This window comes from Solea solea, chromosome 6 (genome assembly GCF_958295425.1).
Source record: "Solea solea chromosome 6, fSolSol10.1, whole genome shotgun sequence".
Taxonomy (NCBI): Eukaryota; Metazoa; Chordata; class Actinopteri; order Pleuronectiformes; family Soleidae; genus Solea; species Solea solea.
In genome coordinates this window covers 11,534,932-11,605,702 of record NC_081139.1, presented here as the reverse complement: position 1 = coordinate 11,605,702, position 70,771 = coordinate 11,534,932, and the positions used below count along the sequence as shown (strand labels likewise).

General features: G+C 39.2%; 5 protein-coding genes and 2 long non-coding RNA genes across 9 annotated transcripts; 3 read left to right on the top strand and 4 right to left on the bottom strand.

Annotated features, from left to right (window-relative positions):
* The first annotated feature begins 13,586 nt into the window (after positions 1 to 13,586).
* LOC131460304 (potassium voltage-gated channel subfamily A member 10) lies at positions 13,587 to 18,784 on the top strand. Its single transcript, XM_058630648.1, has 2 exons — positions 13,587 to 14,249; positions 15,160 to 18,784. Exon 2 carries the CDS (start codon positions 15,313 to 15,315, stop codon positions 16,969 to 16,971), a length of 1,659 nt encoding a protein of 552 aa, XP_058486631.1. The 5' UTR covers positions 13,587 to 14,249; positions 15,160 to 15,312; the 3' UTR covers positions 16,972 to 18,784.
* Positions 18,785 to 25,525: 6,741 nt separating this feature from the next.
* LOC131461235 (uncharacterized) lies at positions 25,526 to 29,665 on the top strand. The gene is made up of 6 exons (XM_058632325.1): positions 25,526 to 25,660; positions 26,677 to 27,284; positions 27,414 to 27,524; positions 27,772 to 27,833; positions 28,825 to 29,085; positions 29,357 to 29,665. Exons 2-6 carry the CDS (start codon positions 26,687 to 26,689, stop codon positions 29,375 to 29,377), a joined length of 1,053 nt encoding a protein of 350 aa, XP_058488308.1. The 5' UTR covers positions 25,526 to 25,660; positions 26,677 to 26,686; the 3' UTR covers positions 29,378 to 29,665.
* A 1,978-nt stretch (positions 29,666 to 31,643) lies between these two features.
* On the bottom strand, positions 31,644 to 33,737 carry rplp2 (ribosomal protein, large P2). Its single transcript, XM_058632326.1, has 5 exons — positions 33,594 to 33,737; positions 32,460 to 32,583; positions 32,335 to 32,383; positions 32,146 to 32,241; positions 31,644 to 31,772 (listed from the first exon to the last, which is right to left on the bottom strand). The coding sequence occupies exons 2-5, from the start codon at positions 32,580 to 32,582 to the stop codon at positions 31,696 to 31,698; spliced, it is 345 nt and encodes a 114-aa protein (XP_058488309.1). The 5' UTR covers position 32,583; positions 33,594 to 33,737; the 3' UTR covers positions 31,644 to 31,695.
* A 1,262-nt stretch (positions 33,738 to 34,999) lies between these two features.
* Positions 35,000 to 36,885, bottom strand: LOC131461237 (uncharacterized). Its single transcript, XR_009240459.1, has 2 exons — positions 35,946 to 36,885; positions 35,000 to 35,850 (listed from the first exon to the last, which is right to left on the bottom strand). It is a non-coding gene; the product is annotated as an uncharacterized LOC131461237 (long non-coding RNA).
* A 753-nt stretch (positions 36,886 to 37,638) lies between these two features.
* LOC131461234 (adenosine receptor A1-like) lies at positions 37,639 to 39,935 on the bottom strand. The gene is made up of 2 exons (XM_058632323.1): positions 39,308 to 39,935; positions 37,639 to 38,505 (listed from the first exon to the last, which is right to left on the bottom strand). The coding sequence occupies exons 1-2, from the start codon at positions 39,661 to 39,663 to the stop codon at positions 37,869 to 37,871; spliced, it is 993 nt and encodes a 330-aa protein (XP_058488306.1). The 5' UTR covers positions 39,664 to 39,935; the 3' UTR covers positions 37,639 to 37,868.
* Positions 39,936 to 44,747: 4,812 nt separating this feature from the next.
* Positions 44,748 to 52,372, bottom strand: LOC131461460 (uncharacterized). Its single transcript, XR_009240478.1, has 3 exons — positions 51,657 to 52,372; positions 51,151 to 51,216; positions 44,748 to 45,544 (listed from the first exon to the last, which is right to left on the bottom strand). It is a non-coding gene; the product is annotated as an uncharacterized LOC131461460 (long non-coding RNA).
* Positions 52,373 to 57,506: 5,134 nt separating this feature from the next.
* LOC131461459 (tubby-related protein 1-like) lies at positions 57,507 to 68,531 on the top strand. 3 transcript variants are annotated; one of them, XM_058632732.1, is made up of 14 exons: positions 57,507 to 57,731; positions 59,203 to 59,251; positions 61,320 to 61,452; positions 61,561 to 61,677; positions 61,795 to 61,923; positions 63,054 to 63,176; positions 63,315 to 63,455; positions 63,542 to 63,624; positions 63,769 to 63,933; positions 64,047 to 64,159; positions 64,271 to 64,379; positions 64,495 to 64,593; positions 65,916 to 66,087; positions 67,252 to 68,531. In XM_058632732.1, exons 1-14 carry the CDS (start codon positions 57,685 to 57,687, stop codon positions 67,383 to 67,385), a joined length of 1,614 nt encoding a protein of 537 aa, XP_058488715.1. In that variant the 5' UTR covers positions 57,507 to 57,684; the 3' UTR covers positions 67,386 to 68,531. The 3 variants fall into 3 exon arrangements, with proteins under 3 accessions (XP_058488715.1, XP_058488714.1, XP_058488717.1); XM_058632731.1 differs by having other exon boundaries at positions 63,051 to 63,176; XM_058632734.1 differs by lacking the exons at positions 57,507 to 57,731; positions 59,203 to 59,251 and adding an exon at positions 59,282 to 59,710 and having other exon boundaries at positions 63,051 to 63,176.
* Positions 68,532 to 70,771: the final 2,240 nt, after the last annotated feature.

Below are 70,771 nucleotides of genomic sequence, written 5' to 3'. Positions count from 1 at the left end.
ACAAGGTTTGTGGTTAAGTACACCACATTATTTCAAGGATGAATGACAGCCGTCAGCGCTAAGCTTATGGTTCGACACCTTTTTTCCCCAGTAGACATCAGTATCTGATGAATGACTGAGAATGGCCTTGACTTTTCACTGCTTTGGTCTTACATGTGCTGTATGTATTACAATGCAAGCCCCCCCCCCCTTCCATTCACCCAGACTGGTCTTACTGTAGAGCTTTGAGGACAGCTTGAATGTTTCTTCTTGTCTAATTTGTTTTTCACTCTTCGACACGTACAGTTCTTGTTAATATAGATACTGTAGGTTAGGTTAACTGTGACTAAACTGATGGCCGGTTAGGTAGGTAGGTGCTTTTAGTCGTAAATGTATAACCGTAGTTAATTGCATGACATTTTTATCTGAATGAGAAGTAACACTTGTTTCTTGACTGCCACTTGCTTCTTCACGTCACTGAATATTTGTCTATACACTGCCTTCTCTACGAAAATCCACGGTTTTAAAAGTATGCCCGCAGGTAGCTCTTTCAAAAAATCTAAAGATGTAACATTAGAGGATTTCTTGAGGAATAATTATGAGGCCAAATCCTGTGCTTAGCAGGATGTGTAGTCCTCATCACGATTAACATTCCATGTAGAAATCATTGCTGTTCAACCTTTGCTGCAGCTGAGCTGTGATTTCAGGCACACTCTAGCTTTGGACATTAATCTCAGTCGCCAGTGTGGTAGACCTGCAGCGCCATCGTTTTCATAGGTTGGTCACATGGTCATGTCCTCATGATCAAAGTAGTAACGTTTAAGGACTCGTGTGTAGAGTAATGCTTCCCCTCAACTGCCTTTTTATCTGGGTTTACAGGACTCTTCTAGTGTTGCATGACCTCAAAAACATTCCTAGAAGCATGCATTTAAGCTCAAAGAAGAAGCCTCTGAAACAAAAAAAATACAATTATGATAGATACATTTATTACTCATATATAAATATTAATATAAATATATAATATATGTATACAGATAGAGCATACAGTACACATACTTTATCAGATAATAACAAAAAAACAACTAAATAACAAAAGGAAACAGCCTTCCCACAATGTGCAGCTCATTGCCATGTTTTTAGTTTTGATGATAGTAATAACTGTTCCGAGCACTGTTATATGTTCTCCAGTTTCAGAGCCTGTTCAGGGTGCCAAAGAAACACTTACTGGACAAATTGGAAGCATTTTCTTTAAATACGAGAAGTTGGCTTGATTTGTAGTTGTTGAGAGGCAGGGTGTTGTTCAAAAACTATATCATCCCGAACTTGACTCTTATATCAGACGGCTTTTATTGACTGGGCAAAATTTAAATGGCGCCTGGCTGTCCTCTGAGAAGTCTTTGATGCCAGAAGCTCAATCTGTCTTCAAAAGTTGGCATCAGATGTGATGATTCTGGGATTGTGTCCAGCTGAGCTTTTTTTCCACTGTCGTCACACAGCCAAGGTAACAGTCAAAGGCAGCAGCGTCAATATGGTAAGTGATAATTAGCAGCAGTGTAGAAGCTAACCTAACCTATAGGGGTCCTCTGACTTCACCCTGAGTCTCCTGCCTTTCTCCATCGTTCCGTGGATGTCATAGATAGTTAGAAAGGTGATGGATTAGGAGGCAGTCTGTAGCAAGAACTGTCGAAAAGGAATTACGTCATGCCAGGATGCACATTTTCTTTTCTTTTTTTTTTTTAAGTCTTAACCTGCAGTAGTGAGATGTTTTTTTTACGCCGTTGTTGCCAATATGTGCTCAGGATGTCTCGTCCACCTGCCTGACACAAGGCTACCGAAGTTGTCTCTCTCTCTCTGTCCAAATATGTGTTTGTTTTCTTAAAAGTGTTTTTAGAAAAAAGATTTTGTAGATAAACTTAGAGCTGTTGTGTTTGTAGCATTACAAAGACAAGCACAGAGGTAGATTGACTCGAAAAATGAGTCAGTATCTCCAGGTAAGACCAGATTGACATTTGTTTAGCAATATTCCCATAATTCTTTGGTGGAGGAGACTGAATGGAGAACATGTACATGTTTGTTTTTGTTTGTTTTTATATTTTTTTATTTTTTGGGATTTCTGCATTCCAACCAAGATGTTGTTCATCGTTGGTTGATGTAGGTGAGTGGATGCAGAGCTATGTAGGTGTGTGTGTGTGTGTGTGTGTGTGAATGAGAAAGTATGAACCACTGAATGTCAGTGTCTTATCTTGGTTGTTCAGCTGCGTTTATGCAACAGCCATTCGCATATCGATATATATGTGAAAAAGAAACTCACTCATAGTCTGACCAAAAATATTCATCTATGCATGCAAATGCATCATATCTTACCATCTTAATTCAATTCACCTGGACAGATATTTAATGATAGATGTTGCAGATTTTTTTTAAAGCATTTATCTGTTATTTTATAAATTGGGCACATTACTGTACCTCAGCCACATTCACTGTAGCAACTCATACACTGGAAAAGACAGTGGTCTAACTGATAATTTCTGCTTAAAGCACAAAGACAAGTGGAACCATGCTCATCCATCTACCTGCATATTTAACCTACACAATGTTTTTATTGTGTTCAAACTAAAGTCAGTAAAAAATAATCTTGTATTGCTTTATAGTGGGCACCGCAGTCTCTAAATAATATAATCTGTAACTTGCTGAGGGATCTACCAGCAAATCCACTCCACAAGGAGGGTCCCCAACAGTGAATACACTGAGAAATCTATGCAGAAAGTGATTATTATTAGCAGGTCGTTGTGAGGGTGGAGATTGTTTAAGTACAGACGTTGATCCCGAGAGTTGGCAAAGCATTTGGAATAAACCTTTAAGGAAAAAGTGGAACACTTTGCAATATTCTGCTGCTGTATGTATAACGCTCACACCTTAGCTGAATGTGAATATAAGCTTCCTGAATTTGTGTGGTTTGTCCGGACTGTCATCTCTTTGAAACGAGGCTCCACATGAAAAAAAGACCCAAAACAAAATAATTCATACAGGAACCGAGATGATCAATATGCAATCTGTATGCATGTGTGTGTCTGAGAAAGAACAATTTGTTTTCTTCTTTCATTTGTCCCCAGAGCTTGATAGTATGGCACAATACTGACACAATATGTACAGTCATTCACTTCACTCCCCACCATTCTCCTCGTATCATAGAGGCCTGAAAACATCCATCAACATTTAGTGGATAGTGGATTTCCTTTCTATGAAATGAAATGTGAGCGAATCATGTAAATAATTACAAATGGTTGATGGAGAAAAAAACATGTACTAAATACTGTATGTGAAGTCTGGATTTAAACATAGTATTATCTGCACTTTATAAGACAAAAAGGACAATCTATGGACAAGAAAAACATGAAATTACAAATGCATATAATCCTTTGAAATGATCATAATGCTGACAAAGTAATATCAAAAACGAAGCCAATAATAATAATTCAACTGAAGTTGTGTGTGTGTGTGTGTTTTTATTGTGTGTCACGTCTCTTATTCTGAATAACTGAACTTTCTTAAAGATGAAAGACAGCACAATACAGATGTATGAGAGGTGTTTTCATGGTTTTTTTTCTCCTCATATCAGTTTGTTCTCAAGGTATTTAGTCTGCAAAATGATTTGAGGAGCTAAAATTAGCAGCGGAGGTGTCTGCGCTAATACAAAATGCCCTGAATCGATCAAAGGCCCCTTTGTTGTTATTCTAAGGAGCCTTGGGCAGTGTGGAGGACATTTTCAAACGCCTCCTCGTATCTTGTGCTTCTTCGCTTGAAGTGCACAATATATGCTCCCTGCAGTTTAAAAGAGAGAGCACATGGTGTTCTATTAATAGCCTTTTTGTTAGAGAAAGAGATCGGAGGAGGAGGAGGAGGAGAAACGTGAGCAGAGGAGGAGACCGAGAAGGGTAGACAAGGAGAAAAAAGATGCTTCACTGTGAACTTTCAGTGGCAGCACAGGCCACAATCCTTTTAAGATCCATTGTTTTCATTTGGAAAAGAAGTAATAATATGCAATGCATTAAAGTTAATGTACTGCTTTAGATTTTCTTCTCCTCCTCACCCGTCACACCTACACCTGAGGATTTGGTACAGATGGCAGCTATCATCTATCTTTAGTCCATTTGTACTTTAGCTCAGCACCGTGTGCAAGAACACTTGCTGTAGCTTCAGTACTGTAGTTATTAAACTTATTAAGCTTTAAACGGGTGATGCTGAACACTATCCTCTGCAGCTTGTGCTGCTGAAACCAGGGCAAACAGCAGGGAGAGGCAGCAGGAATGCTCAGGCCATAGTGCAGGGGACTGTGTCCGCCACAGCATCATCGTCTTTGTTGTCAGGGAGGAGTGAGTGTGTGTTGTTTGTCAGGACAGTAGCATGCCCACAGGAGCACGGCTGTGCAGTCACACAGGCTTGCACTGTGCTTACCAGCTTGTAATTAGGAGACAAGCACTGTGGGAGTTGCGGCTAATCCATCAGGGACTCCCTGGCCCCGAGACCACACCCAATAATGAGGAGGTGATCAGATTTGTGTGCCATGGAGACTTCTCTGTCCTCAGCTGAGCCCGAGTGCAGCACCGAGTATTCAACAGACTATGTTTAAAACCTACTTCTTCTGTGAGGTTTAGTCATTTCAAATTTGGTCTGATTATCACTTTCACCTAGTGTCCTATTTGTTTAGTGACAGGGAAAAGCATCACTGCCCTCTAGTGGTGGTTTGAAGAAATTACAAACGTTTGTGCTCAAAGAGACACTGTCAAAATCTGTTTAATAAATACCATGCATAAACAATTAAATGCATGATTTTACATTTCAAATAAAAGCAAATCCTGTTCTTTTTCCTCTACATTTCTGAGTGATCTAGTTATCACTCACTTTTTAGACAAAGACAAAATAAATATAACAATCATATATGTTTTTAATAGCTTTCATGCCACTGATTGTATTTTTACCCTAAAGCCATGATTCCCAACCTGGGGTCCATGCACCCTTCAGAGGGGTGCCATAGATCACATCGCGCAGACCTTTGTCTGCTCTGAGGTTATTCAAATTATATTAGTGCATATTAAATTTAGAAAATCCAAAAAAAACTACTTTTTTTGTATTAAGCTATTTATTACCAACACATCTGTGACCTCAGAACTACTGTGACCATTAATGCACAGGCACAAGTCACATCAGGTCTTTCTTTTCGTTGTCAGCATCTGCACAGCAAAATGTCTGAGAAACACTGAAGTACCAAAGACTCACTGGTATCAAAACAAAACACCCAGGACAGAGCACAATTTTAGTGCTTTGGTGTTTAATTTACTTTGTTTATTTCTAAAAGTAGGACTTTGGCATGTAGATGAATATATTTGCATAAGTTAAGGATCTGACTATCTCTGCATTCGTCTAATCATCAATTCAGTCTCTTCTGGTGGTGAGATAAGCAACAGCAGCATTGTGTTTCCAGGCACAACAGGATGCATGTCCACACCTGCTCCCTCCACAGTCATATGGAGAATCAATACTCTCAGATTGTGTGGTCACTCCCTATTGTTTGGATTGAGAAGAATAAATGCACGCACACACCCTCTTCCACCCCTCATGGGGTGACAAATGGGCCAAGTCAGCCAACCATGCATCCCATCTCACAGGGGACAGTGAGCCTGTCAGAGCCAATAACAGACAGATGCTGTGCAGCTCATAAGCACAAGCAAAACCGTGAAGACATGAAGTGAAATGAAAAACAACACCATCCTGTGTGGAAAACTGGAGAAAATCCTCTTTCACATAATAACAAGGTGGGCTGAATAAACAAAGCTGGGCGAGGTCACGGGGGAAACTGGTGATTATCAGGCAGCAGGACTCGATTAGAGTCACTACCAGGTGTCAACGTAGTGTCTGTACTGTACACCGTGACCTTATGACCTACGATACTGGAGGTGACAGTGGATTTAATCTGTGGGATAGAGGGGATTTCTTAATTCTCTCCCATCTGAGTCCAAATGAAGCAAGTTCATGTCCGTGTCACGACAAACTCCCTGGCAATGAGCAGGAAAATGGAAATTCTCCATCACGCATTCTTTGCAGTATGTCCGGTGCCATATTTGTTTTTTGAAACCCAAAGATCACAGAGACATTTGCTGTCAATCACACTATCTTCCATTTTACTCGAAATGTATATTATTCTCTTATTATTAATGTAGACCATTAGTGATATATATAAATAGTTCGCATCAATATATCGGCAGAATCATGTTTATTTACAAAGCCATTAGTTTCATAATCTCGGGACGAAAGGTCTGGACTGTCGGCAGTCATACCTCATAGCTCTTAGCTCTTAGCTCTTACTATATGGCTGAAGAGTGGATGGAAAAACTCAGAGTAGTAACAGTGAGCATTGACCATGTCCGTAAAAATGCATAAGAGCCAGTTAGTCAATAATGTTGAAATGCAAGTGTAAATAATAAATGTATAAAATGACCAAGTCCAATGAACTGGCCGAAGGAAACATATGGTTGTAATTGATTAAACTAACAGCATGGCATTAGTATTTTCCATCTTATACGGCCTTGAACTCTTGAACTAAACTGTGCACACTCATCCTCCTGCCTCTTTAAAAAAGGTGTGTTTATTTCCCTTTATTTCCCTTTGATCCTTTCTTGTATCTCCGTCGCCTAATTTAAAGTGAAACCTGCATCCCTGTCGCCAGGACTTTCTCAGCTTATGTGTTGATTTTTGTTTCCCCCATCAATGCAGATATAGGAAAGGTTTTGTTTTTCACAATGATCAGAACAGCGTGAAGGAAATGACTTGATGAAATGAGAACATTAAGATGTGCTCAGTAAGCACCAAATGAAAGGCCTCATCTTCATATGTGTGTTTGAGGGTGACGCAAACGTGTCCCACTGTATTTATTATGTATGCAGTGATGTGCTTTATCTCAGATAAAGTCACCATCACACATCACGACAAAGCAATGACCCAAATACATCATTGTTTGTTTGTGCACACAGCACAGTGTTATCATAAAAAATAATGTGTCTAAAACTATACCAAAGGCAGAACATGTTTCATTTAAAGATCAGGAAATAAGTTTTGACGACTGAGGTAGACCCTAACACAGGTTAGGGTGTGGCAAGGTGTTGGTGGGGGATCAGGTGATCAGCAAACATATAATCAATCAAAAAAAAAGGTCAAAGAGACACGGACATCAAAACAAATCAGATTTAGTATCGTTTTGATTTTTTTGTGCACACAAAAAGCTTCGAGGAGTTGACGGTGAACATTAGCTGGTTAAGCAAACGAGACACAGCTGTAATAAATCAAAGTAAATGGAGTGAGGGAAAACCACAGGCAGGAGCAGTGAGTGCAGCTGTCTGACATGAGAAACAATGGTGAGGATAAAAGAAAACGGTACGTGATTCATTCTTCTAATTAATGATAACAAACGCTTATCTGAGAGCGGATGTTTACACAAGTAAAATTCAAATTCATTGGAGGGGATTTCTCTGGACACACAATAAAAAATTTTTGCTCTATTTCCACCAATGTCAGGCAGTCAGTTATGGTTATTTATGGAAGTAATTTTGCTGAGCAGGTAGTTCACAGCTGGTTTCTCAGTGAAAACAGCTGCCTGCTGGGACCGAAATCAGAGCAGTTGTTGATTCACATGAGACTACAACAAAAGTAACTAAAGCTGTGGGTCATAAAAACCTAAGCAATGGGCTGCAAAATTCAAAAATATCCCTGTAAGAATGGGTAATTATTTCTTTCCAGGTTCCTACAGTGATTGGCTTCTCATTTGACTCACTGTTGAAAACATCAGCTAAAGCAGCTCCATCCACATCGTCTTTATTGTCGTGTAAGAAACAGGAGCTGGCGGCCTTTGGGTTCCTTTGTGGAACATTCGAGGTGTGAGAGCTGAGGAGGGAGACACGTACAGAAGGATTCAAAACGTGCCTTCATACATTATGTATGTTTGATCAAAGAGAGTGATCCTGGAAGAACAAAACAAAGTCTTTATACAGAGAAAAAAACAGTTTTTAGTCATTTTTGCTTCTACACAAATTTCAAACACAGCATTAACTATGATCATTAATCTATATAAAAGATGTGAGGGCATCTATCCTCTCATAAATTACATAAGATTATTTCAGTTTTTTTTTTTAACTCATTCATACTGGTGTGTGTTAGAACTCATGTCATCACTTGTACGACCTTAAAGATTTATAGCAGCTGTATTGTCCCAAAGCAGTGACCCATGCAGCCACACCATGGCAACAATAACCAACAATGCCCCAGTGTATAAGAAGATACCTGTGCTGCAGGTTGAATAGCTGTCTACCTGTCCAGAGTAACATGGCAGCGACCTGGGGCTTTTCTAGCACCTCTGAGACACGCGGTGTCTAATTCCGGCACATATACGAATACACTGACGCTGCACAGGGCAACTAGAGACGTTATGGTGATTCAACACAAGGGTTTAGAGTAGAAATGTTTTATAAGCCGAGAAGAAATGTTGTACTAGGAACAGCAGGAAATGCATGATGGGTATTGTGCAGGTTTTATAGCTGCACATTAGTGATAAGGCCTAATATGTGCTAGACGAAGCATCTTGCCTGACTAAAAATAGCCTGTGAGTGTTCCGAGGCCTTTAAAATAAGATGTGCTGCAGCTATAGTAAGAAGTGATGTTGTCAGGATGTCGAGTATGTAGCGGTGTGGTTTATGACAACAGTGGCCCAAATTACATTAAAAACAAATGGAATTGCTTGTGTGTTTGCTGGTTTTCAGATATGTGCATTTTGTTATTGCAGTGAAATACAAAGAAAATCTGAAAGCCGTCAATGATGGTGAACCAACAATCACCATTAATGCAAAAACACAGTAGTTGGACATGAATGATACACGTTTCATTCGCATGCTGTTTCTTTGTAAAACAGAATTGTATGTTAAATATGTTTCTCTTCCTTCTATATCTCAGTGATCCTTGCACATGTACACTGATGGAGGGTTCTGATCCTCGGGTTGGGAATGACCTCTGCTGAAGTGTATTCCTTCAAATGTACTGTTTCTCTTTCTTAAGTTCATCTTATCACATTTTTATCACATGATTCAATGCAGTTTTTTTCCAGTGCAGAAACACAGTGAATATGATTTTAAATTCTGGATTTGTACAATGTGCATGTGGGAAAGAGAAGAAACAGTTCCACTGAAAGCATCTTTACATCTGAAATAAGTCTTTTGTCAGGAATATAGCAATCTAAGTGCCTGAGTGTCGTCCAGTTGTATGAAATGAATGATCTGCGGTATAACAGCAGGATGAAGCTGTGTCGGCTTGAATTGTCATACAACTCTTTGTCCTTTTTATTAATCTACCGACTAACATTCACCAGTGAAAAGAGAGACAGAGAAGAGAGGTCAACACAGAGACAAAAACTGCCATGTCACCAGTGAATCCTACACATGAGTGTGAAATATGATAGACAGACCGTTTGAATCACCTGGCAGGGAGATGGACGGCTTCGGGACTTTACTAGCAGCAGGAAAAATGAGCCTCACGCTGCACAAACAAAAGTGTACTTTAGATTCTGGCATGTTACACTGACAGACAGAAACAGGGAAAGAATAAAGTTCAGATAAGACAAAGGTGAGGTTTCATGTGTCATCTGCTGTCCTGATAAGGTCAGGTAGATTCTGTTGCCGTTGCAGTTGCTGTATCACTGGGTCCCTGCACAACAGGGAGCAGTGTGAACATTTGTTATTCAGATGAATTAAAACTGTGCTGTTTATCAAAACATCCGTCTTAAATTCACAATATTTGAAACTACCCACGCCTTTAACTTCTCATCCTTGCATTAGAACATTTTGATGACAATTCTCCATTTTGTTTTAAAATCTCTTAATAAATGATAACACAACACAAACTGCAACTTGCAGCATGTCAGAAAAATCCCATCTAGATATTTTTACCCAAATCCTCCAGCCTTACGTCCCCACCTGCTGCCAAAACCTCACACTTGGACAGATTTTCAACTGCTCCTTAAGACTCTAGGCTATCACCAGGTCACACACTTAATCTGAGAGGATGCGAGAGTGAAGACGAGCTCCAATCACAACTGGAAAAACAAGGTAAATAATAATAACAAGATAATATTGTCAAAAGTGACAGGACATATATGTGAATAAAAAATACTCGAGATGAAACTGATTTAAGGGCTGCTTGGGTTTGATTTAAAGATTAATGAAAGAAGTGGTGCCGTGATAATTGTCATCACAATTACAGTTGTGATCGTTTGTCCTCGTGTTGTTTAGGAAATCATTAATGAACGCGAGGAGGAAACTCGGAAAGCTCTGGATGAACTTGGAGCGCCTGCAACCATGGACCCATCTCTGCGACTGTGAGTAACATCTAATGTTGTTGACGCCAAAGTCATGCTCTGACAAGCAGACAAACATTAAGTCGTCTTTTGCTTAGTGAGGCTGGAAATAATTCAAGCATTTCAATTACTGTAAGTCTGTAGCATTTAGTTCTAACTGTTCATCTATGAGATTATCCACAGTGGCGCATAATCTCCTTAGTGTAGTGTAACATCTTTATTAACCACAGACCTAATCCTCCGTCCAAACAATGAAAGCAAGCATGCGCTCACACAGGACACTTTAACCCAAGTGGTCAAAGCTAGGGTGGAGTATTTATATGTATATACTGTATATTTTAATAACCTAATATTCCTTTTGACCAGCTTTGTTGCTAAAAGGCCATAACTTTAACATGTCATGTCGTCACCCATACAGTATAGGATGGATATGGATAGGAGAGTATGGATTCCATAGTTATTGTAAAAGAATGGCTACATTTTGTGAAGAAGAGTCAGGAATAGTTTGTGTAAAGATCAATATTTTGTTAAATCTCTTACTGTGTTAAAAATCCCATTCATCATTTTAAAATGAATACTGAATCCAAGATACATACAAATAGTCAGCCTAACTCAAATATGTGTTATAAATGGTGCGATTGCAGCTATGTATATGGTCACAGTTAATTGTTTTCCACTATAAGAAGGATCCATGAAAGCATTAAATACAAATGATCATTCATGTGAACACTGATGATGATGATGATGGCGTTTTTTAATTTAACATTTATTTAACCAGGGAAATCCAGTTGAAGAACCTCTTTTCTTCCTCTGTATCACCAAATATTGAAAAGAGACAATTCTCATTCACTGAAGCTAAATAATTTCACTTTAATGTGTAATGTATTTGTTTTTTGTTCGAATGGATTTAAAATTGGTCCAGATATCAATATTATTGATTATATTGATTGATTACACCCCGAGATGTGATGTAGTGTAGGTTGGATGACTGGCCCGAGCAGAGGAATGAGTGCGGTGCTTAGGGAGGTCATGAGACCTGATACAGTCTTCCTTTGTCATCTTTTGCCATCTACACGCTCACAACAACTTCATTCGCTCCACCCAGTGAATGAAGTGCATGATTCAAGTGTGAGGAATTAAATATTTAGCCCCCCTCCTGCTGCAGTTATTGTGAAATATGCATCTTAATCATAACCTAACAAAAACATAGAAGAAAACCCGCAGAAGACGACTGCAGCCCTGAAAGTACGACGCTCAGTTCCACTGAGATCCACTAACAATGAAATTCATATGATTCATATGCCGTGGGATTTTCACAGGACATGCCACTTTATCTTAACACTATGAGCTGTGGGGGGTTGTTGGTATTTTTTTACAGTGTGTACTGTAGCTGTTGATGCCCTTGTATGCTCTTGCCCCAACCTTGTACGTTATTCGAAGGAGGAGAGCCTTCGCTGCAATATATAGGATTACTAGAATGGAATAACGGCTAACTTTACAACAGCTATAAGATTACTAGGCTGGAATAGTGATATTGCTACCTGACATGCACTTTGAAATTCTGTCACCCTTAATGAATGAGCATATGTATGGGGTGTTGAGATACAGTTACATGTTCACAAGATGAGTCACTCAAAGTTTTTGTCTCCGCCATCTACATTACTAAAATGCCCTTTACATTTTTAATTATGATGTGAGTCAAACTGACAAAACAGAACTTGACAATAGAGTGCAATAAACTACCGTCGTATGTTTGCATCAGTAATAATAAATCCAGTGATGCAATAGGCAACATTATTTTTATTTTGAAAACTGTTAGCTAATTAAACAGAGCACATAAATGCACATTGCTCAAAATATTCTGGAGCCAAATAGACAAATGTTACTAAAATTAGAGTCCGCAAAGCAAAAGTGACACATCCAGACTTTTTAAGTCGGTAAAACTGTGTCCTGCAGACACGCCAGTGTTACAGGTATGAGCACATATTTGAGTCCTATCGGGCAGTGGGTATTAGTACCAACACAGCATGAGCATAGTTCAGCCATGAATTGTTGCTGAGGGAGGAATTGCTTAGTCAACACAGCCAGTTAATAAGGAAGGTGACGGTGTCATGAGAGTGAGGGCTGGGCTGGATGCAGGGAAGGATGATGGATGAAGGGCTGAACGGAAGGACAGAGGGAGGGATGTTATCCTCCCTCTGAGTGACTCTGCAGCAACTGCAGTCCATTTCTCCCTGTAGTTTACATCCCAAACATTTTGCCTCCCATTTCCAACTTTGACGCACACAAAGCGTTTTGCAGGGGAACATGTCATTTATTTACTCTGTGACATCTGGGTGCAGTCTGTGGTCATTCCCTGTCTTCCTGTCCTCCTTTGCCTGCAGCAAATCCTATTAAAATGACAGGTTGTGCCCCAGCTGACTGAGTTCTCAATGACATGTCCAGGAGGACCTTACATCCTTATGCTGTACATGCATGACCTTTCATCCTTCTGAATGTGTACCTCAGGTGCACATTATGTCAAGTTTATACTCATGGACGCGCGTGTGCCTGATGTTCCTGTGAGCACACATAATGAGATTCCGCGATGTGATGGTGTGTGGTGATGTATAGCAAAGCATATGGACTGTGAAGCCTTAAAACAGTTTCCTGTGACCTTGGAGTCACGTGACCTTGCCTGCAGTGGTGCTGCTTGTGCCGCAATGTTATAAGGGGACCAGCAGACAGCCAACTCATGGCTGCAGCAGGACAAGTGAGAGGGAGATGAGGGAATGATTTCTGACTTCAGGCAACTTGTTATCTATCAGGTAACACAATATTCAAGCCATGTTGCCAAATTGGCCGCCCTTCTGAGAAAGTACACGATTAACTTTGATTAAAGTTTTCCCTCCTAGGGAGAATTCAACAGACCTTTAAAAAAAACTGAATTGAACCTCTTAATTAGGCTTGTTATGTTTTTGAGCTGACAAAAATGAAGTGGCTGGCAGGTGCAATGAAAATAAAAAAAATAAAAAAGTGGCTGTTTTTACTCTCTCCTAATGCAACCATATTAACTGACACCTCTAGAGGAATGTTCCCCCAAAATAAATGACATTACATAGAATGTATTCTACAGTAGATCTGCATCTGGGCCACCAGGCAGGAATATCACAATGAAACGTTTGACTGGAGACGTTTGTAACAATTTGGAAACGAAAACCACCCATGACAATTTAAATACCAATAGACCTGAATTGAATACTGCTGTCTAATGAAATTGCATCTCACATCAGCATGTGTTGCTAAGTCTGTAAACAAGAGGAAGCTGAATCCCCTGGAGAGATGTGCAGGGCTGCAGATACTGAGAGCCATGTCGAGTGTGGTCGCAAGGTAAGAATACAGTATAATCCGCCAAAGTGAGGTTGGATTGGATGATCTGCATGTGGATGCTTCATCTGCAGGGTCCCAACTCTCCCTTTGTTACGTCAAACAGTGATTGGCTCCTGCAAAGTAAATCTCCTATCAGAGAGCTCTACAGATAAAGTCCTCACTTATCCCCGTGATGGAGGAGGGAGCAGGGAGAACAAAGCCAAGTGACCCCCACTTTCAAAACACAGTGGGATGCATGTGTGTGTGTGTGTGTGTACATGTGTGGGTTGCCTTATTTTTTTGTGTGTGTGAGCACATTTGTATGTTTGTGAGCATGTGTGGGTAACTCTGACATCTCTAGTTTCGTATGGCTATCCGATTACCCAATGGGAGCTTTAATAGAGCTAGAGCCTCTCTTGATTGTGACTCTGAAAGAGGGAGAGGGTGAAGGGAAGAAGGGGAGCAGAGCAGCAGAGCTACCAGGCAAAGTAGAGAGGGCACGACAACTTCTGCAGTGCCGGCGACACTGGTAAGTGGTGCAGACATCTGCACACAGCTGGATTTAAACTTTACAATATTTTAGTTCACTGTGTATTTTCATATATTTGGTGTATTTCATATATTTGGTATTTGGTGGTGTGGCTGATAACCTTTTTTTTCAATGTCAGCTCAATGTGAGAGGTGGAAAAGTTAATTTAGTTAGTTTCTGTGTCTGTGATGCAACTTTTATGCCCTTTGCATCTTCAGTTGTCTTTTATTTTAACCCCGCTTTGTTAAAACAGCAAAATCAATACACCTGTATTTTACATAAGCCCTATAATGGTATCTTTACATAAGAAGACTCAGTTCCACATCCTGGACTGTTGCAGTATCTGCTACAATGCAAGTGGAAACAGAGCCAGATGAGTCTGGCAGAGTGTGCAGGGCCCTCGGTGTCAAGTGGACACAAAGGTTGCAGCTTAAACGCACGTGTCAGGATTTGGTTACCTCTCCAAACCAGACAAATGGAATGATAAACAGCTCCTTAGACGTAATGCTGACAGACTATCTCGAACACCACGTAGCTGGATTAACGGAGTCAATAGTAGGTGACGTACAAAAGGTCTGACGTAAAAGAGTGCTTCAGTCCTGATGACTTTTTTTTATTGGTCACAGCTCAATGAGGAAATTAAATATGTTTGGATTTGTAAGTTCATTGTCAGCGATAATTCTATCCATACTCCCTGTAAGCACTTCCACAGCCGGACTTGCAGAGTTTTTGTTTTTTTTGTTTGGGTCATGAAAGAGTTTGGGAAGAAAAAAACAGTATCAGATGGCAGCTTCTCTGCTGATGCACACAGGGTTTGAAAAGTAAGAATCCCCTTACTAACAAAACTGTATTGCACCATTTAACAATATATAACACTAGTTTGCTTTTTCTCTCACCCGCCTTTTTACAGATGACACAGGGCTGATTGCAAACGTAGCACACAGCTGCCTGAATGAGGAGGAGGAGGAGAGAGGTCCTGCCAGGATCTGCCGTGTGGCACTGCTGCCTCCTCAACTCAAACCTGGCTGAAAGACGGAGCTGAGGGTAGTGACAGGACAGGGCAATGGAGGTGCCTCTTGTTAATTTTGAGAACATGGACGATGTCGGCATCAACCTGGGTGATCCGAGTGACTCCGGGTACCCGACCTCACCCATCTCAGAAGCCCCTGATCAGAATCTGTTAGCGCACCATGCAAGTTCTCCTCACCAGTCGCCACACAGAGGACGGCGAAGGTATCAGTCTGGTCAAGAGGGGCTGTCACCGACCTCTCCCCCGACGCTGAAGACAAAAGGGAACTCCAGCAGCAGCAGCCTGATGTCTAATCTGAAGCTCCTCATCAACAGTGAATCTCCAAGCGACAGTGTCTTCAGTAAGATGCAGAGGGATTGTTTTGACAATGAAGATTTGCTTGAAAGACAATACTTGGAAGGAAAAGATGAGAAAGTTGTCATCAATATCTCAGGACTGATGTTTGAGACACAGCTCAGCACACTCAATAAGTTCCCAGAGACAGTGCTTGGTGACCCCATGAAGCGAATAAATTATTTTGATCCAATGAGAAATGAATACTTCTTTGACAGAAATCGTCCATCATTTGATGGGATTCTGTACTACTACCAGTCTGGAGGAAGAATCCGTAGACCAGCCAACGTTCCCTTAGATGTTTTTGCTAATGAAATAGTTTTCTATGAGTTGGGTCATGAAGCAATGCAGCAGTACCGTGAAGATGAAGGGTTTATCAAAGAGCCCGAGGTGCTGTTGCCCACCAATGAACTCCAGCGACAGTTCTGGCTCTTGTTTGAATACCCAGAAAGTTCCAGTGCTGCCAAATCTGTAGCTCTGGTCTCTGTGATGGTCGTTGTCATTTCCATCTTCATCTTCTGCCTGGAGACTCTTCCGGAGTTCAGGGAGGACAATGATTTTCTCCTGGGTGTATCCCGAACTATCAATGGTTCTGTGTCTCGTGCTGCCACTAAAAACTTCATGTCTTACGTAACAGACCCCTTTTTTATTGTGGAGACCATTTGCATCATTTGGTTTTGCTTTGAAGTTGGTGTCCGCTTTGTGGTCTGCCCAAGCAAAAGTGATTTCTTCAATAACATTATGAACATAATTGACATTGTCTCCATTATCCCCTACTTTGTAACCCTGGGCACAGAGCTGGCTACAACTCCCGATGACGACGTGAACGCAGGTCAGAACATGTCGTTAGCAACGCTAAGAATCATCCGCCTTGTGAGAGTTTTCAGAATTTTCAAACTCTCCCGACACTCAAAAGGTCTTCAGATCTTGGGTCAGACGTTGAAAGCGAGTATGAGGGAACTGGGGCTGCTCATTTTCTTCCTTTTCATAGGAGTCATCCTGTTCTCAAGTGCCATCTACTTTGCAGAAGTGGATGAGCCCCAGACGCAGTTTGTCAGCATCCCTGATGGCTTCTGGTGGGCTGTGGTGACAATGACCACCGTGGGATACGGAGACATGTGCCCCATCACCATGGGAGGCAAAATGGTCGGCACTCTCTGTGCCATTGCTGGTGTCCTGACCATTGCCTTGCCTGTCCCTGTCATCGTATCCAACTTCAACTATTTTTACCACAGAGAGACTGAGCAGGAGGAGAAGCAGGTGATGGATGCAGCGGCAGAGGCTGCCCAGAAAATGTCAGCTGCTAAAACTAAGTACGAAAGCACGCCTTCGTTGAACAAAAGTAACGGTACCTGGTAGAACGAGAAGAATAGAGGACACTGACTGAGCCGCTATTTATTTATGTCCACGGCATGAAAAAATGAAACATGTCCGTGAGTCAGATACGGTTAATCACTATTTTGTACTCCAAACATGGCAGCATTTATGCATATTACTACAGTATTGATGGGCACTGTGTGGGCACTTTACACAAGTTGTCTGTCTATTTGTGGATGTGTCAAAGTGCAATTAATACAACTTAGCAACTACTACTGCTATGATTTGAAATCCAGTGCAGTCTGAAGAAAAAAACAAAACATTTGACCTTGAAAATACACAGTTAGAGGAAATGAAAGCACATGAAAATGGGGGGTATTCCCAAAAGGAACTACATTGAATCTAATCAAAGCAAGCTAGTAGCATTGGGCATAATTTGGAGGTTTCAACCGCGGTGTCATTGTAACCTGCTGTACATAAGTGATCCTAACGTTTAAGGGGGTTCTTACACAATTGTGGTTGCTCTGAACTAACGTTCGTCAGCAGTTCTCAGCTCAGGTCCACAGGCAGTTGCCTACACTGTTGCAATGCTATGCAAAACATTGTCAATTTATTCCACAAATGAAATGAACTCCAAAATCTTTTTATAACCATTGCAAGCTGGACGTGTACTCAGAGCTCGCATTACATCACAGATCCATATATTAGTCTACACTTCTTTGTATTCAGCAAAAGTGAAAGATAACTTTGAACGATTTTTCAAGGACAGGTGAACGTGTTCCGTATGAGGAGAGAGAGAAAAGGGCATCAGCACACACAGTGTCTCATCAGCAAATCTATAGCTCAGTGCAGGCCCTTCATCTGACACAGCGTAACTATAGCTGTGTGATAAACAGTCGGCACCGTTTGCATGTCTGCTATTAATCCCGTAGATACAGTAGTCTGCAGAATATGAAGTAAATCGTTGAAACTGCTCGGCATCAGCTGTATTATAGCACGAGCATTCAGCTTTTTCCATTCTTGAATTGCAGGTCATTTTAACTACTGTCTATGGATGCACTTTTGTTCATTGGCATTTTGCACTAGCTCGTGAGGATTTAGCTGTTTAGGCAATCACCATCGTCTATCGTGTTATTATAATGTGAATTTGCCCTTTAAAAACCATATCAATATAATGCACTGAGAGCTCTCGAGCACTTTTGAAGCTTTACACCATCAGCAGTCGTCAGGGAAAACATTTATTAGAAATGCAAGACGAGACGAATGTTTGTAAACCACCTGAGAGAACGGAGAACCTTTGAAACCGTTGAGCTTTTCTCCATTTACCTTCGTTCTCTCATTTATATTGCATGGCCGAAAATAAGGTTCAACTCTTATTATCAGTAACTGAAGTTTGATATATTTATTGTAGCTATGTACGCGATAGTATTTTAATAATATGTGATGATAACTCCACTTCACGTGATAGGGAAAGCCAACAGGTAATAACATTTAATAGGAAATATAAATTGGTACTATATACTGTATGCATGGCACATTTCAATTGTGAATATGTACTGAATGTGAGTTTATTAGACATATAATTGCAGCTTGTATTGAAATGGCATTGAATGTCTTTTTAATAATCCCTCAATATGCAATAATGATAACATGCAGACAACAAAACGCCTGTGGAAAGAGCAGCAATAATAACAAAATGCAATAAGGTGACATCACTTAGTCACATGGGTACTCAGCACTTTATATGTCAACGAGCACTTAATGTTTGAGGACTGTTACTGTATGTGTCAACATTGTACAGTAGACAGTGTCATAATTTGCTATGTTTTATTTATCTTGTAAAGAGTGCCTTTCATTAAACATGTATTCTAACTGTGCGACGTTTCCCTCTGAGGATTTTCTTTGACAAGTGTGTTTGACTTGTGTTTATGCGAGATTACCTTTATTTATTTTAAAATGAAAGTTACAAGGTGATGTACACTGGTGTGACGTGCAGTAGAAAGTCAAAAGTGAAGAAAGTTCAAAGGTCAAAAGGAATAAATTAATAAGTAAAGAACACCACAGAGGTTAAAGGTTGCCAAAGTTGCAACCTTTAACTGTTTACAACCTAACCTGTTAACCTGTTAACTGCAAAGTTTGTATAGACTGTACAAATGTTAACATTTCCCACAGAAGAATTATCACAGTGTACAAAGAAATGCAGCATATGGCCAAACTTGGTATGTGGAATGTAAAAAGGCATAGTTCAGGTGTTTTGAAGCAGGCTGTGTGGGGTTTTTATGCAGACTCACCGTGTTGTAGACGGTCAAAAAAAAAATGGAGACAACAGAGGATACATGTTGCACGTGCCCAACTCCAAAGTATCAGTACACTTCTTTCTGTTATGTGATGGATTTAGAAATGAAGGACTAAAAACGTTCAAAGGCATTTCCTTTTGTTAGGTTGCACCTGTGATTAGTTGACCACAGCTGGGGCTAATTAGCTGATTAGCTGAGTGAACCAGTGAGAGAAACACAGCTGAGGGTGATTAACCTGCCTGATATAAAGAGGTTTGTGACTCCTCTCTCACAGGTTTGGGTCTGTGTTACCACAGAGTGAACTTCTGTGTGGCTTTTTGTGTTTATGAAAAACAAACCAGGGTTTTACGTTGTTTATTGGCCAGCTTTTGAAATTGGGTCTGTCCCACTTTTCGCTGACTTTGTCTTGCTATCACTTTTGATAAACTTTAGAAACTGGGTTTCTGTTTTCAGTTTAGTTTAGTTTCCTTGAGCGTTACCCTGTACCAGTTAGTGTTTGTTGAAAGGAAACGTTACATTTAATACAACTGCACAATGCTGTTCTTTCATGTACAACCCAGACAGCTGATCTGCCACATCATAGCACAGCTTCAATATGTGAAGAAAACCCTGAGTCTAAGAAAAGGGCTCCGTGTGTATATACATCTTTGGAAATATTCACTATACAGCATACAGATGGAATTTTTCAGCTAGGCCCTCTACCACATGTTTTGTTTTTTCCGCTGCTGTCTATGTTTAAATCAAAACAATGCGTGAATCATGTCTTGCTTCTTCCATCTCCCTCGACAAACAAGCTTTGTGCCAAGCGCGTCAACTCTAAATAATGCCTACCTCTTGTGGGCTCAACAATGTCTTTGTGTGTGATAGCTTCAAAAGCAAAAGCGCCTGATTAAATATGCAGAACAAATAAATTATTTATGATATTATCTTTCAGGGCTAAGGCTAACTGGCTGTTTCACTTGCTGCTTCCCTGTCCCACACAGTCGCATCAAGGACGTGGTCAGTGTGTTATAGCTTGTATTTTGTGTACCTATTGCTTGTGTGTGTTCAGTATTTTGTGGTTTGACTGGTCTCTTATGAGGCCTGTTAACCTAATCACTAGTTAACAGGCAGGTCAGTGAGTCACCTTTCTGCCCTGATGATCACTGATCCTTGTGTGATATCCCAAAGACAGAGCTTGACAGCATTTGGCATTTAACAGACAGGTGGCTCCGCAAGGTCAACGCCAATGTGAGTCTGTCATCTATAATTCACCGTGTGTTCCATTTGTGGAATGGTGAACTACCGTTTCCTCCGCTCTTTTTTAATGTACGATCGATTCTGGCCATAATGGTTTCGTTGTATAGACCTTGTGAATGGTCCACAATGTCCGGGAAACACTCGAAACTATCTATCAATACAGTAAACGGCAGGTCACTTCCACATACGTGTAATATTACAGAGTGGGAGGAAGTGGTCTCATATGAAGATATATGATTTATTTTGTGTTGTCGCTCTGTGTTAAATTAAATTATGTATTAATAAAAGTAGTAAATAGAACCCGATTTCATTTACAAAACTATATCAACTTTAACAACCACTAGCAACACATATTTAGCTGTGCTTTTACTGCAGCTGCTGACGTTGCCTTGAAGCTCTGAAGGTTTATTTTCAACAAAGTCAAACAAACACGCTTCAGGGGCTTCATATTTTAAGCTTTCAGCAACAAGCAAAGGACAATGCACAAAACCAAGAACATTTAAATAGTGAACAACCCCTGACTGTTTATACGATACCTGTTTTTCCCAGATGTCATGTTATCTTTCAATGTCTGTAAAACTACCTAACTACTGTAAATGACACCTACTTTCTTGTTTCTGCCCCCAAAAAAAAGCATCTATGTGGATGTATGTATGAGACTGTGACACAGTCACACCGCTAATCCATGACAATAACTAACAATATGACCTTATTCTCCCCCATTACTCTGTGACAAACTGTGTCCCACTGCGTTTAAGGAAACCAACGGACGCATCCAACACGAGAGCTTAGTCAGTGAGTCTCGCACCAGTGGATTGGGTTACTCTTTTGTCAGCAGACATGTTATGAGCCAATTTCAGAGCTGTGCAGACAGCAGCCTGTGTACCGTGGTCCACGCCCTCCAGAGGGCAAAGTCATTTAGAGCCGAGCAGCTCGTGTTTGTACCGAATCCTTCCAAAGTCTTCGGTTTCTGCAGTGACCGTAACTCTCCTCCATGCAGCACAAATTAAGCTCACAGAGTGACACCAGGGTGGCTCTTCTCACTGCAGTGACCTTGCTGGTTGAAGCATCGTAGGTAGAGGGAAGCAATATTGCATATTGAGCATATTGATTTTACTTAAGCCGTGCACTGATATTATGCATTGGTCAAGGATGTCCCTTCATATTTTTTTTTACTTTAGTGTATTATTAAAGAAGATTTGTGAAATATGTAAAACAGTGACTGCAACCACTGGAAACTGGGCACTCCAATCCCATGTCATAATGTTTTGGAGCATCAAAGTTACCAAAGTTTACCGAATACGGAAATTTTACACTGTGTTTATACACAAATTCATTTATAACTCTCCAACCATCTGTTTTTGTTTGGACAAATATTGAACCTATTTGATTAGTTGTTGCATGTCAGTGTCTGAACCAAGTAGCAGCAGCAGCAGCAGAGTCACAACAGCATTGGAAGGAATCTCCATTGCAGACCCTTGTTTTTCTTCTCCACCACTAAACCAAAACATCAACAGAGATTGTGGCCCACAAATAAAAAATGAAATAGTGAATATCCTGGTGGTACCATTGTAATAAGTGAAGCCAATATTTGAAAATTGTTTCCGTAATCAGTGTTCTCCTTTCATACATTCTCCGCTGAAGTACGCTTAAAGGACCATTTCCACTTCAGACCACATCTGTCTGTGTTTTGGTCGGTATATTGCTTCTTTTTTTCTATAGACTGCTGTTATGACGCCAGGTTCACACACAGCATGTGTGAGTAGGTGTATGATGGGTTGCAGGTGTGCATGATTGACTGATTGTGTGGATCCTGAGAGCCGATTGGTTGTGGCAAAAAGGTTCCACTTTAAGAGGCGTGACGCAAGACGACATAAATGGTTGTTTGTTGAGTTATTGGCGGTTTCTTGGGAGTTGTGTTGCAGTCAGGTTTACCTTTAGGCCTTTAGACACTTACAGACACTAAGTTTATGTGAAAATGCCAGGTCTGTAGCAGAAGGAATTTGTCCCATTGTTTTAAATGACATTATTTTGGTCTACTTTAATAATTGAAAGCAGCTTAAAGAAATGTTGGCGAGGACGAGCTCTCAGTAAGATCCATTACCGTTTGCATCACATAAATCAATAAAGCACATATGATGTATCTCCTTTGTATTCTCCATTATGTGCTGCATTTGGTCAGTTCAGCTCTGCACGGGGATGCTTTTATTCCCCATCTATCATTTTTAAGAGTCAGAGTCCTGAGACGTGAGAGGGCAACAAATGATTCAGGGAGATAAAGATTTACGACAGGTAACTGCATAGTGACTGCTTTACTGCAGGGTGTCAGCCATGGAGGTCAATGACCAGACCTTGTGGGACGAAACGTGAGTCTCACATTTGTCCTGCTTAGCACCCATAAAAAATGAAGAAGGTGACCTGAAGTATCACCCGGGATCAGACGGCAGACGACACGTTGCGTTCACTGAACACAGGCTGCCTGTCACATCCAGGACAGCCACCAATTTTTTACACAGTCACATATAAAGGAAGTGATGCTTCTATAAATACAGAATATGGATTATGTAGCTGTCATCCAACACAGAGACACACCTGGAAAACATTTTAATAGATAATTATCTAAATCTATTAGATAGTGGCAAAGACGAACCAAAGTAAAAGCTGGAAATCTGATCAAACCTGCATCTGTATCTGGTGGTCTATGATTTATTCTGTAGACTTTACATGTATTCATATATTTTTATATACAATCTTTCTGTCTTTTTGTCTGATTGTGTTCACTCCCTGTAAAGGCAGAGCGATAAAAATGTGTGTGAGAGAGGTCACCTTCAAACATCAACACAGTGATGAAGGAAGTCTTCTGATCATTTACATAGTAAAATATTCGAAACGCGTTTCTAAAGTATCAAAAAGGAAGGTGTAACTTTAGATTATATAATCTGATTATCATCATGTTGCTGCTGAAGTTGTGGTTTGATCAAGAACAATGCGTCATATTATTTTGTTGAATTTTAGCTGTTAAATAATTGTAACTAAGATTTCAATTTTTTTTAAAAGAAATGACAAAAAAATGTAATTATCTTATTTCATGAGGTACTTGCCTGGATTCATTTCGCCCTTGATTCCCAAAGTGTTGACTGCAGCCCCCTAGTGGGATTTGAAGATACTGCAGGTGTTAAATGCATGTCTGGGTCACTTATGACATTTGATTTCAAACAGAAACAAAGGTAGTTGCTAATGCTGTGTACTTTTTTATTTTAATGCACTTTAATCAACTGCTGCTCACTGTCTGGCCCAGCTGAATGTCTTGGTTTGAAAATGTAGCCCAACTGAGTTTGAGTGTTAGGAGTGACATCTTGTGGCTTTACTGTGATACTACACATAAGTAAACTGGTGGAATGTTAATGTTTTAACTAATTTGTGTAAATGTGTTTGCTCACATGTTGTGTGAGAGAGCATTCGCCTCAAGATAATGCAAATATTTGATGTTCTATTATGTTTACATATTTAAAAGTTTAGGGTTAAAAAAACAGTTTTCACTTCTAGTGTCCTTAAGGAAAACGTACCATTATACCAGGGACTGTATTCCAGCAGTAAACTGTTTAGAAAGTAACTCTGTTTATTTTTTTTAACATTATTGTTCCTTATTAATTACGTAATATGATCCCGGTCCCCAATAAGTCTTTCTACTTCGAAAATAAGAAGATATATTGCCATAGTAATTCATATTTTGCAATTATTACCATGTTTAATAATAAACTGTAATGTAAAATGCAACAGAACTCTTCCACAGTAGATGATTTCATGTTTTCTCAGAGTTCAAGCTGATATATTTGGTAAAATGAAGGTTCTGGTTATTGTTTGGCTGCCAGGTTTTTAGGATTTTAATTAGGTTTTTTTAAATTGTAGTTTAATTTTACATTCAAAATCAGAATAAAGAAGTTTCCATTGCAACGTTAACATCAACATTTGGTGACACACCAGTCAAAATAGTCTTGTATTGTTTCGATGATATAGAGGGATAAAAGTCAGGCGGTCACTGGAGGCTGACAATGACCAAATGTTGTTTGCTGCTGCCACAGTTACGTGACAAAGGCGCTCTTTAAACTCTTGATTACAGAGGTTTCATGTTTCTGGTAAACAGGTCAGATTAGAGATGACTCACGTATAGTCACACACTTGTAAAAAAAAAAAAAACATCACATGTTGATAGGGATATGTGCTGAAATGAAAGAAAAAGAAAAAGGAAAAAAAGTTATATTTTCGTTTCAATCTCTTCCTGTAAAATATTTGACACCACTTCACACCAACATTGTATCATGAGCTCATACATGTCTGAACACTACTAAAGTAGGGATTTCAAAACCTGGTGAAACTGAAGCTGAAGTCATTGCCATGTATATGTGGTCAATGATTTACAGTCATTGAGGAGAACACATTTATGAACTGATATGGGTTATTGGTTGCTCTTTGCTTCGTAAGAAACTGCTGATAAGATGCCTGAATAAGAAGGTTCTCGTGAGGAAGAGCATCTATTCATGCTGTGCCTCATCTTCACTTAGAAATCAACCATTTAGTTTTGATGTGTAGCTTCCTGAGGTTTATTAAACTTTTCTAAATTCAAGACAAAACTGTTTATGAAATAATAATTACACACGACTCTGATTATTATTAATGTCAAATTAATAATAATCACATTTTTGTATTTATAAATAACATGAAGTATATACAAATTGAGGGTATTATACATACACTCTATGAAACATTTATCTATCTACTGTATCTTCGATGTGGCTTGACCATTTTCTACTTTTGTTACTGTATTTTGCGCCTTGTGACGTCATATCTTAAAAGTCACAGCAGGAAAATTAAAGTAAACTGAATATCTTCCTGTGCCTTCAAAGCAGGAAGTAGAGACCGAGGGTGAAACCGTAAACAGGCGCAAAGCAAACCTGACGTGTGCGGGAAGAAGACAAGGTAAAGTGTTTCCACCCACTCTCCTGTGTGACGACGACTGCACAGGTGAGGGAGGAGGGGGAGGAGGAGGAGGAAGAGGAGGAGGAGGGAGGCGATGACAACGTGTCCAAACATGGTAGTTGAGCAGGTATGCGCACTGTGGCAAGTCTTTCCTTCATGAGAGAGAAAAACAGAAGTTCAAACGGCTGAGACTCACATGAATGCAAGAACTGCTGCTGGTGAGTACACTTCACTACTGAAGACAGATAGAAGAAAAAAACAGCTGTTACGGGAATGTTTAGTGGAATAATCAACTACTGTTTTCCTTTGTATGACATTTAAAGCTAATATAAGATCATCTACAATAAAATAAAATAAAGAATTAATTCAAATTACTTGGCATCTGTTTTGAACAATATAATTTTTAAACTTGATAGTAGACTGCGAGCCTAAATTAAACACCTTTTGTTGAATTGTATCAATATGCAAGCATGGTTCATGTTTTAAATATTATTTTAGCTTTAACATTGTTAAAAAAATAACTTAAAAGTATGTGTTTCTGTCACAAAACATATGTTTTTGTAAGGTGTACATAATCAGCTTAAGAGCAAGCTGATTATGAGAGAGACTTTGCTTCTTCTTCTTATTATTATTATTATTATTATTGTTGCTTCCTAAATGAAACAAGGCAATATCAGTGACGGGTGAGATGCATGGAGCTCATTCACACTCGTAGTGTAGTCAGGGTCAGTGTTATTAAAACCAAAAGTAAAAATACACATATGTGCACATGCAAATACGTCCACACATCCAGCTTCTGATGTAATTTGAATATCTTTGTGTGTGTGTGACTGTTAGTGAGGCAAAACAAGCAAGCTCAAATTGCCACCATAATATTTGGACAGGTGTGGTGAATGTGTACAGCTAATTAATGAAATGTGAATGTTTGTTATAGGGTTAGGGTTCCATTCTTTTAAACACAACTTTCTTCCACCACTATTTTCTTCCACTTCCACTATTTATTTTTTTTATTTTTATTTTTTTTATTCCCATAATAGTTTATATATGAGAAGCCATTATCTGACACATTCATTGTAAGAGAGTTTTGAAGAGTCAACAGCCTGAATTCAAACCCTCATTAGCCGTTGACATGTGACTGAAAATGCCAGCAGTTCCATGAAAAGCAATTTACTTAAACATAATAATAATAATAATAAATAAATTAAACCTATTGTATTTGCTCCATCTTCCACAGTCATCTTGCCATGGAACTGCAGATGGAAAAACAAAAGCTCAGTAATGGCCAGTTGATTTTGGTGCCTCATAAGGACACAATCCGTCTGCTGGAGGTTTACGTCAAGCGCAGCCTCAGCGTAAACGATGGGACACTGGGACATAAGAGAGATGAGAGTAAACAAAAGTGGGTGACAAAAAAGCCGAGACGACATTCCAGTGACCCCTCGCTTCACTTTGAGGGGTTAACTGACAGCGAGCTTGGTCCATTCTCTGCTGTCGAACCTCAAACAAATACACTTGAACTGTGTCCCGAAGAATCGGAGAAGGAGACCAAAAGGCACAAGGACAAGAAACCCTCATTTTGGAAAAGCATAATAGGCTTCTTCTCTCGGAAGAGTGCTGAGGACAAAGATGAGGAGGAGGACAATAAACCCACAGCGACTTCCAAGGTATCAATGTCATCAGAGGTGGTGTCTGATGCTACTCCCACCTGCCTGCATACAGCTTCTGTCACCTCACATAAGAGCACGAGAAGAAAGTCCTTTAAAAGAAGGTTCTCCAAAAAGCGGCTGTCTGTGATTAAAAGAGACAGTCGCATCATCCCTGCTGACATTGGTGAATTTGAAGGTAAATTTGGGGATTCAGCATGAATGATGTGTCTATAAGCAGTGTCTGTGAAGATGAAATGAGTAGAAATGTGATGTTTTCAGTCTTGCAGAGGTGCAACTAACAATATAACTGACCGTTGCTTTGCAGCTGTCGTCAGCGTCGAACCGACATACTCGTACTATGAGAAGGTGTCGGAGGAAATGGAAAAAATTGTCCACGAGGTCAAAGAAAAAGAGGAAGAGCAAAGTCTTTCGGACGGTGAGAAAATGTTTCTCTTCCATCAACAGAGAAAAGGAGAAATCATTGGCAGCAAAGATGTTGAAAATGAAACAGAATGCAATAGAATAAATGCAGTGTTTCTCCTTCCTTCATTCTGAGGGTTGGGGTGAGATATTATCCACTCATGTTTAATACCTGCATCCATATTAACATAGTTATTAATATATTAATATAGTGTCGTGTGAGTTTATGTCACAATGATGATTTCCTTTTCCTTTTGTCTCAGAGGATGTAATCAACAGGATTATCGCTCTGACAAAGGTGGAAGGTGACGCCATAGATATTAAGGTCAGTACTCAACTCAAGAGTTTAATAACCTACAGTTTAAGTGTGTGTAGTACTTTTAAGACAGTTTACTTCATGGACTCTATATAATGACAGCTCCTGAAAGCTAAAGCCCTGTTGGCGGCATGTATCACAAGCCTCAGCCCTGGTGTACTTCATGTTCAAACTTTCTTTGGATTTGTTATTTGTTGCTTAAAAAAAACAAACACGTGAAATATTATGATTGACAGCTGCGACTGTCGTCATGTCTTTATAGTTCATGAAATCATGCACATAAATAAAGCAGAAAAGGTTAAGTAAAGGGTGAAGCCAGCCTTTTTATGTACAGTTGTACATCATCAAACTGTTGCTATTAGTAAATTATTTTAGATTTTTATGGTAGGGGAGCTTTTTACAACCATCCTTAAAGTTAGTTAAAAGTTAAAACTTTCTGTTTTATAAAACCACCTTGACATTCCCCAGAGACACCGTTCACTGAAGTGATTCTCAGTGGTGAAAATGTCAAAAGGGGGCGTGTGAGTGCTGCACACGGCATAACATGTGACTTCACGACAATGATGTCTGTTCACACTATTGTTTTTAAGAGAAACTGACACTTGGTGTATATAATATGTATGTATATTGGTCTACAGTGATTATTGTACACATCAAGTGACAAAACTGTAACATTCCATGGTTTAATGCAAGAGCTTCCTTGACTGTGAACTCATTTTATATGTAATTAGGAAAAATAAGTACTCATCTATAGCTTTAATAAACTGTGATCAATTAACAACCTGTTAATTGTGTCAATAAAAATCAGCAGATTACTTAATCAACAACAAAAAACATTGTAACTGAGCTGACGTCTACATTTCACCATGTGATATTTTATGGTGAATTGTTTTCCTTTACCAGATAAGACATAAACACAACAGGTTTATGAGCACTAAAACTTTATAGGTCTAAGTATATTGGAGTTACTGACAGCTCTCTTTGTTCTTACTCCCTCCAGCTGAAGGATAATCCCACTCTGAGCAACTTCTTCCAGGGAATGACGTATTCCTCCTTCCAGAAACTGGCTGATGCTTATCTCGAGGAAGAAGTGTCGCCCACACACAATCCTCCCACCGTCCTGCCAACAGCGCCTGAGCTGGTCAAGCTGGCCTTCACACTCGACTTTACAGCAAGGGTGGCTTCTCTCTCCAGACAGAACATAGGTCACATTACAAGCCTGGGGAACCACTATCTGCAGGATCGATTCAAATATGAACAGGTAGGGATCAGGTGTAAGGAGACACTGAACATTCGGAGAAACTTGAAGTCACAGAAAAATGGCAACAGAAGAGCAGCCGACATTCACACTTCTATTCTACAGACAGGCGCTTTGATTAGAGGGCCCACAGGAGGGAATGGAATGTACCAGTTGCATTTTTCAAATTGTAGCCTGCTATTGTGATTTTTGTTTATTTGTTTGTTATACAATATGTAAAGCACACATAAATATGAAAAGAGGTTTGGCTTGAAACTCTCGTTCTCTCTTGCAGGCATGCACAGATCATCCATGATTCTACGCAGATGATGCAAGAATGTCACCACCCCCTCGGCTTCTTCCACAGATGTGGCTATGGGTGGTGTTGCAACGAGCTTCAGTTCCGTCTGCAAATATTTTTGTAAGAAAGGAAGAGCTGTCTGACGTGTACAAACTCAAGCAAGCACTCGTCTTACTTCTTATGCTGAAACTATGTTCCAGCATGCAGGTAACGCAGTGCTTCGTGAAAGAGCAGCGGAACAGCATTGGTCGAGTCAACACATGCCTCAGTTGCTCTGATTCAATAAAGCTAATTTTTACTAAAGACGCCAAATATGTGATGCTTCTAATCCAACATTCAATGAGATACCTTCTGTACGTTCATTTTTAAGAGAGACATGATAAAAAAAAATTCTGTGATGTATATAAGCTAGACAAAGCTGTGCAATATGTTTTTTTCTTAAATGTATTTATTAAAATAGAAACTAAAATATAAAATGTGATTGCTGGCATTCATATGACACCTTTAATAAATACAAGATTTAATACAACTTTTATTTTCTGGCATTATGAAACAATGTGTCACGATCAAAACGTTATTCTTTGACAACTTTGCTCTTCCTGGTAAAAATAAAAATGGAGTGAGTTGTGGGCCTGTGTTTTGGGCAAAGAGTTATACATGGGAGTGTTTCTCTTTATTACAAGTCGTGCTGTTTTTGACATCCCAACCTCTTCAATAGGTGATAAGAGAAATTGGCATTATATGTTGTCAGACTTTATCCTTGGCAGTAAACTGCTACATTTTCCACTTTTAAACTAACTTTTCTATTAAACTAATATAAATGTTAGTGAACCACCCCACCGGATCGGCATACCCATGGTCATAGCCCACACATTTATTTAGCGTACGTTATCTTAACAATATGTTCACCACATGATCTTGCTCTTGTAAACCCTGTTTACCAAAGTCCGTTGACAGAAACAACATTTTTTTCCTCACCAAACAAAAGACTTGCTGCTCTGAAGCTGCCTTGAGTTGACCTACTTGAAAAAAAACCCCACACAGCTCCTTTTATAACATCTTCATTCTGACACACCTCCAGAGAAAACAGCCTGCCAGTACATGAGTATTTACTTGCCAAAAGTACATTCCTGCAACAATGAAGACTGAAACTAACACTTCAAGGCTTTAATTGCCTCAACCAGACGCACGGTGTGATATCTAAATACTTATTTACCCAAATGTTTAAATGCACTTATTGTAAGTCGCTTTGGATAAAAGCGTCTGACAAATGACATGTAATGTAATGTAAAATGTAAATATTAAATGTTAACAGCATGTATCAGAGGCTGACGGGTAATTGTGAGGTGAAATGTGACAGCGTGTGTCACTCACCTGTGGAACAGGTTTTCCTGGAGGCTGGAGACCTCATACATCCTGTCATAGTTAATGGGCTCACATGGGGGGGTTTGTGCAGCTCAGTGCTATGCAACATATTCACCAGAGAGAGAGAGAGAAGGGAGACAGAGGCAAGCAAAGAAAAAATGAAAACACCACTCTGTACACAACTGTCCTAGTGTCACATTGAGGTTGCATTGTTTATTCCCGTTTGCTAATTAAACACAATGTACGTCTCTTAATTAATCATTTTTGGAGAAATATTGTATTTCCTTTCTTCTTTAAGTTGCAGTATAAAGCAAAGATAACCTTTGAGGAAGTATAGTGTAAAAATGTAAGTCTGAACTACCTAACGCTGACATGGTCCATGACTAAATGTGCTGTTGTGAAATCAAAACCACTCAATGAAATGATTGTTTTATAATTGACGACATCTCCTAGAAACCTTACTGTTGTAACACACCTTTTTCACAAGGAAATTGGCTCGTAGCAGAGGAGATAACAATTCTAATGGCACTGTTGTGCAAGTTAATTCTTTTATTGTGATTAATAAGTTGTGGTCACTGAATCATCATGTTCACCTCGAGTTGTTAAACTGTGTTTTTCCACAGGTTGGTAGAGCTACCATTCAAAATAACAGGTCAATTCTCAAGTCTTTGGAGGACATGTAAACTTGTCACAAAAACTGGGAAAAGATCTATGTTGCAGTGGAACCGTCTTTATGTGTGAATCATCTTAAAAACCTGTGTCAATTCAGAGGATCTGTAATCTGGACAACAGCCGGGCCCACTGACCACATATAGGCTCTTGATTTACTAATGAAAGGTCAACTAGTGTCCACTATTATTAATAGTGTGCAGTTATTATTTGCAAGATCTATTAAACGACAAAAAGAGCCTTGTGATTTGTGTAAACATTTTACATTTTTATTGCTTTTTAGACACAGAGAATGCAGATTAATCAAAGAGTCCAAAGCCCATATCTTCATCCGACTCTTCTGATTCCTCTTTCTTCTCTTCCTTTTTCTCTTCCGCTGGAAACAGAAAAAAAATATTTAAAACAAAAGCATGTAACATTTCAGAAACAATATTTCAAGATATGACAATTGAACACAAACTATATCAATATCCAGAAGGGTGATGAAATACATGAAGCATAAATGCAGTTTAGTTCATTTTTCTGACAGAAGATGACAAATATAAATATTTTGCTTAAAAAAAAAAAAATCTATGTAATCTAAATGCTAAAAATGTCAGTTTTAAAATAAGCTTGAAAATGCTGCCGAGACGCTGACTGTGACACAAATGCATAAAAAAAAACTGGATAAGACTGAATGTGATAAATCTTATCAGAGCAAATATCTATCATACAATTTACATTAAGAATAAAAGGGTTTATAGTCATACCAGCAGCAGGTGCCGCCCCAGCTCCAGCGGCTCCAGCAGCAGCGGCAGGAGCCGCCACAGCACCACCTGCTGGTACAGAGGTTAACTTTGAGAGGCCTGTGGAGGGAAAAAAAAGAGAGAGAAATCCATTACTATACAACTTTATTGACAATTTGAAATCTTTATTTAAGTTGATTCAGGGACCTTTACCTGAGTTCATGACTTCATTGATGTCTTTCCCATTCAGTTCATTGATGATCTGCAGAGAAATATGTAAGGATTCATACCAGGAACTTCTCCCACATCAAACTTTAAGTTGTTGCTAAATGGCAAACCTTTTTCAAGCGTTCATCATCGGCCTCTATTCCCACACTGCCCAAGATGGACTTGATGTCTTTAGCAGAGGGGCTGGTGTTTCCACCAAGGACAGCCAGGAGGTAAGCGGCCACGTAACGCATTCTAAAGACAAAAAAAAAAAAAAAAAAAAAAAATCAGACAAAATAGCCAAATTAGTAATTAGTAATTGTGAAAAAATTTGCAATAATCAAAAAAGACAACCCATTTCCTTGATTTTGATAGATGTCTGAGTAAATCAAGTGACCTTAGAACAAACCACTACTTTTTCTACCTGTTGAAAGTAATATTTTTGATGCAATGTGTTGTGATGTTACACTGATTAAGCATTTGCTCAATTCATTGACAAAATTATTAATTGAAGAGTCCTAAAATCATGCAGTACTGAGATGAGATTATCATACATATACACACACACACATATATATATATACACACACATATACATACATACATACATACACACACACACATTCAAGTTATACATATTAAGTTATGAGTGCAACTCTGATGGTTATTTGACCATAATGATTATGGACATGCTATGGCGCTTAGTCTCCACTAGGTGGCTGTCACTTCTTATTATTCAGAAGAACGATCTCAAACACCATTTATCAGCAATGTGGCGTAATATTACCACAAACGAGCATAATAACAGCACTATAATAGCATTATAGCGTTAATGGTGGGCCAGTCAAATCACTTAAAGTGGGTCAAACTAGCCCTGCTTGAGGAGACTTATCATAGCTAACGTTAGCTTTGCTGTCCATATACAAGGACGGTTTTAAACTCCAGTCACACACGGTACAGTACAAGTACAGGAGTGAACGGAAGAGTATTCTAATGTATGATATTATTATTATTATTCACGTTAGTCGACCGTCAGCAGAGCTACACCGTAATAACAGTGACACACGTGGTGCACAGCTCACATATAGAACATGGCGGCCGATGTTTGGCCGCTTGTCCTCCATTTCTACACACACTTTACCTCAGCTGCGTCACATTTACCGCACATTAAAATGGCCGATCAGCACATGACAGGTTAAAGTGTCATCACACTAAGACGTTTAAATAAACATCCGGATTTTATGGTTACAATTTATTTGACTTACTTTAAGTCTAAAGAGACACGAAACGTCGGTCACGCCAGGAAATCCAGGAGAAGGAAGGGGGGGGGCGCTGAAGAGCTACAAGAAAAGAATGCGTCGATTTCATTGGTCCGTTCGGATGACAGATACATACGTCATGATATCGCGCGCTGCTTTGTTTTCCATAACTGATGTTGATGATGATTCATAATCATGATGGTAAGTTTAACAGTCATTCTGAAAAAATGTATTATTTTTATCATGGAAAGGTTAATACTCATTATTTTAACTGGTCTAAAATATATCAACATATACTGTATATATTTATAAAATATATATTATACATATAAAATATATAAAAATAAAAATATTAAATAACTTTATCATTGGTTGTTCCCTTAAAATATGTAATGATTATGGAAGCTGGATAGAGAGAAAGAGAGAGAAATAGAGAGAAAGATGATTTATAAACATTAATGGGATCTAATAAAGATAAAACCCTAGATCTATTACACGTGTCAGGTTTGTTTTAGTTCGATTTACTCCTCTATAAAACTGGATAAATCTGAATGTGATAAATCTTAATAGGGCAAATAATAAGACTATGTGAAATATGGTAAAATACATGAAGCATAAATGCAGTTTAGTTTTTTTTTCTGACACAAGATGACATAATATAAATATTGTACCTAAATAAAAATCAATATAATCTAAATGCTAAAAAATACGTTTTAAAATAAGCTTGAAAATAATGCTGAGATGCTGACTGTGACACAAATGCCTCAAAAAAACTGGATAAGACCAAATGTGATTAATCTTATAAGGGCAAATAAGAAGATGTGAAATAATAGGACAACCAAACAATTACACATTCACTAGTCTATTGAAATGCAGTAACAATATTTCAAAGCATGCCTACAGAAATGTAAAATATCATGCAATTTACATGAAGAATAAAAAAGGGTTTATAATCATACCAGCAGCAGGTGTAGCCCCAGCTCCAGCGGCCCCAGCAGCACATTATACATTTTATATTTAAACCTACAACATACCTTCAATAGATCATGTGCAAAATTTGTATTTAATATCACCTTGTTGTTTTTTGTTATTGAGTGTGGTCTCATAATTAGAAATTTAGGGTCTTAAAGGACCAGTTTAAAAATCAACTATTTGTTTTATCACTATATTCATGGCACATGTTTTCTTTTTGAAATGAAGAGAGAGATATTGCGTCAGCCAGTGGTTCCACTTTTTGACTATTGCACTCTGAATATCTTCAATGTGAATAACAAATTGTGATGCACCATTTTCCACATTTAAAAAAAATTACCAAATTGATATTCATCTTAAAAAACATGATATCACTTGTGATTGATGAGTATAAATTATTTTCTAATACAGACAGAAAAAGGGATATGAAAGGGTGCAAATGCTTTCAAACAATTTTAATCAAGAAGTGTCAGGATGAGGTCAACATGTCACTGATGGACTGTCATATAAACAGTAAATACTACAAAATGTATTATATGTCTCTCTACAACAGAGTAGCAATTAAGTACCAAATAATGAAAACACATTGACAACTGAGGCAATTGAGGTCATCGCATAGTAGCTCAAATTCATGTATAATTTTCTCTTGAATACCGTTTATATCAAAATAAACATTTTGTTGTGCCAAATTGACATATTGTGCACCTGCTGAAGCACACTTATGCTGCAAAGAATAACTCAGTTAGCTGCATTATTTATCTCCATTGTATCAACATCAAAAATAAAGTCCATTCATTATTTATGCATCATTTATCTTGAGTTACAATGTGGCTATAAATTGATTCTTTTGTATTATATATGTGCCTAAAACATAGAAAATACACTTGATTCATCATCCTGCACACAGAACATTGGATTATCAAACTACAGTTCAGCAAGCTCCCCCTGTCTCTCCTGTGGGAAGAGCCAGTTAAACACAAAAACCACTGAAGTTTTAATCTTTGTCACGTTTGTCACATACAACATTTTAAAGCCAAACTCTCCCAACAGCATGAGCAGAAAAACTACAAGTAGCCCAAGGAAGATGCGGTCGATATAATAGTTTGTCTTCTCTCTGAAGGTCCATTGCTCCCAGGGAAGTGCACGTCGGCCTTCGCCGATAGCTCTGAAGTGAAGCAAAGCTCGGTAGACCTCGTCCACGTCTCCCACTGGAGCCTCCAGGTCCTGACCATCCTCCGCTCTGTCTGTATCAGTCATTTTACACTGGTTTGGTGCTGCGAATTGAAGTCCCCTTAAGTCAAGATTGTTCAAATGTAAAGATATTGTCTCTTGTGACTCTCACTCTTTTTTTTGCAGCTGTCGTGGGATGAATGTAAAAGGTCTTACCTCAGAGAAGATTAGTTTAACACATAAAATCTGTTTTTCTCTCTACACCATATTCGTGCTTCCTCTGGATTCAGAAGGCCGCCAGCCACAGGTGTGAGGGCAGTGAATGCCAGATTGATTATGTGGCACCTACCTCGCTAAGATGAGCACTGACGATTAGACCGCACTCAGCAGTTTCAAATCCCTCAACCGGGATGAAGGTGACAGATGGTAGAATACGTAGTGTTTATGAAGGAGGGACACATGAAGAGAAAGAGGTCATGTAAAGTTATTTATGTTCAGAATGCCAAAAACATCCAAAGCTGGTGATTTAAATACATAAAATGACCAAAAAGGTGTATTCTAGATCCAGTTTATGTAAATGAAGTCGAACTGCTGATGAAGGAGAAGTGACACAGCCTCAGCAGAAGCTTTAAGAGGAATAGGCTCAATCACTCCAGTATAATGCTCTGTGGGTAATTCACTCAAATGCTTCAGTGCCTTTTCATCACTCTGCTGTAGCTGCTGAAATATGGTTTGGACTAATTGAATTAGCTAAAGAGGTGTCTACATCCTGCAGTGATGTTATTATTGCTGTTTCATATGGTTTAGTGACTCCACTGCTTCCAGGAAGAGCCTGTTCCCCATGTTGAGTGGTTTTCTGTGAAACGTGAACTCTAAATTGGTCAGTATCCAATAGGTCAACGATAGAGAAGCGAATGTATGTGATGAATGTCATTCTATTTTTAGCCATGCTGGCGACAGTATGACACTTCATCACTGAAAACACCTTGGTGAATGACTGACTGACATGAGTTATTGCATAGATTTAGCTCCAAAACCACTGAGCCACACTGGATGCTAAAGTACCGCAAAAGGCTTGGAAGCACCTAAGTTTGCACAAGTGAAGAGGGACAGTAACCATAATCGGGCTAAACCAATGTTTTTATGCAAATGATCAAATATTATCATGCTAAGACTTAGTCAATTTGCTATGTGTTATATATGTTTTAAATAGAGATGCACCGAACTGAAAGTTGTTGGCCGAAACCAGGAACCGAAAATCAGCAAACCATTGTTTTTTTTAAATCTAATTTTGTTGTTATGGCTGGGACTGTGTGTACTTACCTCACTAAAGTCATGGCATTGCAATTGTATAGATTTATATTCATGCTTCAAAGAATAAATCAATTATGAAACTATGGTGTCTGATATCGAGTATATCAGACAGCGAGGGTGCATGCCTCCTATCTGGTACAGATTTCTTGTGCGTTTCTCCATATCCAATGCAGCATGGATCATTTGGCGGGAGTTCATCATCTCTGCTGTATGCAGCCAAGTTTCGCTTTTGCGCAAAGAGACTTCATAATCACAGCATTTAATAGGTGCACTTCCACCATGCACTCACTTCTTATTGGAACCATTTTATTGGTGTTCCAAACTGATCTTGGACGGACTCTAAGCGGGAATAGACAGATGGATGCTGTGTTTCAGTGTTAAAAGTCTTTTGGACAAAAAACGAAAATGCCTTTTTTGGCCATTTCTGGCCGAAATTTCTGTGCATCTCTAGTTTTAAACATTGTGAGAATGTTAGCATAAGGCTCACATGATTCAGTTTACATGAATGAATGTAAGACTAGCATAACAAACGCATTTTTATTATGCGAACAACCTTTTTTGAACATAAAATTCTAAAAGTTATATGTTGGCATAATTCAATATGAATCAAGTAAGTGCATTTAGTGAAAGTAAAATAATGACAGATATGTCGTTGCTCTTTCTCTCCTTGATTATAGTTAATTTTCTCAAGGTCTGACCCGAAGAAATGAGAATAAATCAGAATATGATTTGTCCATCAATTGGTGTCTGTTTAAATGGATTGAAATGACATAATCCCTTGAATCTCATGACTGCAGCCTCCCAAAAGAAATGTTCCAGTTCTTCTTACAGGTTAACATCTACTTTTTTTGTCAAGGCTGGCGTGCTGGTGGGGCACGGGGTGGGCTGTGTGGCTTTACAGAGCATGCAGCGACGAAGGATCTGGACCAGTGTGACCTGGAACTGCTTTATCCTGAATGCGTAAACCATTGGGTTCAGGGCTGAGTTCACATGGGACATGAAAATCCCGATGTACATTACAATTTTTGGTATGTGACACTGTGGGCAGAAGAAGTTGATGCAGTTCATTACGTGTATCGGCAGCCAACACACAGCAAAGAGGAAGACCACCAGGGCCAGTGATTTGGCCAGCCTCAGCTCCTTCCGATAGTACCTTTCTCCATCACATGTGGCCTCAGCACGTTTGTTTAGCTGCTTCCGGATTACCCTAAAGATCTCGGCATACAGAGTGATCATGACGGTCAGCGGCACCACCACCCAGCCAAAGAAATTGAAGTACACCATGTAGTCCATCCTGATGACTGTAGTGAATTCACAAATGATTTCACTTGAACTGCTGATGTTGCCTTGGAAATCATGATTATTCCAGCCAACCATTGGAACCAATCCAGAGAGGAAGGACAGGATCCAGCACAGACAAACTGCCACATAAGCCCTCCCCTGGGTCACTACGATGCTGTACCTGAACAAGGATGATGGACAGGACACGAAGAAAGGTTTGACCAATTACCTAAATGCAACACAACTGTAGTTGTTTTCTTTGAACAAACGCCAGTTTGTAGATTACTGTTAAGAAAGAGTTCTTTTCCTTTTTTCCATCCCATAAACAAAAAGCAGCATGGACAACCGCCAAATAAACTCTGCCTATGTCAGGTATTCGGGCACATTTTCATTTGCTTAAAAGCTTCTGATGTCTAGTCCATTGATTTGCATTAAACCAAGCAACAATATATTGTACCATGTCAGACATAAACCTCCTGCTCTTGATTTACTTGCTTGATAGGAAAAGACATTTAACTCTGTGACGCCAAACAATAAAAGCATTGGTTCAGAAGGTATTGCTACTTCTACGATTGTTTGTTTTACAAGAGTGTTCTTGACGCCTCAAAAAAAACCTAAATTAATCAAAAAAATAAGTGGTTCAATTTACCCACAATTCTCATTCTATGGAAATTAAAACAACAGCCTTTTTGCACAATATAAATAAGTTATTTGTATCGATTTCAAGTGTATAGGGAGAGACAGACAAATTCAGGCTAACAAATATGCTCGATAGAGTTAAATTATATCAACAATTCCTGTAATGGACTAGAAGAAATCACAACCAGTAAAATATGTGATTATTATATAAATAAGCTACTGTCATTAATGTCCATTAAAGTCAACATTACATTCCTTTTTTTCATACATTTATATCAATATCCTGATTAAACCCATCAAATGCTTTCAAAGTCGATGTAAGTGGTTTCAAAATAATTGCTCACTTGGTGGGAATCTTTACTCTGAGGTACCGGTCGATGGCGATGGCCAGCAGGGACAGGATGGAGCCCTGGGTGATGATAAGCAGCAGGCAGGAGAGGAAAAGGCAGGTGTAGAAGTGAGTGTTGAATCCCAGGCTGATGATAATAGCCAGAGGGATGACCAGAAGCCCCACAGCGATGTCAGCCACGGCCAGAGACACAATGAAGCAGAAGGTGGTGTTGCGAAGAGTCCGGTTCACACACACCACCAGCACCACCAGCACATTCCCCACCACAGAGGCCAGGGCAATAGCTGACTCAATGGAGATGTACATCATGTCCACATGCTCCCGAGACTTGATGCCGGGAGAGGAAGACATCTTTACTCCTCTTCGCAGATTTCACTTACCATTACTCAGCTTGAATAAAACTAAAAGGAGATGCTGAAACTTCTTGATTCCACTTTGGCTTTTGTCCTACCTTGGAAACATCTTCCATTCTGTGTATTTTCCAACTACTTTTTAGCTACATGTACACAATAACTGACACTTAAAATAACTGAGGGATGCTGAATGAAAAAAATCTCAGTGCAAGCTCTACACCGGACTGTGTACCAGTGCATCATCCACTGTACACGCTTACTCAAACTCTCTTTCACTGGCGTGAGTCATAAAATCAAAGGGAGGGACTTTGTGTTCCTGCAGCAGCCTGCAGCAATACCTTCACTCACATGAAGATGCATCTCTCTCTCTCTCTCTCTCTCTCTCTGCTCGCTCTCTCTTTCTCTGGTGTTGGGTTATAGTTAAGCATGGACTTGCTTCTTTTTATCTGATGTTCGTTTCCGTATCATGAAAAGTGCAGTGGCAGGAAATTGAGGTGTCATTATTAGCTATGACTATCACCTACTACAGCACTAACAAGTTTAATTCTCAAGGAAGAAAAGCCTGCTCATATGTCTTATGAATATAATAATGTGTGTACAGTAACTCAGTTTATATTTCAATCGTGAATATCATCCCAAAGTTTTCACTAGTACTGGTCAACCTTGCAGACTTCACTGCTCCAGGTCAGGTTTTATAGTCTGCATAGTGCTATACCATATAATGCACTTGTTATTCTAACTCGTGTCCTTTCCCGTGGGTCATGAGGAACATTAGCCTGGAGAATATGGAGCTGATTGGAGTTACGTAATGAGAGAGGTGTGGTAGCTGTTTCCAACCATTATCATCAGTATCTGCATATTTCAGTACATCATTTTAATCATGGATTGGACCATGTGGCTCCGCCTCCTTCCACTGAACAAAAAGCCACCAGATGGCAGCTGAGATGGTTTGGCTTCACTGAAGGGAGCGTTCATGTCTCCCATCCATAAAAGGGCTTATTTAACTATCGCCTTCTTAAAAACAAGAAACAGACAGAGCTTTCTATTGCTATCTAAAGGAGAGTTTTACATTTATTTACATCTATTCTTCATATTCTCTCCTCACAACTGAAACCCAGCTTTTGTTGGCAGTTCAAACTGCAGCCAGGATCCCAATGTACATTTGCTTAAAAAAAAAACATAATTTAATTGTCCATCAGGGAATGAAAAGACATTTGGCAGCAAGCGTCACTGACAAAGCACTCACTAAAATACTTTTTGGTTGCTTGGGAAGCACATTCAGTATCTGCTTAATTACATCTGACGACTTCTCTTTTTTAGTGAAGAAATCAATGACTCAGGGACATATAAATAAATTATACAGTTAGGGGTCAGAAATACAACAAAACAATTGTGCGTTAACTCTGAGGTTCTATTTTCACTTCTGCTTTGTCTGTTGCCATTCTTGACATATGAACCCACTGATGTTCATAGTAGTCTTTCATTTAAGAGCCTCAGTACTCATTTGTGCATTTGTCCAATATCCTCTTTGCAGAGAAGCCATTCTGAGAGGTCACAGTCAGAGCATTACAGGTGCAAATAATCAAAATAGTACTGTCATGAGGTAGTTATCATTAATGTGATCAGTTACACCTGTGCCTTTCCTCCTAAACATTCCCAAGTGGCTTTTGTGAACCATACCATGGTGCCAGCCATAAATAAATACATATCCCCACCTCTTGCCCCTCCCATTTCCTTATAGCCTTGTGTCTTCATGGCCCCTCCCCTCTGCAAACCTGCACCAGGCTAATTTCGCACCTGTTGTGCTGTGGATGCTTTACTTCACAAAGTAAAACAGATGAAAGTGTTTTAACGGTGGTAGTGGACGGAAGCCCCGGCTGACATGAGCTGAAAGTGGTGAGTGTTTGTTTCGCTCGCATGTTATTTTGGCCAGTGATGGATAGATACTTGTACAAGAACTGGATTCAGTGTGTTTTCTGTCTCTAGGAAAGCACATACACTTTAAAAGTAACTTCTTTGTTAAATTGTAAAAAATGTTGCAGATGAAAACTGAGAGGAGTTTGGATGTTTGTCTAATCTTGCTCCATAGGCATTTAACTGCTAATGTTGCTAACATCAACAGCTAATCACATTCTAAGTCAATCAGACTTTTTTTTTTGTAAAAACATCAGACAGCATCAGGGAACTTAACATTTAGACAATTATGTTGAAAGATTACTGCCAGACCTCATGTCTCCTTATGTTTTTAATTTTGGGATGTAGATGGTGTAGTTTTGCTTAGAACCTTGACTTGTTTTTGTTTGGCAGCCATACACACACACACACACACTTGCCACTTTATTATGCACAGAGGACACCTAATACAGTGACAGGAGTGACAATGTAGTCAATCTTTAGCATATTTTGGTTGTAATTAGTTATTTGAGTTACTGCTGCCTTTCAACAAGTTTTACACTTGTTTTTTTCCACCGGCAACCCTCCTGTAACAAGCCAAGTTCCCTTTCCATCTGGCCATGGGGCAGCCAAGTCCCATGTTCGAGTCCCCACCAGGTTATAGGGCTGGCTGGGGTACCCTTGAGCAAGGTATTCAACCCTCACTGCAGGCTCCCGGGTGCTGCTCAGTACTCCTAGTTCTAGGGAGCTTCCTAGTAGAGGATGGGTTAAATGCAGATAAAGTATTTCCCTAAGAGATAAATAAAGTATAAGAAAAGAAATAAAACAGGCAATTGGTGGCCATTCTCCTCTATTCTCTGGATATTTTCTCTTTTTACAAACCATTCTCTGACCATAAACCTTAAAGATGACTGTGTGTGAAAATCCTCGTTGGTCGGCAATTTCTGAACTACTCAGACCAGCTAAATTCCACATTAAAAGTACCTTTATATCACTTTTCTTCTGCTCAGTTTGAGCTTTATCACATCATCATGACCTTGCCTACAGGCCAAAATGCATGCAGTGTTGCTGTTATGTGACGGAGTCATTATAGTGTGTCTTTGGCAGAGACTATGGCTTCATGTTTGGGATTCTTAGAAATAAGTAAATCCATCCATCCATCCATCTTCTACCACTTTATCCTCCACATTAGGGTTGCAGAGGGCACTGGTGCCAATCCCAGCTGACATGGGGCGAAAGGCATTACGGCATTAAGTATTTACTTGTCTGTTTTATTTGTGATCTGGACTTTTTTTCAGAAAGCAGCGATTGCTTTGCTTCCACCACTTATTTTAGTTGTGCCAGCTCTTTAACAGCCTCTGTTAAAGGAAGTGAAATTGGTGAACTCGTGAGCCTTTCAAACAGTTATCACATTTTGTAACCACAGTGGTTAGAGTGGGTCAACGTTTAATATTATCGCTGTCCCAGATCTCCTGTGTGAGGGAGAAGTGTTTATTCTGAACACTACTTCTAGGATTAAAGTTGTTTTTTATAAGAATTTGTTCTTCAAAAAAAATTTTGTTCACAGGTTCAAGTATAAGCACAGCTTCCTGTGATAGTGTGGTGTAACATTTCCTGTGAGATTGTTCTGTTTTAATGAAGATGTATGGTAAAAGTCTTCTAACGCAAATTAAGGTATTTGAAAAATCTCTGTGCATCTTTTACTGTGTTCCCTCAGTTGATGAGGGATATAACATGACCACAACCACAACCACAAATGAAGACAAGACCCCACGGATGTTGTGTTCCACCCAACTGAAATTGAACTTTTTTGTCACTGCATTCTGTTTCAAATATGTGACCTTGTGTCCTCTCACAATGTCAGACAAATACACTTTACTATTCTTCCTCAAATCTTTCACGAGAGTGAGATAATTGATAAGATAATTGATGACACCATCAGCCTCTGTCTTGCTACATGAAAAACCAGGCATTAGAAAGTACAATGAGTGTGGGTGAAGTGATGTAAACACTGTTGGAGGTGCTCATCGCCGTCATTTTGGCTCCTTGATCGTCTCTCTGCTGTTGCTGACTTCATGGTCGGATGCATTGCCTGTGGCGGTGGATGGACAAGTGTGGACCTAATTTCATGGTTGTCTCTTCACCAGCTGTGTGGTCACCTTGTTGATGTCAGTCTCAGTTTTGTGTCTCAGTAGACCGTAGACCTGCAGGTGTACATCCCCCTCAGGTATGTGTTTGATTTTGAAATGGTTGACTGTAGGACTGGGTGACAAAAACAACAACAAATAATTGCAATATTTTAATCTTCAGTAGCGTTATAACAAAAGTTTAATATACAGTATTTTTACATAATGTTTGTACACAGTGAGATACAGCACACATTACTGATCTGCATCCACTAATGTGTTGATTGTTTGTTTAGGCCATAACAAGTCAGAAAATTGTTTTTCCCAATTTTGTCTACATAAATTCAGTTTATTGTCATAGAGGAGCAATGAAACCAAAAAGGGTCACATTTAAGAAGCTTAAATTAACTTAAATCACAAAATAGTTGCACAAATAAGTTTAAAACATGCGGCTAAAGGTTTCTTCAACAGTTGCCAAAATCAATCTTAAATCTTTTAGCACAATAATTCTTTATCAACTGATATAAAAACAATTGCCAAATTGTAAAATTGCAAAGCTGGCTTCCTTTTAACGTTCAATGATGCAAAGCCATTTGTTGCATGTTGGTTTGTTGCAGTTACGCTCAGCTTTGCTCTCATGTTGGATGTTGGGCTACAAGCACAAAACATTGCCTATTCCAGTCAACTTCAAGATATACTGCAGGAAAGAAACAGTTGGCAGCATCTCTTTCTCTAGTATTGACGTCGTTTGCACTCTCCTGGTTCCCACTCCACATAATGAACTGCCTCGTTTACTTTAGTGAGCCGAGTGAAGTCCCCGAGTCAGCTTTTTCATGTTGGCATCCTGCTTACTCGGCTGTAAACGGAGCGGTACATGTGTTCAAAATAGAAGGATAAGAAAAGCTTATCAGGAGATCTGAAGACAGCATTTTGCGTGTAGAGAAGAAAATCGAGGATGTTCATCAAGTCCGACAAAGAACAACAACCTCAGAAATAACATGAACTTTGGTCACCTGAGCAGAAAAATAGAAACTCAATAATACACAGGAGCATGAGGACCAAATGAATTACAATTCAAATAGATTTCATATTGATATTGTATAAAGAGCAGTGAAACAAATTCAAATGTTGACATTGAATGTGTTAGTAGCAGCATGTGATATTTTTATTACATTTAAAACAAATCATTATACTTTGATGCAGTGAATATGCATGTAGGACAATCATCTTGACACTGTGATTATACAGCTGAAGAGTACATTTACTGTTAGCTTAGCACTGCAAATTGTTGGTTTTCATTATTGTTACTAGATTATCTTTGATTTATTGAAACTGACTCTAGTGAATCCTGAATAAATAGATTTCAAATGTTTGTGAGTTGGTTTTACTGTGGTTTACAGGGTAATGATAAGCTTTGGCCACAAGATGGCATTTGGGGGGCTCTTCTGTGTTGGCTGAGATGGTTAAGTCCAAAGCATTCATTGTACCTCTCAAGGAAGGTAATAGACTGTATAGTTATCGCCTGAGTAGGATTCACTCCATCCCACAAACTATACAACCTACTACCTCACCTTGCTAGGCTCAACTTCAAGCACAGCATCCTTAAAAACAAGAACACTGCAAAGTACGTTGATAGAAGGCATCAGTTCCACCATTGTCAGTGAGTCCCTTCATCCATGGAGCTTTGTAGATCCACACAGACTTTTAGCATCACAGCAGATAGTCCTGTCTCCTTAGGAAAGACAGTAGATTGCATAGTTATCTCAGAGGGAGGACACAAACCCCACAACTATTCAATCTACTACCTCAGCTTTAAGGACAGATGCTTTTGCAGGTCACAGTGGGAACATGTCAGTCAAACTGTGAGGCAAAGAGGAAACAAGTTAGTTTTGAGATGGTGTTGCAATGTTTATAACACATGTATAAATGTCTTTTAACCACGTTATTCCAACGGAGATTCCTCCAGTGGAATGAGGTAGTCTGGTAAAGTCATCAGGTTGACACCGCATGATTCTCAGTTGTAGGATCACGGCGCATCCTCCGCCACATGACATGCCGCCTTGTGATCAGGAGTCTTTTGCGGTCGCTGTGAGTTCACACTACATGAGTGACCACCAGGTCAAACGCTACACAGTCCTTCACGAGGTGGAGCCCGACTACAGTGTGTCTCATCATGACAACTCCTGCAGCAACAGACGGGAAGTGAATCTATGAAAACAACTCGTGCTCCTCGTACCACATCATGTGTAAAATAAAGGCTTTGTTGCTTAACATAAGCCTTTTATAGTGATATATGGCATCTGACCAATTCCATTGGGCAGTCCGAATGTATTTGGACATGGACAAAAGAAATGCATCTTTCTTAATTATGTGCCCTTTTTACTGTAAGTCATACACTTAACAATCAGAAAATGTGGCGATTGGTGGGAAGATCACTTGTATTCAGATGGCAAGTTGGCACATAATGAACGGCAGCTGTGCCAAGAATTAGTGCCTACTTCCTGACATGCAGAACAAAACAGCTCAGTTGCTCAGTTTAAGGACGTCCTCTCCTCCTGTTCCTTTATTAGCAACAAATGCAAAGCTCAGGGAAGAAAAAGGCACATGGCAGTACTTTGTCCATTTTAGGTTCGAACCCATACTCCACATCTGCGGTGCAACTTTTTAACACGTCTAACTTCACCTTCAGATCTATATACAGTTTATGTTCTCCAAATAATGGTGCAGCATATTCTTTTAAAAGTGACTTAAAGGAATTTGTTGTTTATAAATGTTTTCACAGAGCTGATTGCTGCTGCTAAGAAATCCTGCTGTTGGTTTTTTGGTTTCGGATATTCTAGAGAGGCTGAAGAGTTGACTTCAGAGAATTGTCCTTTTTGCTCAGCGTGAAAGGCACTTCATGTCAATGTCTATTTACTGTGCCAGCTGGAGTCTGGGACACAAGCTGGGCAGACCTGTCTGGCCCCGACAGTGCCATACTCCGGCTGAGCTGACTGAGCCCAGACACTGTTATGGTAGATGACGATAGACGTCCCATAAGAAGGCTCGGACACTTTGCATAAATTAGCATGTGAACCGTGATGGTTGAAAAGCGGCTGGGCAGTTCATTAACATTCTGAATTCCTCTTTGGTCTAATTATACTGACAGTGATTGAAATGTTTTGGCAGACTGTGTGGCCGCAGTGCCAGGCCGTCCTCACTGGGGCGGAATGAAACGGCACATGGGCATCAGAAAATGGGAGGCATTAATTGAGATGTTGAATCATTTTGACTGTAAATGTATCGAACTCTTCTAACTAACGTCGCTACGTAAAATAAACGTTTCATACAATATTCCTGAACTAGACACAAACCTAAATACAATAAAATTAAACAAATGTTTAGGTTACCTTTCTCCAAGATCCAAGGTTTGTTGTTTAACATGTATTAGCTGTCTGTTTGTTAGCAGGATTATGCTAGCAAGATTTTCTTTTTTTGCATGGTGGGAGGTAGAGTTCCACCAAATTTTTTAATAATAATGTTACTTTCTGTAACATTATCAAACATGTAGCATTCATTTTGTGAATTTCTCATGAACTTATACAGTGAAGAAAACATTTATAACATTATACATACATTTATAATTTCTTTCACAGCTAATATATACAGTATGAACTGGTAAAATCTAATACAGTTCTGTGAAACAATCCAAATGTTAGTGTCTTTTAATCTCTGGTCAGTTTAGTCACCAGACAACAGCACATATCTACTCTAATGATGTGACTGGCAACTTATACCATTTTTGTCTCCAACTTTTCTGTTAATATATTTGTGCATCGTTCTTTTTAAGACAACAATGTTTCATATGAACACATATTAACACATCCATTAAGACCAATTTTCAGTCACTAAATTAGTTATAAAGAATGGTATAACTTTCATAGGAAACCCCAATGCTGCTAATGATAGGAAAATGGCTGCTCTTTTAAAGAGTATCACAAAGGAGAACTGATATGAATCCATGACTGCTACTGAAACAAATAAAATGCCAGTGAACGCATCGCTGACACTGTTTGTTTACCGTCAGTGCCGACAGAAATGCCCAGGGCCGTTCTCTCAGACAAACTGGGAATTTCGCAGATGAAGGCACCAAAAAAAAAAAACATTACAAATTGGCGATGATCCATGATGATCAGTGGAATTTGAGGGACGATTGTGACAGAAGAGACTAATGGTAGTTCTCTTATGTGGTTTGTCTCCAACATTTGGTGCCAAGAAATGAGCATTGTGTGCGTGCCAAGCTGAATTTCAGTGAGAGAGACAAAAAAGGGGGCGATGTCAGAGATGCAACATGGCTGAATCCACAGCTGAGGGGGGAGGAGAGCAGAAGCGGCAAAGCAATGAAATGATGCAATGTAAGACGGGAGTATGACGCCAGCACAGGAAGGTAATGTGCTGTTTGTGCTATGTGAACTGTGTTCACAAATCTAGAGAAAGATCCTTTGTTTTGTACAAGCAGACGTTGTTTGTACGTCAGAATGGTGGTTATGTTTTGTGGTTTTATCTGAGTGCGATCATTTGTGATGCTGCTTAATAAACTCAGTCAGTTCACGTCCACCTGGCACGCCAACTCGCTCTGCCGTTCATCGTTCAATGGTAGTAACAATTCTGACGTCCATCTGAGTTTTATTTAGGAGCAGAGGTTTCAAATGATTTGTCATTTCAATGGAGCATCAAATAACTGAGCAGTCTAAAATCTTTATCTTGTGTTTTAGTGTTTACAGACGGTGTTGCTGTGAACTCTGCTGTCACTCAAACTTTGAAACTGTCATGAAAAATCAGGGGATTATTTTGTTGACTGGTTTTTGGTTTTCAGTTTTTTTTTTAGCCCCCACTGAGTCTTTTCTTCAGTTGCTTTAAGTTCCTTATTTTGTATTTGCTGTGTTCCTGAATGATGCTTCCTTTCTTTATTTCTTTTTCTTTTTTAAATGTTTCTTGTTTTTATTCTGAAGCATTTTTTTTCTTTTTAAGTATTGATAAGCAGTTTTAGCCCAAACTAGGGATAAATACTGATCCCAAGTAATGACCTAGTGACCCCCTGATCTTACAGCTCTTTGTGTACCCATGTATGACCCACATATCTATAGATCTAGATAGATCTAGATAGATCTAGATCTATCTAGATCTATCTAGATCTATAGACTTGTACAACCTGCAGGACATATACCAGGCACTATGTCGGGCAACTTGAGTGAAGCTGGCGGATCGCTGTTGTGCCCTGGGACACCAAAACATTCAGGGAAAACAAATAGACATAAACATTTTAAAGGATTCCCAAAGAACCCTAGAGGTGGTGTAGGTGGACAGCTGCCAAAAAACACGCTCGAAGCAAACATAAAAGATAGAGCGATGGTAACCCCACAGGCGATAGATTCCACTTTGTTTAATGATTACGCCATATCGGGGTCAGAATCCAACACTAAATAACTTAACTTTTATTTTGCATGCTTTTATTGTGATTTCTAAGTGTTCTCATCGGATGAAGGAAAGTTTATTAAAAAAATGCCGTGTTACAGTCGGTGTGAAATCATGTCCATTCAGGCTGCTATCATACTTGTGAAAAGCACTGCGGGGCATAATAAGCTTCAGATATATTCAGTCTGTCAAGTTCTGCAATGTATTGCTAGATCTCTGTGGATTTAAATTGCACAGTGACGCTTTTCCTGCCAACATGGCAGTGCAAACAAACTGTCTTTAGTAATTCTCATGATCAAGCTATGACCTGGATATTACTTTGAAAATGACAATGCAATATTATCTCCATATTACCACCATTTTATTTTGAAAATTGCACTATGTTATTGTTTTGACATAAGTTTGATCACAGGATATGGCTTACTTAGTAAAGGGTTGTCTAATATGTGGCTCCCTCCTCTCACATTGCCTGATATTCCACATAAAGATAAATCCTAAGACACTGTTGAAACATCTGGGTCGTCAAGGCGTTGTTCTCACAATGACTATAAAAATGTATTTGTATTTTTACTTTTATTTTATCTCTTATTATTCGTATTAATTCTTATACAGTAGATGCTGCAGTAGGTAGGATTACATCCAGGTTCCTTGTTTTGCAATGACAGTAAAGATATTCTATTGGAAACAGGAAGAGTCTAATGTGTGTGTGTGTGTGTACAGTGTGACCTGATAAAAGAAACAAGCAGAAGGAAGAGACTTTGATCCTGGTAACCACAGAGTGACTCTAACCATGGGGAGGAGAGTAACGCAAATAGCAGAGGATATGGCTTTCCAAACAACATGTCATCAAGCAGCATAGCAAGTTCATCTGAGGAGAACTTTGGGGGAGGAGGAAGTAAGTTCATTTTTTAGCCTGCCCTTCCCCTCAGTCCCTCTGCCTTTTTTCTTCATTCTCTCTCTCTCTCTGTACAGTAAGCCTCAACATGTCGATATCACACACTCGAAACACAAACTTACCAAGCTTACTTGACTAAAGGCAAATAGAACCACAAATAACTGCACAACCACATAAACATGTGTACTTTGTAAAAAAAAAAAATATATATGTACTTTATATAAGAGACTGGCCTGTTTCGATATGTCTAAGTAAATGTAATATCACTGTTTTTATAGTGCCCATGTTTCTTGTGGCTACAAAACCTTGAATGAACTAGTGAGATTCGATCCGAAACTGAGACTTTGCAATCTTGCAATGCAAGCCCCTTCATGTATAGAACAATGCTTGTAAGTCAGGGATCTGGTTCATACTGGTTTTCGATCAAATCTATCAAACAGCAACATCAAGAACAATTCACTAATCCGACGATTTGACCACACGGTATATAAACCACATATTGGTCATGATCCTTATTCCTCATTTGTGATATACTTTTTTTTTTTTTTTCTTTTGTGGTAAAATGGTGAACAGTGGCCACGCTACAGCTTAGGAGAATTTTCTATCGCCCCTGGTTGCAGATTTCGCACGAAAACAATTCCGCAATACAGAAACCAACATATAAATGCCTTAAGCGATGACCCGATTTGAGTCTTTTAAGGTTATAATAGTGATGTCTTTTATGAAGGGATGAAACCTTTTTGGTCGCTGGCTTTGCAGTGTCTTTAGGCCCTGAAATGTCTTTGTACCTAAACGTTGCTTTTTACTGCAGTTCTGTACTTAAGAGGGAGTAACACACACCACTAAAGCTTATTATGACCCACGACATGTGTTCTATCAAATATGGCTATAATAAACAGACTGCTCATTATTTACAAATGATACGTTATTATCTCGTAATGTATTTAGCCCACGAGGCGAGCAAAAACGTTGCCGATTTTAAGGCGTTAGGATCAGTTCAAGCAAAGCAGACACGTGTACAGTGTGGACGATGACCGTAAGAAAAGTGTTACAGAGACGAAGTACAAAGACACGTATCAAGGCCCAAACAGAAGCAGAAATCAAAAATCTGAAATACCTGGAGGTGACTTTTTTTGCATACGTAGGTCTGGCTACTGTTCACCCACAAAGAAGGTCATGGTGGCTATTAAAAAAAAGAACGGGTTAGAAAATGGACAAGAAAGCATTTCCACATCCCTCTCCTTTGCTTGCAAAACGAGGGAAAGGCTGAGTATGATACCAGCAAGGAACCCCACTTGAACAGGGGGCTGGGGATTGAGAGCAGTTTTTTGACCATGCCCTCCTCTCTCCCTGCCTACTTCTGCCCCTCTGCCAAAAAGGAGAGACAGCGAGGAAAAAGCGAAACGGGATAAAAGAAATCATAAAATGAAATGAAATATGTAGCCTGAGTTGATCGAGTATTCTCGAACACATAAAGGTGGAATAATCACATGAACTGTAGATGTGTGTGTGTGCCATCAAAAAGACATTTACTTGGCAGTATAGGATTAGAAGCTGGGAAGGAAGAGAGAGGCAGAGTGCGGTAAATAAGCTCAGGTAAAAGAATCAGCAGTGAGTACTTACATGCTGTCTTGTAACAAAGCCGACAGGTTTGATAGATTTAACTACAGTTTGCCAAACAATTCAGTGCCAGATGTTCCTTTAGCATCTCAGAGCAAATGAGTTTAATGCTCCTCTCAGAGCCATGCAGTAAAGCCTTTTGTCAGCAGTTGGCATCATTCCCAGGTACTACATGCTTCACAGTTCCCATTTTCGGTAGTCATTCAGGACGTCTTTGGTTGTTCTGCACCTGCCTGCTTTTTTTATTCAGATCTGTGACACAGCGCACAGAAGAAAACAGTGTCCACCAAGTTTGTAATTAAATTTGAGTGCAGTCAACAAGACAGACTTGTGGTCATGGATGTTTACCACAGTATATCCTGAAGTCACAGAGGGTGTCATGAAGGGATGAAGCACGAATAAAGGCAGGAAGAAAGGTCGGTCTCCAAAAATAATGTTTAGTGTGGGTCGTCAACCAGAAACGAAAAGCACTGCACTTAATCCAGTGTACACGTCCTGAAAAGAGGACAGAGTGAGTGTGTCACCGAGTGCCATGGACACTCATCAGTATCTTTCCTCAGGCAATATCCGAGACAGCTTCTTGTGTGATGTCACTGACTCTCTCTTTTTCTTTTTTCTTGAGAGCAATTATATCCTTACATATACTTCATTTGATTTCTGTCCTCATGACGTCCTCTTTCCAAAGCATGGTGTTTATAGTCTTGAAGAACGCTGAAAGTTATAAATGAACAAAAATGTTAGACGTGAATCAAAGTGGTGACATTTCAGGCGAGAGGAGAGGAGAGAAGAAGAGAGGAGAAGAGAAGAGCCGCAAACTCCCTGTACAAATCTCACTTTGTGTCGCTCTCTTCCTGCTCGCAAACAGCAAGCTTGTAAAAGTTTCAGCTGCAAGGACTTGGGCCAGCCTCCACTGGCACCGTTTCAAAAGAGCACTGCCTGTTAGAAAAATGGTGGGGACAAGTCTGCTTAGGGAGTGTTGGATCTTTGCACTCCCTTCCACCACCCTCTCCCTCTTTCTTTCTCTCTCTCTCTCTCTCTTAGGGACTCAGGGCAGATGCCAACCTTGTGCCAGCTCAGTCATTTAGACATCTGTTCATCTGCTAGTGATTCCCAGTGTTCTGGATCGCCCTGGGGTAACTGGTCTTCACCACAGATACACAGAGAATAGGAAATGCAAGCTACAACACTGTTTCCTGAATACTTTGTCCTCCATTTCAGATGTGTGTCGAGCTCTCACGAGGCTCAGCGCAGCTTGTGTTACAACTCACAAGGTTTCCGGCTGCTTTGCCTTTTATTTCTGCTCCGAGTTTCCTCGGGACGCTTGTCTTAACATTCTTCTTTTCAATGCAAAGTTAAACTTTAATACGTTTTGAACAGCAGTGCAGGTAGTGGAAGAAAGTTCCGTATGTTCACACTTGGGACAAGCTTCTGTAGTCTAAAGCCTGCATACGTAAGTGTTTAACGGAGCACTATAAGTATCGTTTTACCGTCATACTTCCATATCTGCTTTGCATTTATGACAGTTTATTATCGACTGAAGTCATAATCGACTTCTATCTGTGCTCCAGAAACACACTTACCCTGAGCACGACTATCGGGAACACAAACTGCATGCTGTAAAAGTGAGGAGGCTTTAATAAGGCAGTGTCAAAGCATGTCTTTGGAATTTACAGTAAGCAGCTACGTGTTGTTGGTGCAGGTAGCTGCCAGTGTTTGTCTCGGTACAGCAGACTGAGCTGTTGTGTACATAGTGTAGCATAATCAGAACTGATGCAGTTTCTGAATTGTGTTGTTGTCCACCAGGCACCAGTAACTGAGGTTTCTATTGGGATATCAATGTGGGAGTTGACTTAAAGGTACAGAAGGGTTTTTTTTTGTGTGTTTTTTGAGAGGAAAACACTTCTGCACAAACTCTAGGCTCCATTTACAGAAACCTTACAACTGTCACAGGAGGCTTTGACCAATCACCAGAAAGTGCAATAATGCTATAAATGACATGATAACATCAGGGTGGAGCAATATTTACCGCAGATGTGTGGATTTATTTCAGATGCAGGCTAATTTGAGAACATTTTACTGTGAATGTTTTGACCATATTTCTTCCTGTGTGTGGTTTATGAGAGTATCTTTGAGTACCATCGAAAGAAATAAAAAGTAACGCTATTTGCGATTAAACTGTTTATAACAATGTGCATTTGAAATGTGCAGGCTATGTGTTTTTAGTCGGACATTTGTTTCTGCAATTTTCTTTTCAAATGCTTGAATATAAAAATAGCATCACAATAGAGCATAAAGGAGCAACAGGGTTTTCTGGGACACAGAGACTAGATTACTATATCTTGTAACTTTACAGAGAAACTCTATTAAAGATGTATTTTCGACAAAGGATCACAGTCACCGTTTTTACACAGGCTTTGGTTCGACCGTGATACATTTTCAGCGAACATTTTTACAAAGACAAACTTTTATGTGCATGGTTAGCATTAGCTTTAGCTAAATAAGTACTGCTAATGGGTCGTGTAGTGGTTAGAACTCTTGCCTTTGCAGCAAAACCTGGGTTCACGACCCCATTGGAGCAAGGGCCTTTCTCCATGGAGTTTGCGTGTTCACTCCGTGTGTGTGTGGGTTTTCCCCGGGTTCTCCGGTTTCGTCCCAAAGTCCAAAAACATGCAAATTGGACACTAAATTGACTGTAGGTGTGTGTATGAATGGTTGTTTGTTGTCTTTATGTGGCCCGTTGATGGACTGATGACTTGTCTTGTGTGTACCCCGCCATTCGCCCTATGTCAGCTGGGACTGGCACCAGCGGCTCCCATGCTTGTAAGAAAGTCGTCATAACGCCACAACAAATCTTCTGATGTTTGATCTTGAAATGTGGTCTTCTACTTGGAGGATTTCTCCCCACTACCACCTCTTTCTCTTCAAGGTCACAGCAAAAGCAGCCACTTCTATGCTCCCTTCTTTCTTGATGAACAGTGAATATTTATTCGACCTTTTACATTACACGCTATGTCAAAATGTCAGTTTTGGCACATGGTACAGGCGACAACCTTGTTCAACCTTTTTGGATCAGTGTTGAGATTGTGAGTTTATTTTCATCTTCAACCCGAGAGGCTATTTTCGTTCCTGAATAGCTTCTTTCCATTTATAATGAATGGACGAGACCTCCTGGCATTGTCTCTCTTTCTATCCCTCCACATTCCTTGAACAATTCCTCCTTTGGGAATAGATTAACGCAGATTTTCCTGTTTCGTCTTCATTGTTTGTCTTCCTGAGATATGAGCCCTCTCTGAGTTGATGATTCACCCGGCTGTACAGCACCACCGAGTTCACATCCGCACTGACGTGCTGTTTCAGCACTAAACCCACAAGTGAACTAAAATATCGTCTTCACTGCCCCTCCTCGAACACAGGTCACTGCCACTGGAAGCTATACCTTTATGTGTCCAACATAATTCTTCCTGGCTTTGTGTTTGCACAACTGTGTTGAATAGTCCCCGTTTCACCATAACTTTGATGAATGTGTTTTCATTTCATTCAGGCTTGTTGTTCCAGTTGTTGGTATAGTAAGGGCTGGTTTTACAGCCTCTCTGGGGCTCTCTTCTTATTTGCTACAGCTATGTTTACTTAAAACATCATGATTGGAAAATGATTTGGAAACACGGTGTGTGTGAAGTCTCTTTATCTTGATGGCTTCTCTGCTGCTCCCTCGAGGTCGCTGGCCCTCCTTAGGCCAACTGCCATGTTGCTGTCATTTTCAGAAATGCCAGTAAGACCATTGGGGTCTCTGAAGCCCTTTTCAGCAGTCAGGGCAGCGTGAGCAGAACTGTTGAAAAGAGAGAGACAAAGACTTTCCTTCTTGATCGTGTCTTGTCATTCACTTTAGCTGCGATTACTCTCCTCCCATCTGATAAGTCCAGCCAGGACTGAGACGGAAAGCTACCATTCTGATGGATAATTAAAATAATTTAAACACTGCAGCTAAAGGGAAATGGTCGGTTGATTTGAAAATATGCATGAGTGAAATTACAGTACCTCCATGTGCCCCCTGGTGCCTCAGAGCTTCTTCCTTGTAGATGTGTTTTGTCTCTTGGGGCACAGCAGCATCTGGTGGTTGACTGTGGAAATCACACTGCTCGACTGAATGTTTTCACTATTGTGTCTTTGTCGAGTCTCGTGTCTTCAGCCTCACAGATGCTTCACACTCACACTGTTGCACACAAAATCAAACAGGTCAATTACCCTTACATCAGTTTTTTTTTTATCTTTATTTTCAAGATAGTTCAAAGAAAGAGAGAGAGATTGTCTGTTGTACTGCAATTGTGCATACAGGTTCCTTGGAAATATTGCTGCTCCAGCACTCACACCTACTTCATATGCTGCAAAGAAACCTAATAAAAAAAGATTATAAGGAAAATGAAACATTTGCTACTACTGGTTTCACAATACACAAAAACTTAATTCAAACTTCAAAACGCTCATCTTAATCAGGACATTAGTGCTTGTATTTTTGTAATTGCACTTGCATAATAAAATTAAGTCTTTAAAAAACACTTGTTTCACATACATAAATGAATAAACTTAGTTTGAGCTTCAAATTGTTCAAATGTTAATATTTAGCCACTGTTGCACAATAACACTAAAGGAGAAACAATCAGAAATGTCCTAAAGAATCTGAATGTGTTATGTCACTGTATGTTTGTTTACCTGTGTGCAGTCTAATCTGCTCACCTGAATCAGCTGTGTGGCACCTGTGGCTAGTGGTTGCTATAGCGATGGCACCTCTTGACAGAGAACGGGTACATTAAATTCATATTGCTAAAATGTCTTAACAGTGAGAGTCACAATGCACAGATGAAGTCCCCAATATAGGTTTTGTGAAGAGCCACAAATGGGTGAGAAATAACTTAAATAGCTGTTGTGCTTTTGCTCAGAGGTCAGGTTATGTTGCGCTCTATGGAGAAGCTGGATGATTCTCCTCTCACTCAGAATCTCAGTTCAAATTGTGTAAGTCACTGTGCTTTGGTTGTCACACTGTATGAAATTAGACTCATTTGTCTACTTTGAAAATCAGATCAATAATAATATAGATCAGATCAATAATTAAACCTGTGAACTGGATAGCAAGTTGAAGAGAACAGTTGAACAACCTCCACTGAAGAAAAAGAAAACATCATACACCGAATACAAACTAGTGTAAAATTTGGGAATAGGCTGAAAATTCCATACATTTTTAACTGTGATTGAAAAATCTGTGAGAGTCATGAAAGAGAGTTTGAATGAAGTTTGTACATTGAAGTGGAACTAGTTTTTTGTTTTTTTTAAGGAAAAGATGAAATGTATAAAATTCAAGGAATAATGTCCTAATTGAGCTGAACGTGTAGAAGTTTGAACGTAATATCTATGTTGAGGTATGTGGAGCTAAATAAGTTAACAGACAAACAATAGCGGATTAAGAAGAAGTAGAAAAAATGACGAAGTTTGCAGCAACCCCACTGTAATGTATCATGGTTTGTGCAATGCATCTAAAATTAAAATAGACGTCTGTCCTTTAAATTGAATGTACACATACGGCTCATGCCTTTTTGTTTTATTGGAAATCTCCACAAATTCCCTCTGAAAACTCTAAAGATTGCACACAGATGGTGAGCGGCTAATTAGAGTAATCCTATTGGAAGGGACAAGACTTCCTCCCAGTGTTGTAGTCAATGGGGGGACGTGTTTTGTTAAAAATCCTCTTAGAAGTCAGGTCATGTGATAACACAAATTCCCCCCGTCACCCCCACCCCCCTCCCCTGTGAGCTACAGCATGTATGGAGACTTGTGGTTATTCACACACTGGATAGAGTCAGTCACTGTGCTACCTGGTAAAAGCAGTGTGTGGTGGGAGATTGTTTTATATCACATTTTATTTGCTTCTTTGCACTGAAATACTTGTACGTGAGTTGGATATCCTCTCAGTATATGGTTTGTTTTTTTTTGTTTGTTTGTTAAAACCAAAATGTGGATGTAAGCCTTCACCACAACAACAATGCCTCTGCACAGTCACATTGTGAAAGAGGCCTGGGCACAGGACAGGTATGTCAACTTCATCACACGTGAAGATAGTTTCTGTAGCATTACCAAATGTATTTCTCTTTTTTTTTTTTTTTTAAGTGAATGCAACATTTCTTGTAACTTCAATTAGCCCTATACCTGACGCCTTGAGGTTTCTGCTTCACCACACCCACTTTCCACTATAGTGCAAGCCAAGTCGTGCTCAACCAATAAGTGGCAAGCGAAAGCATTGTTGCTGTCAAGCCCAAGTCCCATAACCTGTGTTACCTGTTGATGTAGAAGTGACACTACAGATTTTGCAGACTGTGTAAACTGATATTATCATGGCTGCTGGTGTCACTGTGTTTTAACCAGATAGAACAATTCATGTGGGAACTTTGGAAATAGAAGTTCACATTGACATTTTTTTATTTTAAATGGCAATTTCATTTATTAAATTACAACAAATGCAATGTGCTTTACAACAAAGGTCAAGGGCAATGCAATCAAATTCTAAGAAGATGATGTGAAAAGTTGAAACGCACAGAAAAAAAAGAAAATCAACACAAGTCACGGTCTTTCATAATTACACACACTATTTTTTATCTAAATGAGGACACATTATAGACATGATACATTCCCTAACACAGTGGTGTCAAATTAATTTTAGAATTTTAGTTCAGGGGCCACATACGGCACAATTTGATCTCAAGTGGCTCAGACCAGTAAAATAATAGCATAATAACCTAAATGTTTTGCTTTGTTTTACATTTAATTAAGTGTCCTTTAAAAAAACATATGATGTTGTGCAAGTGCAATTTTCAACAATATTATGTGGATTGGATTAGCATTTACATGTGCATTACAACTTACAGATCACCAGTATCTGGAAACTAAAAATTGCGCTCTCTGGTGGGCTGGTTCTGACCTATGGGCCGCATATTTGACAACCCTGCCTTAACCCCTTACTTTAACCTTAACCAAGTGTCTCACCCTAACCCTTAACCTTAACCTAATTCTAACCCAAACCTTAAAACCAACTCTTAACCATAAAAAGACATTTAAAGTTGTGGAGAACGTATGAAATATCGCCACAAGGTCAAAGATTTGTGGGGATATTTCAGAAAGTAAAATACTTAAAGGAATACATCACCAATTTGCATTTAGCTTTGTATTACTCGAATAAGGGTAGTATTTCTGAAAAATTGTGCTTCCCAACCTCAGCACACATACAGCCACATACACAAGATGACATAGAGAAGAGGCAGAGGGATTCTATACCGGCAGCAACCGACAAGAAGCCAAAAGATTACCTCTGATGGCAGCTTGTCTTTGGACCTGTGGGAAAAAATGCATACAAGAACTTTCTAACTCCACACAGACATGCCTTAGTGGAACTGAGAACTTTTTTAGTAGGACGGCACCAGCGTTAACCACCACATCACCATGCCGCTCTAATGTTTATATTTTAAAGTAAAGCAATGATACAATTTCTTCATTATTTTTGCCACAGGGTTCAAGAAAATGAGGACTCTGCTTTGGCCCTACAGCTGAAGGTTCAGGTAAACTTGTGTGGTAGGAAATATGAAATCTCTTTACCTCAGTTGACACTGGAAGACACTCACTGGTCTACAAACAAAAAAATGAATGAATTGAGTTCATTCAAACTAAAGTCAGCATTCTGAAAAAATGTAATCGGTGGGAAGGAAGGAAAAAAAAAAAAGGTTTGCTGTGACTTAAATAAATATCCACGGCATCAGATAGTAAACACATGTAATACACAAGTCTTTCCCCTCCTCCTTGGCCTTTGTTGGTTCCTCCCGTTGACGTGTTTCTACAGAGCAGATGGCTTCACACATAAATCCTATTAACAACTTTCTGCTGATGGAGACACATTGAGTACAGGGCTTTCTCACTCATTCATTATCTCCACTGAGATGCCTGCTTTTTTTATTTTCTAACCTCTGAAAAGGAGAAGTGGTGGAGTCGAAGTCAAAGGTCTAGCCATGTCTGCAGAAAAGGTAAAGGGGCCGCGTTACAATTGTGTGGCTGTTTTTTATTGACTTTCAGCTCTTCTCATTGTTCAGCTGCCGCGTCGTGACATTAAAGATATTTTATAGATCCAGAGCGAAGACGAGGTTATCCAACTGAGACTAAAGTGGAATAATTCTGTAAAGGAAGCCATTGTATGGGTTTTATACTGCAGCTCTTATCTTGCATTGACTTGCGTCTTGGATGGCGGTGTCCAAGTTGATGGAGGTTATCTGCTGAGCATCTGCAGAAGCATGCATGAGGGATTGAACGCAGTTGATAATCCAGCTCCACTATTCCACTGAACAGGGCTAGTGTACTGATGTCTGGAACAGCGCCTTCATCTTTACGATGTTCTTTCTTATTTTCAAAATGATGCATTACCAACTAATAATCTTATTTACTTCAAGTGTATCTTCCACCAGAATTGCAAAAACTATGTCATTTATTATGAAAGTCTGAAAGTATTTTTTTTTCTTTCATACAACCCACGATGTCAAAACATTTTACATTACTCCGAGGTGTGGATCAAATAGGACACAAATAGACGCCCAGCGCGACAGGATCTAAGTCTAATCAGATTACATTTACCTTCTCTGCTGGCCACCATCACACTGATCTCCTCCTCCGTGACTCTGTGTGACACAGACATATTGTTCCTGGTACTTCCTAGTGCCTCCATTTTGCAGACACCTCACTGTTTTCTTATTTTATAGTCGCACAGATACATTTTTAATGTAAAGAACATTAGATGGGTGTAGAGATTGCAGATGGAGGGCAAAGGGTCATTCGGATCATACTTTATTGTAAGTCGCTTTGGATAAAAGCGTCTGCTAAATGACATGTAATGTAAATTTAAGCATGTGTCTAGACGTTCTGATGAAAGTCAGTACTACGGAAGATAAAGATGAAAATTATTTTATGAATAAAGAACAACTTTCAGATCCTGTTTTACACTGTTGGCTCTCATCAAACATTCTTTCTCTCAGACAGCATGGGTTATTATTGCGTTATCAAGTTAATTGTGTCAAAACTTGTCTTCTAACACATTTGTAAACTTCAAATGTGTTTGTATATGTATAAACTTATGAATAAATGTAGTTGTTTTTCTTCCGAAGGAGTTACATGTGTTACAAAACTGTATTTTACAAAAAACAATAATAGTACTGTATTTACCAAATAACCTACCAACCTATAAATTGACTGTATTTGTGTGAATAGTCTTTTAAGTCAATATGAACAACAAATTATTGTTTTAAGTTATTATATCTATATATATATAAGTAGAAACAACGTAATCTTTGTTTTCCTTCCTTGCTTTCCTTCACATCTCGCTTTGTCATGGTGAGTTATTATAAATAAATAAAAATGCTGATGTGTGTGTGTATATGTATGTATATGTATGTATATATATGTATATATGTGTGTATATATATATGTGTGTATATATATATATGTATATATGTATATGTATATATATATATATATGTATAATATATACAGTATATATTTTTTTATTTTTACTCCCTAAGTTATTCCCCCTACATTTAGTTGATGATTTATTTCCTCACCTCACTTTCTTCTCAAAGACATTCATAGAAGCCAAAGAAGAAAAAAGAGGAGCACGGCGGCAGCACAGAAACCAAGCTGAACGGAACTGAAGCCAAACCCAAAAAAACAAAGAGCAAGAAAAATGACGACGCTTCAGAAGACGAGAGCCCCGCCATCCAAAGTGATATTTCATGCATTTCTTTATTGGGGGGGAAAAACTGCAAACTGATCATTGTTTTTTGTTTTTAAATCAAGCCTCATCATTGTTTTCTTATTATTAACATAACAGATGGAAAGAAGGTGAAGAAAAAGAAACCAGAGAAAGACAAGGAAGACTCGGAGAAGGACAAAGAAAAAGAGAAAGCACCAAAGAAGAAAACCAAAAGCGCTCCAAAAAAGAAGAAAGGTTTGAGACAATAATCACATCCTTATACAAACACCTGAAGTTTAAATGAAAGTTGTTTGTTTTTTTGCTGTCGGACCCTGAAAAGTCCTAGTTTGATGAAAATGCTTATCTGTTTAGGCTCAGGTGATGATGGTGATGATGATGATGATGAGGATGACACCCCCAAGAAGAAAACTAAGAAAAAGACAACAAAGGACGGCTCTCCGTCTGCGACTTCCACCAAAGACAAGAAATCCAAACCTAAAGGTATGGAGAGAAGCATGACGAACGTTTTCTAATTGTGCTCAAAACAACACTTACATGATCAGTCTAATGTGGTTAAGAGGATTAGATGAGTTTATTGTGTAATGGTGAGTGAGTGGGAACACTCATTTGATTGTAGACTCATTTCCTCTTAAGTGATTACTGTGGAATATATAATTACAACTGTTGCAATAGCAGTCATCAGTGAGTCAGTGAGTCGAGATGTGACACCAAGTTTTAAGAGTTTTGAGAGAGTAAAGTGGGTTTTAAGGACACGACACAAGTGTCTTCATTACCCACGTGGACCTTGTTCTAAATTTAGGAACTCTCAGTTTTGACTTGGATATCTGAGAGCAGTGTGAATTTCATGAGTTATGATGGTCTAATTCCCAATAAGCTATTGCCTTAGTTTAAATCCAACCAAATTTTGAAGCCTGGGAGTTCTATATTTAAAAATGATGGAACAATGAAAGTCGTAATCTTTGTTGTTTGGACATCTTTGAACTGAATTGGGAAAGAAAGCTTTGAGGTTCTTGGACAAAACCTTTTTTAGCCGTTATGAGTAAGTAAAGGAGATTTTGATCTCAGTAAAGTGGAAATAAAATAAATCTTCACTTAAATGGGTAAAATAAATCATTAAAATAATAGGATTGTTTCATTTTTGTAGCCACTTTTTTTGAGGCGAGGGCCTGGCATTATGAAGGTTAGAAGGAAGGAAGGCTACATTTATAACCAGTTCATAAACCAACGAAGAAGAAGGAAAAAATGTCAGGAAAGGAGGAGAGTGCAAAGGCCTCTGTAGTCACCTGACAGCTTAAGAGAGGGAGGGGAAAGTGGAGGAGGAGGACGAGGAGTTCTCCATTTGTTGGAGTCTCACCATTAGATGGTACTAACTCTCACGCACTGATCCTTTAAAATAAGGCATATGAGGTGAATTAAGTGTTTTCAGAATCAGAGAAAAGAGCAGCAAAAAAAACCATTATCTAAACCAAAGTCAGGATGTAGTTCAAGTAGTTCAACTAAGGATTTAGCTGTGCTTCTTTTTATCTGTCAAAGTCTCAAATCTTCCCTTGCTGATCAGTTATGTTTCAGACACAGAAAAAAAAATGACATGGCTTCTCATTTTTCAGAAGACAAAGAATCTGATGGGAAAGAAAAAAAGTCCAAGTCAAAAGACAAGGACAAGGAAAAGAAGAAAGAGCCAGCATCAATGTTTCAAATAAATGGAGAAAAGGACTCGAAAAGCAAGAAGAAAGGTGACTATACTGTTATGAACTGTGTCGCATCTTAGCAGGTATCTTTATGCTGAAGTGATAAAACATTGACTTTAACGTGATCACACCTAAAAAATAATAGACTTTATTTAAAGCTCTCTATGTCCGTTCTTTGAACAGCTGCCAAATCCGACAGTGACGACAGTGAAGAAGAGACAAAGACGACCAAATCTAAGAAGAAATCTACTGCTGCCCCTTCATCGCTGTTCCAAACATCAGGAGACAAGGACAAAGACAAAGAGAAGAAGACAAAGAAGAAAGGCAAGTCACGTATTCCTCTGTTTGAGACACATGTGTCACGTGTGTCACGTGTGTGCTGACATATACAGGTCTGTGTTGTGTTTCAGGAAAAGCAGACCAGAGTGACCACTCTGAGTCTGAAAAAGACGAAAAATCTAAGAAGAAAAAAGGCAAAGGGAAGAAGAAAAAGGTGTCTTCCGTTACCATAACTCACTCACAGAATCAAAAATAACCTGTACCTCATGTCATGTTACACAGACGAGCAATGGCAGATTAACTGTGTGGAAAACACAAGTGATTTTAATTAGAGTCTTCATGTATTTGTGCGTCTTAGGCGAGATCTCCATCACCTGAGATTGAGTTTGAAAACCTGGAGAATTTTGTGATGCAGCCAGCGCCACAGGGCGTGACCATTAAATGCAGAGTCACTCGAGATCAGAGGGGGATGGACAAGAGCCTCTATCCACTGTATTACCTTCATCTGGACAATGAGAAAAAGGTCAGCAATAGGAAATTACTGTTGGTGGTGACTATTTTATATTTCATCACTTTGATCACTTTCTTTCTTCTTTTAAACGACAGCTCATCGTTGTCTCTCCTTCTCCTTTGTAGACTTTCTTGTTGGCTGGGAGGAAAAGAAAGAGAAGTGCAACTTCAAATTACCTCATCTCCATTGATGCCACAGATTTATCAAGGGGTGGGGAGAATTTTGTGGGAAAGCTGAGGTACGGTTAAAAGAATAAGAAGTTGAAAAGCGTCAGCTCCTTAATTTCTTTTCTTTCTTTCTTTCTTTCTTTTCCCCCCTTTTAATGTATTTTTTTAAATACTTTGCCCAGGTCAAATTTAATGGGGACTAAGTTCACAGTGTTTGACAACGCTCTGCATCCAGAGAGAGCTCTTCCAGACATGTCGAACGCACGGCAGGAGCTAGCAGGCATCATCTATGTAGGTTGTCTTTAATTGTCTGCAGTTCATTTCATCGCTATGATCTAATGTTATATAACAGGTTTAACAAATGGTACACGTGACACTTAAGAATTCATTTACTTTCTGACGTCAGGAAACAAATGTATTGGGAATAAAAGGACCCAGAAGGATGACTATCGTCATTCCAGGAATGGACAAGGATGACAATCGAGTACCACTCCGACCAAGAAATGTGAGATATTTGTTTTTTTATTTGTATTTGTTTGTGAGGGCTTCTGTACTTTTGTAAATTATTCTATTACAGTGCACACAACTCATCCCAGCCATGCAGCACGTCTAATCAAAACACAGAGAAACTATTGATAATTATGTAGATTAAGAGAAGGAGGCAGCCGATAGCTGAGTAGAAGGAAATGTTCTTGAAACTGGAGGGTTGCTCTTTGAATCCCTGCAAGTTACCCAATCCCCATTGATCATTGTTATTTGGCTCCAGCCACAGAGGGCCACATCCAGTGTAAAAACAATGATAGATAAAGAGAAGGAACCAAAAATAAACAGCTTTAGCTTCAACCTAAATGGACATCAAATCACCATGTTCATTTATTCAAAGAAAAAAAAGGCAGGTCTACTAAATACCTGTCATCAGCAGCCAAATGTTGTCCTTAGTCTGATAAAGGAGCCCTCAAAACATAGACACCACCTTTGAGTAGGCAACACATTTATGGGGTTATTAATCAAAACTCCATAATAATCTTTCAGCATAATGTAAATCAAGTAATCCGAGGGAGAACTAGACTCCTAACTCTGTTTTTAGCCTCCCATTGACTGTTCTTCTTGGTAGCTGTTCAGCATGAGCAACAACTGTCCATGCTCCAAAGAAACCTCACAAGAAGTCAACCAGGAGGTGACTACACTGGGTTCACCCCCTGGTGGCCATTCAGTGAATTGTTACTACTAATTGTGCCATAACTATGTGTCACATTATGCTTTTCATGATGATTTTAATGATTTACACCCAATCTTACAATGATATTTATCTGATTTTGTATTCAATTTGTCCAAGAAATGTGTCAACAACAGGTTACAGGTAATCACGGATATCTTATGCTAGAATTATAATTGTTAAATGGGTTGCATTTTACCTTTAGCACCAACAAAAATACACTTTTAAATTGAGCTAATTGTGTCAGATGGGTTAGCCTAACACACAGACCACATTGGAAGTGTTGCTGTGGGAACCCAAAGTCACATGACCGGTCACATGACCCAACAGGGTGTGCACTGCAGTTACTGAGGGACTTCATGAGTTAAAATCAAGGATGAAGGTTTATTAGTGACTTTCCTGAACATGTAAAGGTCTTTTTTTAACACCTGTGTCACTGTGGGTCTTTATGGGTTAACTATCAATCCTGGGAATAGCAGACACACACATCACCCTTAGACCTGGTCTAATAATACTGCTTATGGCTTGACTGAAGAATGTTGTCGGTTAATTATGAGTGTGTTAAACCGTGGCCTTCATTACCGTAAGCGACTTTTGCCAATTCTTTACAGGAATGTGACGGCCTGCTGTTGAGACACCAGAGCAGAAGGACGGAAAATCTGATCGAGCTCCGCAACAAGACTCCAGTGTGGAATGAAGAATCGGGGTCTCACGTGCTCAACTTCAACGGCCGGGTCACCCAGGCGTCCATCAAGAACTTCCAGATCGTCCATAACAAAGACTGTGAGTACTGTACATGTTGAGTTAATGCATGTTTATATGTGTGTGTGTACTGGTATTTATATCTTTGTGAGGTCCAAAATACTAAAATACTTATGTTTGTGGGGACATTTTAGATCTGGTTTTAGGATCAGGGTTAGAATTGTTTTTTGGTTAGGTTGGGCACTTAGTTGTGGTAGTTAATGCATCCCCTAGCCCTTTACCCCAACGTTAACTGGTTATGGTTATGGTTAGAGATAAAACTGTTTGGCCTGTACAAATGTATGAATATCAATGTAGTGTCCTAAGAGGAATAACTGCACAAACCTATGTGTGAGTGTGTGTTTATGCATCTGTGTGACAAAGAGTCTGAATAAAACAGTCACTTTGAAAACGTATTGTAAAAGTATTCCAAATGCTGGGAAATAAATGTAACAGCCACAGCAACAAATGATTGAACATGCGCAGAAAGAAATAAAAACGCATGCCCTGTTCGCCTTTTCAGATTACTGTGTATACATTTTTTTTTCCTTTTTCTCAAAGAACAAAAACACGTTAAGTTTATTAAGAATCTCGGCTATTTTTGTCATTTATAACTCAACAGACAGATGTGACGTACTTCTGTATGTTGAATTGTAATTTTCTTCTTTGTGGAAAATGAAGGTGTCGTACCACAATATCACCACTCCCGTGTGCACGTGGGTTTCTCTGGGCCTCTGGTTTAGTGTAAATTTCACACAGCACTGACATCTAGACCATATCAGGAAAAGGTCATAAGTGTATTGGGGCTGTACCTGACAGCGCAAATGTCATTTTGGATATTTTTCAGAGCTTGTTCTAGCCACACACACACACTAGCCAAATTTATTTTGAAAATCTTTGATTGAGCTCATGTGAGAATACAGCAGGAAAAATCAACACATGAGTCAGTGTGTATCCTGCCTCCTGCATGGTTCACACAGATGCCACTGCTCGCCGGAATTAAACAAAAGAACAGATTAGGACAATCGTCTGTTGCATTCTGAACAGTAAACTCCTGATCATTCTCAGATCTAATTTCCCAGACATTTTGAGTTGGGACCTTAGAGGGTTACCTATCAGTTGAGCAATCCTCACTCACTGGCCACTTTAACTGCTGGTTTGCTCAAATATCTAATTAACCAATTGTCTCACCCTTGTCTTTTTCAGTGGACTACATTGTGATGCAGTTTGGACGGATAGCGGACGACATTTTCACCCTGGACTTCAACTATCCAATGTGTGCTGTGCAGGCCTTTGCCATCGCACTCTCCAGCTTTGATGGCAAATTTGCCTGTGAATAATAAGGAATCCCAAAAGCCCCGAAACACTGAAATCAGTGTGTACAACACCAGCGCTGACAACCCAAGTCTTTGGATGTTGCCTTCAATGTTCCTTGTTAAAACATTGCTTCCTTGGATGTGGCAATACCTGCTGCTGTGCTGACGTCATCTTGTCCGTTGGATTTCCCACAGGAATAAGACATAAGGTTGTTGTCCTATTATCGTCTGATCTTGCATGACACTGATGCGTCCTGGTTTCACTCTCATTACCTCAGTTGGAAGTCCCCAGTGACTGAAAGGTTACGTCTTTTTTTGATGGGATGGCAGTACACGTCAATGATGGAGGTGTCAGGAAAATACTAACCTCATGAACAGGTGTCAAACTGCTTTTTGTTTTGATGCTCTGCTGTGTTATGCATCAGACTGTATCAATCATGAAAATATCAAATGTCTTTAGATAAAGACAGATTTTTGATTTGAAGGGTTTGAGAGACATCTAAGAGCTGCACAAGTGACACTGTTACACTGATGGGATTAAAAGATTGTTTCTATTTGAATCTTATTAAATATAGCAGTGGACTTATCTTGTAGTTACAAACACGCATTGTTAAAGTAACATATGTAGACGTTTATTACTCTGGAATAGTGGTCTTTGTTGTCATGACTGACTTGTAGTTTTTATAAATGTATAATTATTCCGTCCGTTTGTGATTGATCTCAGGTAGATTTTCATATTTTGACTTTCGTTGTTCTGAACACTGCCTTTGTTGTATTTCATGTGATGTTATTGTTATTTAGTGAAGCATGTCAAAGAGAGGTTTTCTTCCCTGTCTGGTCGGTTGGAACTGAACTAATTTGAAAGCCAGTTTGAAAATTGGCCAGTTTTTTTTTTTTTTGTTAATTTTATTTCACTATATTTCATAATAAAGAAATAATTACTTCTGACCACTTGTTTCACCCAGTTTGTGTTTTTTTTTTTACTTGACAGTCATGTGTAGGACTGTTTGGCCTTGTCTGAGATATGCACTCTAGTGAAGAATAAATGCATTAATGCGTTTACCTTTCCTTGTTTTTCATGTGATAACTGCTTATTATATGTGGCCCAAAGGGCCTGACTACAATATCATAATAGAAATGAATGGATCATGTTGTGCAAGTGGTTAGTTAAACTTGATACTATAAAACCCAACGTTCTTAGGTTTGATTCCAGTGGCAGATGTTTGTTACACTACCCTCTCTCTCTCTCTCCCTGCATGTCATCTTTATATACCAGATATTTCTATCACATAAATGCAAAAGAATCATCTTTAAAAAGAAAATTGATTTTGCAGTCAGCAAGCCACCCCCAAACCCTCTTTTAAAGTCCCACACTGTGGGCTTTGGTTTTATTACAGAGTATGTTTTTGACATTATCATCTGCTTTGTGCATACTGCTGGCAGATAATCAAACTGCCCATTTCTGGACGGTCGCATGTTTGCAGAGAAACCCACACTTGTCTCCAGCTTACATGAAAGCTTTACACAGGAGGACGAAAAACCAGTTTGAGCCAAAGGCCTTGAGAGCAGAGCGAGGTGCGAATTCTGCCTGAACCTGCTCAGGCAGTTGTCCAAACTCGCAGATTAAATGAAGCATGACGCTGGCTGCTCCTCTGGACAGATGCTGTAAGGTGAAGTCCTCTTCCCCACCATTGCCTTTCAACGTGATATCCATTCAAACAACTGCCAAGGCCGGTGTTGTCATCGTTAAATGCTTATTCATAAAGTGCTTATCATTTTGACACATAATCAGGTTATACGGTAGCTTTTGTTTTAGTGACAGCGTAGTCTATAAATACATGTTGTAGCTACATTGTTGACCAATAGAAGGAGCTGTTACAGGATAATGATGTGCTCAGTGTTCGACACTGAGGGAGACTTGTCCTCTAATGCCAAAAAATGAAAAAATCAGTGTTAAGCAAAATATATTTTTTTGTCCACTTGATGTAGGTCTACATGTTATATAATGTAGAGACAAATTTATTCCAAATCATCTTAATCCAGTCCACATGATTAGATCATTTTATGTATGAGGTGCACTACTGGGCTTAAGTTTTAGGACGTATCATTTACACTTTTTTTTTTTAGATTTGTAAAATTTAACGTCTGTCTTTTTCTGAATTGTGAGCCAGACAAGTAAGGACTATCAAAAAAGTCTCTTGTTGACATTGCTTTCTGCAGTACAAATCAAATATTGTTGCAGCACTTCCCTCAAATGTTGTTCTGCATTTCATTCACCTTCTCTGCGGTTTGTGCTAAACCAGCTTCATTATTCTGGAGACTACACTGTGCTGATCTTTTATCATCTCAACCCACAGTCTGTGTTGTTTTTTTTTCTCTCTCTAAAGTTTTAGGTCATAAACTTGATGGAGGAGGAGCCCCTGACCGACCCGTCTGTCTGCCTTTGTTACTTGTCTCCCCCCCACCATGCTCATGGAATATGCAGCACTAACTCCAAGTACAGTTTTGTCATAATACAAGGCCCAAATAAGAGAGTTAAGTTAACAGTTTGTTCCTAAACTGTCTGTGTAGAGACAGGGGGTTTGTTAGAAATCAGCAGAAGGTGGGACCTGCATAGGAAATGGTTGTCTTTACTTGCATGGCTTGGCATTTTACCACTAACATAATGTTTAAATATAATCTATTGAAATAAAATACGTAACCTGTGTGAACATATAAATGAGTCAAAAGCAATGACTTCACCGTGTGGCCTGTAGATGCTTTAAGAATGAATAAACACTGGTTGATCTGGCGTTTTATTTTAATGTTAGGGCGAAACCAAATGTGTCGTTTTGAAATAATAGATTTGCAGTTACAGTTATTTCATATTGATTATTAGGCTGAGGTATTTTATATGACTCACTGTTTTTGAGAAGAGCATTACTAGACTTCTATTCAAGCAAATAAATAGAGATGCATCCATGAATAAATAATTCTTCTGAATTTCTGCACTGCAGTTTCTATTTTCTGTTTACCATGCACAAATCAAAGCTTTTGTAATTCAGCAAAAAACAAACAAAAAAACATATCAAGTGAACAGACACAACTGCTTATTATAAATAAATAAAAGCGAGGGGAAAAAAAACAACAACATTTTAAATTCAGGATGATTTAGGTTTGTCGTCGTGTCCACTTAATAAACTCAAGAGTTCAAAATACTTCTCTTTGTTTGCTAAGAAGTAAGAATTTAAAATCAAATACGCTGCCCTTGCTGTAAGCTGCATTGTATTTCTTACCGAAATCATTTTGAGGGCAGGAAGCCTTAAGTCGCTGTTCAGGGTTGGGTATTGAGAAGTGGGCACGGCCTGTGACGACAACCCCGCCCTCCAAGCTTGTTGATTGACGCGCACCAGTGGCTCCTCCTTGAAAGT

What these genes read in the sequence shown, in the direction of transcription:
- LOC131460304 (XM_058630648.1), top strand. Translation starts at nt 15,313, where the DNA reads ATGGAGGTGCCTCTTGTTAATTTTGAGAACATGGACGATGTCGGCATC.
- rplp2 (XM_058632326.1), bottom strand. Translation starts at nt 32,582, where the DNA reads ATGCGTTACGTGGCCGCTTACCTCCTGGCTGTCCTTGGTGGAAACACC. An exon ending in CAATGAAGTCATGAACTCAG is followed by an intron (nt 32,242 to 32,334) that starts GTAAAGGTCCCT and finishes TTCCCTCCACAG; the next exon opens with GCCTCTCAAAGTTAACCTCT. An exon ending in TGGGGCGGCACCTGCTGCTG is followed by an intron (nt 31,773 to 32,145) that starts GTATGACTATAA and finishes TTCTGTTTCCAG; the next exon opens with CGGAAGAGAAAAAGGAAGAG.
- LOC131461235 (XM_058632325.1), top strand. Translation starts at nt 26,687, where the DNA reads ATGGAACTGCAGATGGAAAAACAAAAGCTCAGTAATGGCCAGTTGATT. An exon ending in TGACATTGGTGAATTTGAAG is followed by an intron (nt 27,285 to 27,413) that starts GTAAATTTGGGG and finishes GTTGCTTTGCAG; the next exon opens with CTGTCGTCAGCGTCGAACCG. An exon ending in GTGACGCCATAGATATTAAG is followed by an intron (nt 27,834 to 28,824) that starts GTCAGTACTCAA and finishes TACTCCCTCCAG; the next exon opens with CTGAAGGATAATCCCACTCT.
- LOC131461459 (XM_058632731.1), top strand. Translation starts at nt 57,685, where the DNA reads ATGCCTCTGCACAGTCACATTGTGAAAGAGGCCTGGGCACAGGACAG. An exon ending in CGCTCCAAAAAAGAAGAAAG is followed by an intron (nt 61,678 to 61,794) that starts GTTTGAGACAAT and finishes TTATCTGTTTAG; the next exon opens with GCTCAGGTGATGATGGTGAT. An exon ending in GAAGAAGACAAAGAAGAAAG is followed by an intron (nt 63,456 to 63,541) that starts GCAAGTCACGTA and finishes GTTGTGTTTCAG; the next exon opens with GAAAAGCAGACCAGAGTGAC.
- LOC131461234 (XM_058632323.1), bottom strand. Translation starts at nt 39,663, where the DNA reads ATGTCTTCCTCTCCCGGCATCAAGTCTCGGGAGCATGTGGACATGATG. An exon ending in AGAGTAAAGATTCCCACCAA is followed by an intron (nt 38,506 to 39,307) that starts GTGAGCAATTAT and finishes ATCCTTGTTCAG; the next exon opens with GTACAGCATCGTAGTGACCC.